General features: G+C 36.8%; 3 protein-coding genes across 4 annotated transcripts; 1 reads left to right on the plus strand and 2 right to left on the minus strand.

Annotated features, from left to right (window-relative positions):
- Window positions 1-695: 695 nt before the first annotated feature.
- On the minus strand, window positions 696-37,366 carry LOC140153644 (uncharacterized). Its single transcript, XM_072176441.1, has 13 exons — window positions 37,274-37,366; window positions 23,583-23,817; window positions 22,632-22,739; window positions 21,214-21,309; window positions 19,606-19,763; window positions 15,260-15,389; window positions 13,286-13,462; window positions 11,505-11,701; window positions 10,266-10,392; window positions 7,091-7,375; window positions 5,214-5,339; window positions 3,813-3,973; window positions 696-3,023 (listed from the first exon to the last, which is right to left on the minus strand). Exons 1-13 carry the CDS (start codon window positions 37,348-37,350, stop codon window positions 2,885-2,887), a joined length of 2,016 nt encoding a protein of 671 aa, XP_072032542.1. The 5' UTR covers window positions 37,351-37,366; the 3' UTR covers window positions 696-2,884.
- A 191-nt stretch (window positions 37,367-37,557) lies between these two features.
- Window positions 37,558-50,425, plus strand: LOC140153645 (BRISC and BRCA1-A complex member 2-like). Its single transcript, XM_072176442.1, has 11 exons — window positions 37,558-37,773; window positions 39,884-39,960; window positions 40,716-40,813; window positions 41,475-41,666; window positions 42,915-42,989; window positions 44,160-44,260; window positions 44,638-44,737; window positions 45,645-45,715; window positions 45,834-45,916; window positions 46,263-46,416; window positions 48,448-50,425. Exons 1-11 carry the CDS (start codon window positions 37,649-37,651, stop codon window positions 48,512-48,514), a joined length of 1,143 nt encoding a protein of 380 aa, XP_072032543.1. The 5' UTR covers window positions 37,558-37,648; the 3' UTR covers window positions 48,515-50,425.
- Window positions 50,426-55,896: 5,471 nt separating this feature from the next.
- Window positions 55,897-71,614, minus strand: LOC140153646 (GDP-D-glucose phosphorylase 1-like). 2 transcript variants are annotated; one of them, XM_072176444.1, is made up of 11 exons: window positions 71,435-71,614; window positions 68,717-68,802; window positions 67,880-67,996; window positions 66,216-66,323; window positions 64,592-64,858; window positions 64,340-64,398; window positions 62,397-62,499; window positions 61,368-61,471; window positions 59,118-59,275; window positions 58,129-58,194; window positions 55,897-56,153 (listed from the first exon to the last, which is right to left on the minus strand). In XM_072176444.1, the coding sequence occupies exons 2-11, from the start codon at window positions 68,798-68,800 to the stop codon at window positions 56,035-56,037; spliced, it is 1,185 nt and encodes a 394-aa protein (XP_072032545.1). In that variant the 5' UTR covers window positions 68,801-68,802; window positions 71,435-71,614; the 3' UTR covers window positions 55,897-56,034. The 2 variants fall into 2 exon arrangements, with proteins under 2 accessions (XP_072032545.1, XP_072032544.1); XM_072176443.1 differs by having other exon boundaries at window positions 68,717-68,807.
- Window positions 71,615-72,089: the final 475 nt, after the last annotated feature.

Consider the following 72,089-nt stretch of genomic DNA (forward strand, 5'->3'; position numbering starts at 1 on the left):
ATGTTTATGCACAAAAAATTTCTTGCAGATTAATTCATTTAGCAAAAATATTGTCAAATTTGAAAATGTTCTGGTATATAAAAACATGAGGAAAGAGGAAAACATTTCAAACTTTATCAATGTTACTATTTCCCTGTTGATTTTTCATTTACTTTATTACAGGTTTATGCATCACCCTAAACTACACTACACACATATTTGTGAACACCATTATATACTGCGCCAAGAAAGTATCCTTACACTTGGAAAAATAATCACAATTTTAAAACTGAACAATATCGGGGTAACTTTGTTTTTGTAATAGATGCAGTATCTAATCCTGCACATTATGACACCACATTGAATCCAATGTGACATCCAAAAGTAAAGTTACAAGCAATTGAATAGACAAAGGTCCAGTTTTAAAAGTGACAAATTGGCCTATACAAGGCGCAAAAAGATCCAACAAGCGCCTACACAGTTTCTTCAATGAAACTTTATTTAAAGCAGTATTTATTTCAGTTTTTACGTCTCTGTACTTTTCATAACATGCATTTTATTTGTCAGCTCTTTTGTTTCAGTATTCTTTTGTTCCTTTTGTTTTAAATTAAAGGCACACACAAATTAGACATTTATCACTCTCAAACCAAATGTCTAGTCCGTGGAGTTTTGAATAGGCCAGTGTGTCACTTTTAAAACTGGACCTTCGTCTAATCAAATGCTCGTAACTTTGCTTCTTGAAGTCACATTGGATTCAATGGGGTGTCAAAATGTGCCGGATTAGATAGTGCATCTATTAAAAAAACAAATTTACCCCAATATGGTTCAGTTTTGAAATTATGATTATGTTTCCAAGTGTAAGGATACTTTCTTGGTGCAGTATATCATACACAATCACAGAAAATCTAGAAAATGAAAAATAAAAGAAAAAAGAAACCCAGAAATTGTATTTTTACAGAAGTTTTGTATTGCACTTTGTACTGTGATGAAAGACTATCTAACCACAACACCAAATTTGCACATAAGCTATTATCATGATAATACTTCTATACTAAAAACCAATTATGACCTACATACAATAACTTATTATCGCCCAAAAATATATACATTGTACAAAGCAAAATGCAACCACAATTCAACATAAATGTGATTTCAAAAGTTCCTTGGAAAACAAGGTAGAGCTTGTATCTTTGATATGATGTGGCAGCTGGGTTCCACGGCAACCTGCAACAAAGGCTCTATTGCCTATATGTTTTCTGCATGTGGGTATTGAGAAAAGAGACTTGTATGTTGCGGATTGATTGACTGGACCCATGGAAGGTGAGTTTTCTGGGAGAGCAATTCAGTAAGGTATTCTGGTTCAGAGTTGTAACATTTGTGTACATTGAGAAATTCTGAATTAAATATGAACTTTTTTTCAACACATCATATGAGACAAAATCTCAAAAAGTTAAAACAATGTTTAAGGGCCATTTCTCAAAGGAGATTTGCCACTGATACACACCGTAAGTTCATGAAATGACCCATTGTAAGTGGAGAAATTAACACTGATTTTTTCACGATATGTGACGCGATCAAGCAAAATCAGTCTGAACTCGGAAATATTAAATTTTCAGTTTCTTATAGGATAGTAAAAAGCATTTATGTACAAAGCTGGATTTTGCAGAAAACCCCATTGAAATTGAACAACCAGTTCCAATGAGCAATTAAAGAGTTTCCAAAACAACAGGAAATATTTCCTTTGTTTGGCCATATTTCAAAATCAATATTTCTGAGTTCCGACTGATTTTGCTTGATCGCATCATATAATGAGTTGAACATGACTTTGTGCAATAATCTGATCCATTCCATCTATACCTTTTCAGAAACGACATGACTTTTTCATTGGTCATAGTGATAAATTGCTGGTATATCTGTTTCAATATTGCCTACTTTTGGATCAACAGCATCATCAGATAAGATCCCAAATTTATGATAAAAAATTTTAAGCAAACAGTTGAAATATTAATTAATTTGGAACTGATATAGATAATTAATAGAACTTTAAGGAGGATTTGATTTTTTCATGAGAGAACATTTCAGCAATTAAATTTTTGTTATCGATACAATAAGAAAATTGGACCAATGTATTATATTCCTAACTGAGATATAAATATTTTTATATTACTGAAAACACAATACCAAAGAAATAATTTTTCATTACAAAACAAATGTCAGTGTTTTTGATCAATTGAATACCTGAGTGGAAGAAGGGCCCAACTCCATTTTTTACAAAATGGGTTAGACTCAACATTTTATTGCCAGCAGACTGTTCTTCCTTGTGTGTGAAAGATGAGCCAAAGTCCACTTTATAAATAGTCTTCCACGTACACTTAATCATGGTTTTCATGGAAGAAAGGCCCAACTCCATGGAGTTGGGCCCTTCGTCCACAAATATTGAGTTAAAGAGGAATTTTGTTCATCCATGAAATTTGCTTTTGACTACAATAAACTTCCTTGCTAACATATTACATGCTTCTACTTGTGCAATTAATGGATAATTTTCACATTTCTGTAGCTATTTATAACATATCTGCTTACAAAACTGGCACTTGCAGTATATTAGTGGAAGAAGGGCCCAAGTCCAGCTCGTATTATGACCAGTACCGTTGCCATGGAAACATTGTATATGATTTCGAATGTATGTAGTACTGTATGTTCATGTATTAAAGGCCCCCTGAAGATGAAAACATTCTGTCTATAAAACTTTTCCAAAAATTAAGTTTTTTCTTAATATCTCAAAAACAGTTTTGATGGAGTTGGGCCCTTCTCTCACTCAGGTATTCAATTGTTTTTGCATACTCAAATCATTGCATAATGATATAATTTGCATATTCATGACTATAAGGAAATCATGCATCTACTGCTACCTCAATTTATTCATATGTGTCAGGGGTAAAAGGTCAACTTCTGGATAACCGTGAACTAAAAGAAGCAGCAACGTCATGGCGATGAATGGGAAGAATAATAACCACTGCACATCTTGGGCTAGGCGAGTGTTGAAACTGGAAAGAGTAATAGAGAATTATGAAATTGTCAAAACATGTTGAGTAAAGACTGCAGGTTACTGAAAACAAATGAATATTACATGAATTGCTGTAAATCTAGTGTATTATCAGCACCTGAAAGAGATTGAAATTGTTCTCATACTTTTTGTTTTGCATAGGGTATAAATTGCCACTGAAGTGAATTAGGGCATGATAGTGCTTCACAAAATCACATGAAACTGGGCATTCAAATGCTACTTGTTACATAATTTCAGTCTGTTTTGAACCAGGCAGGGCTACTGGTTGTTGTCAGTTCTGTCATGAGTGGCAAAATAACATACAGAAAAACTTTAAAATTGTGTTTGTTGGCCGGACTTCTAGCAGTTACTTTCCTTTTTAATACAAAAAAAACCTGTTCTAATCATTTTTACAAGGCAGGTACAAACCCCTGTAACCAGTATTATGTAGGTATCTGCATGCAATGCACTGAATATTTGCAATTACATTTTTCAAATGTCAGAACAGCCAGTGGCACACATGATAGTAAATGGGACTGCATGAACAAACCTCATACATTCTCTTATTACACTTAGCTTAGATTAGCTTTATACCCACAACTTAATCCAGTTAAAGAAACATACCAAATGCTCAGTGCCAGAAGTGGGTAAGTGCAATAGCTGCTTTGTGCAGCTGCCATGTATAAATGACTACAATATACTGTGTGTAAATTGCCAAATGTTCACAAGGCAGCTATTGCACTTGCCCATTTCTGGCACTGAGTAGTCGATATATACCAGTTGCACTTACCTCACAGCATATGAATCCACAAATACCTGCCCATACTGATTAGTCATCTGTATAGTGACTACTGTTCTCATTGGTTTGTTAGGTGTAGGCACTGTTAATGTATAATCCCCTGGGAAAGTGAAGGATTTACCTGGCTCTAATAATATTTGACCAGCTAATACCTGTGTGGAACAGAGAAGAGAAATCATGTAAGATACAGAACTTATGAAAATTTCTTGCAGTACATCAGATTTTAACAGGCGAAATCAATACCACCAAAAATAGCAACAACAACAGCAACAACAACAAAAGCAAAAACAACAACAACAACAACAACAACAACAACAACAACAACAACAACAACAACAACAACATAAGTCACTTTTTATCAGTAATAATGGGCTATTCCAGATGTATTCCGCACCCCCCCCTATGGAAGACATAAAAAACAAAAAAACAGGCTGGAGGGTATGGAAGACATTGAGATTAGGTGAAATTCGGCTGCTAAAATTAACAAAAAAAAACAAGAGTGGGGATTGTGAAAGGCCATGATGTGCCTATGGAAGACATTCATATTTCTTAATATTCCGGCTGGAAAATGGTCAAAAATGCTCTAATTCCGGCAGGATCTTCACTTATGGTCGCCATCTCGATTAACCTATGAATGACATTTACAATTTACTTGAATTCTGGCTGGAAACTGAAAAAATGTTCTAATTCCAGCTGGAACCCTATGGAAGACATTTACATTTACTTGAAAACCGGCGGGCCATATTACCACAATTCCGGCAGGGTCTTCCATGGGGTTTTCCTGACATGTGAATTCCGGCTGTCAATTTAGCCCAATTCGGAAGTGTCTTCCATGGGGGGGTGGGGTGCGGAATACATCTGGAATAGCCCAATGTGTAAATTGATAATCTTACTTTAAGAGATTCTGACAAGGCAAGGTTTGTTAAACAGAAGCTTTGCATTTATGTATTGTATGTCCATGATGGTTGTTGTTATGCAATAAATGACCAATGTGTTTAGGAATTCATGTTTTTTAGATTGACAGGCAATATGTGATAAAGAGTCACAATTAAGGTAAAGCTATTCTTAACTAAAGTAATTGCCATTAGTTACAATGCTGAGTAAAATGTAATGTTGTATGTCAAAACCAGGCAGATTTGGTCATAGAATTTTCAGAGGGCAAAGGTCAATATTATCAAAATGGAAAATCAGATTCATTTTCAGTTTGTGTCATTACATACACTTGAACAACTTGAGACCTTCATTCAAAAGCACAGGTGAAAACCTATTAGTTATCCTCCGAGGTGTTATTGACCCCATAAAATACCATTCCATGTCGTTTTGACACACCACATGACAAATATGACATATTTTACACCATATCAAGTTCTGTACTTTCTTAGCATTTCTTACCTGGACAGTATACTTCATCTTCCCTCGTACATCACTTCTACCATCCACAATTTCAAATCTGACATTAAAGTCATTTCCAGTCACAAGCTGTGCTTCCTTGGTAACTTTTGATACTTTTATACCAACCTGTCAAATCAAATAATATATTCATAAAGTTTTACAAACTAAAACTGTAATTACTGTGTGATATCTTAAGGCATGCAAAGTGGGCTGGGGTTACTGTCTTGCCAAATCAGGCACAGGATATTAACATCATGTTCAAGTCATGCTATCAAGACACTATAATTTGGTTCACCTCAAGTTTGGTAGTGACGTCAATGCTCTTTCGCGATTGCGCCGCAAGCGTGCTGACAAACCGCCCATGTACGCCTGCATGTACACTCAGGGCGTTTAACTTAACGCACGCGATTCAATACTGCGGCGAGCGAAATACGCACCTACGTCACTACCAAACTTGAGATGAACCAAATTATACTTCATGGTGATTCTTAACACATCCCACGCCGCAACTTGCAATATTGCATGATGCGCAAAATCACACTCCCAGCGCAGGGCGCAATATTGCGAATGGTGCACGTTTTTAAATTCAGATTCAGATTGGAGATGCTGGTACGGGAAGACATCCCAATGAAAACATGCTACAATTACATGTACTTCATAAGCATATCACAGGATTATTCCTCATAAAGTTTTGAAATTCACCCAAAATTTGCATCATGAATAATTTAATACCATTTTTTTCATGCCATGCTGTATCTTGGATACGCAGGAAGGAGAAATCCCCAGTAGGCTGTGCATAGGAAGCTTTAAACCCAATTTGGAAAACACTGGTCAACAACTTTGCAGTTTCTGTATGATCGGATGATACTAAATCACTGGCTACTTTAAGTGTGCCATACTTTGTTTGGTGCTTGAAGCAATGATGTAACATTTTGGGTAGCGATCAATAATTGCTTGTTCTTGCGTCTGGCCTTTAAAACCAGCCTACTTTTAGTTTTCCAAATATAACATGTGTACAAGTAATAGTTATTCCACGAGTGGCCTTCAGGCCAGGAGTGAAATAAGTTACTTGTACCAAGGCAGAGTGATACATGGAAAAAGAGACCACTGTCTGGCCAACACCTCTTCAATCTATGTTTACAAACATGCTGAGGTCATGGTTGTGTCCTAAAAGTACTAGTATACACCCACATGGAACCCTTGTTGTGAGGTTACATAATGTTGTCTGGAAATTTTCATTGAAAAAAGACCATTCTCTGGGCACACCTGGAATATGAGGATGGTACATTAGTAGTCTACCATGTTACATGTTATGTCTGGAGTAGGACCACTCTTTGGTTGGGTCTGTTTATTTTTGAAGTTTATACTAGAGGGTGGGACAAGTAATCTCCCATATGACTCGTTATGTCTGGAGTGGTACATGGGAGTGGTACATGGGTTTTGACTCCACTCTAGACAGAGTGGTACTAGGCAATAAAATCACCAAGTATGGTACAATGTGCCTAATGAACAGTGCTGTAGCTAGGGGTCATAGCGCCCCCTCTCAATTACTGTATCAATTGCGTAATGAGCGTGCAAAAATTTGCACAAATACTACTACTTTATTATGATCAAGTTGAGTTTCGGTCTTAAAACGGTATTTCAAAGGATTATTTATGTTGACATGTGTGCAACTATTTTGACTTTCATTGCTAGGAGGGTGCTGAATTGGTAGATTTGGCATCTCCCAAGACGTTACCCAGGGCACATGTCCTCCTAGCTAATGAAATGGTAGAATGTCGCATGCACTTTGACACCTTGTACTTAGGTTGAAGATAAGTTAGGCTAAGGACAAAGTGTGCTTCAGGTTTAGGATTACATACATCCTTAGTTCTTACCTTTCCATCCCAATAAGTAAACCTATTATGCGCTGGATTCTCTGCTCTCCAATCTTCCACATCACCCATGGCAACACCACCCTTCCCATCATGCACCTCTTCTTGAGTCCTCAGACACATAACTGTGCCATCATTGGTGCCCAGCAGGAGTTCCAGACCAGGGGTTGTCGGCATAAGGTCTGCTGCTATGATGGGCACTAGGGAGCGCTCATCCACTTCTATTACTTCCACGCACTGACCATCACCAGAGATAACATAGAGATGGTGGTCATATGAAGGCACAATCTATGATCACAAACAAAAGTAGTAACATACGAGTCAAATGTGCTTAATATTTGTCAAAATCTGATTTTCAATACACACAAGATTCAGACAATACCAATGTTATTGGGTCATCACTGCCCCCCCCAAAATATAACAACAAACTTAATACCTTTGTACATGTAAATGAATATCTTGAAATGTGGCACAATCAAACAAGAAGAGTAATTTCTCAAGTAAAAGTTACCCTTGTTTTATCCCTTTTAGGTACAATTACCAAACTGCGTACAACTCACTAAGACTTGAGTCCAGTCTTTTTTTATGGAGTTCAGGGTTAGGGTTTATGGTTGGGGTGGGGTAGTCTTAATACTAGTAGAGCACCCTATTGGGCAATCACTCCCCTTTTATTCTCTTGCCTACTTCACAGGCTGCAATAATATATTGAAACAATATATGAAAATTGGACTTGGCTACTCCTGACTATTACAGAAAACAATGAAAAAAGAATGTCATCACCTGTTAAGCTTTATCTCAAATGTTTTACAATGGGAGTTACTTATTCAACTGAATTGCACAACATTATTTTGATTTCACTCTTAAAAGGGCATTTCGTGATCCACAGCCTCTTCCCCCCACTTTTCTCAAAAAAAGTTGAGATTTTTATATCACTGGAAACCTCTGGCTACATAATGTTTATGTATAAAATATTTCTTGCAGATTAATTCGTTTAGCAAAGATATCATGAAATTTGAATTTCGTTCTGGTGCACCAGAACGAAATTACAACGCAATGTCTATGGAGCAGTGTAATACACATAATCATGCATAACTCGCAAACGCAAAATCGGAATCAACTGAAATTTTGGGAATAGGCTTTTTTCGTGGATATGCACTGAAAAATGTCATAAAAAGAGGATGCTAGGATCACGAAATGCTCCTTTAAGTACAGTTGCATCTATGTTTAAAAATTAAATTTTTAGTTATAAAAAGTTAAAAAAATATAAATAATAGATGAGTTACAGATAAAAATGAACAGTTCAAACACTTTCAAAGCATAAATACCACTTGAGTGAAAACATTGAATCATAAAGAATACACCTTATCATTTGAAATCTTCTTATTTTGTTACATGTTTACAAGCAGTGTCCTTTCTATACTAGTGCACATGGGAACTCATGCTTTAAATCATTAATATAAGACACCGCTATTGATGTTATTTCATGGGCAGCATCATCCCATGAGTACGGCTAGCTTGATACTGTAATTGAATTAAACACCATTCTGGACAATTGGGACTTTAGCTTAAAGGTCAACATAAGGTCATCAGCAGCAAACCTGACCCAGTTATTACATTTTTATGAATTGTTTTCAATTTTCTGTGAGTGTTACAAAATATTGCAATGAGTGAATGTTTAGTTAACGTAAGTTTAATCAATGTACTTGCTGTCATTGTCAAAACATGATAGTTTACCTTCACTAGGACTTGAAATATATTACACGCAAAAAGTATCTGAACACTAAAAACAAAAGCAGTATCTTAAATATATACTTAACCTGATTTACCAAATAAAGTAATAAATAGTTGGAGAAATTTGTTCTAGGTATTTTGATACCTCATTCTGCATTATTGCGACTTTATTTTCCCAAGTTGTATCAATTTGAATAAAAAGAGAGCATTTAAAAAATGTACATAGACTTTTCTCTCCAAACACGCTAGCTCTAATGCACCTATTAGAATAGCAAGTAGGAATCAGCCTGAAGGAAAGGAATAACCCAAATATGTCATTTTTGAAATGCTTTCTTTTTCTTATTTATTATTATTTTTGTTTATTTACTGTTTTTGTGCACAGTATACATCATTTATGTTTGAACTATTCCAAGCCCTTGTCTAATGGATAAACACGTAACTGGTTCTTGAAAAGCATTTGATATACTTTGGACATACTTTAGATCAACTTTCCACCATATTAGATACAAATTTGTTAAATTTGTATACAGAATACAATCAATTCGATGAGGGCTATGTTACACAATTTGGGGATGGCAAAATATTACAGTCCCTATCTGAATGCTGGTTGTGTTTGAATTCACATGATGGGTTGGGCTGCATACAGTGCATTAGAGAGCATTCAACAAACCATGGGTTTTTTCAAGTTTCAAGTTAAAGCATTTAGAATCATTGTTTCCCAGGAAATGGTCAGAGAGTAACACGAGTAGTCTTACAATTAGGGTCTGATTTTCCCCTGGGCCACTCAATATGCCCTACCAGGGTTCGGTTTTTGCCGGCAAAAACCTGTTTTTGCCGGCAAAGTGGCACAAACCTGGCAAAAACTGTTTTTGCCAGTTTTTGCCCGGTTTAAACCAGCAAAAATGGCAAAAAAGCTCATAAACAGTAACACACATCTTTCAACGAATCATTCAACATATTTTTTGTCTCATCAAGTCCTTAAAATGAAAAAGTTTTGAATTTGATACATGCCACATTTCGATTAAATGCACTTGAGCAATGAAAACGCATGCCTTTAATTTCTTAATATATTGCTTATAATTACAAAATCTGGCCTTGTTACACTCGGGAACATATTTTTGTAACTTAATAATTTGTTTTGAGATGAAAAAATTGAACTATAAATCACTTTTTTAGTTTTTGCCATTTTTGCCGGCAAAAACTGTTTTTGCCAAGTGGTTAAAACCGCGTTTTTTTCCACCTGCGGCAAAAACCTGCGAACCCTGTGCCCTACATAGTAGGACTACAGCTGGTCAGTAAGACCCATGGTTAGACTCTCGCTTCCACATCTGTTTTTCAAGTGATAACTTTTAAGATATTTTGGGGATAGATCCATAACTGAACTATCATCGAAAATGCAGTTTTCAGGTTTAAGGCTTCTGCAGGTGCTAATCCTACAGGTACTTACCACATCAAGAGGGTTAGGCTTTGGTTTCAATCTTGCAATCACCACATTAGCTAACAGCTTACAGGATAAAGCTATAGGCCAGCCTGGTAGCACCTTCCCTGTGTTACCTTGCAATGCCCACACATACCTGGTGAAAAAAAATCAGGATTGCTGGTCAACATTGGTGATGTGAATATTGTACAAAATAGCTAGATCCCAATATCATTCTCGCTCTAATTTTGGATACTTTGCTTTGACTGGTGTTTTATATGGAAAAAAATCAATCAGTAAAGGTCAAAGCAGTTGGGGGACAGTGGCGGTGCTGCGGGAGGGGGGGGGGGCAATGGGGCAAAAACCCCAAAATCACGTACATTTCCACTTTTTGCGGCAATTTTGCGCAAAATTTGCCAATTTTGCCCCCCCCCCCCCTGAAATTCACTTTTCCCCCCATTGGGATTTTTCACCTCAACCTAACATGCCAAAGTTTAGTTTCAAATACACACAGAATTAGAGAAGGAGAACCCGGACTCCCTATACCGTTATGTACAATAATAGCGCAGTCAGGTCCTTGCAGACAATACGCGGAGACAAACGAAAACTATCTCATCTGATTCGTCTTGGTATAGTGTGCAGGTCGCATCAAGTGTGTCTCTCAAATGCGCCCATCATCCATGTGGGGCTTGCATAACAACCGATTGCATCTAGCACATTCCGAGGGAACCAAATACCCCAATTTTTGCTCCATGCCTGTATCAAGATGGCAGCCAGCCTAGTCCTGGTTCTCCTTCTCTAATTCTGTGCAAAATACAATTTCTCAAGTACAAATTAGAAAGTTTAGTTTCAAACAACAGATATGTTTGAACTTGTACGTATATAGTATTTCACTGGATAAAAATAGTCCCCTTATACTGGATTGGGGGAAAAACTCTGAGGGATAACTTAACTAGCTCTGAAGAGTCCTTGAGTTTGCGTCACATTATTTCTTACTCTTCACAGTTGGTTCAAGTTTCATCAACAGTGGCAGACCAGAAATTAGTTTGGGGGTAGGGCAAAGTAAGTGGGAGGAATAAATGTTTTAAATTTTTTGCTAAATTGCTGCAAAAAGGACAAATTTCCACTATTTGAAGTTTTTTATGCAGGGGCATGGGGGCCAAAAGTTCTGACAGGAGTGGGGGGATGTCCCCATACCCCCACTGTTCATGAAGTACCATTACAATGGCAATGTTTACCACCACCCACAACCTCAGAGTAAAGACTCACCCATTATTGGTTGGTATGACAACATCCAGGTGGCCATCTTGGTTCACATCAGCTACTCTAGATCCAGGTGATGAAGACCCTGATATCTCAGCTTCCCATTGGACATTGCCTCTATTATCAAAGCACATCACATTACCACTGGTGTCTATTACTACCAGATCCAAGCGACCGTCACCTGTAATTTCTTCTACAGTAATCTGTGAAAAAAAGAAACAAAATGATAATGCTACCACCAATGAATCAAATATTTGTAACCTGATCTGATCCATTGTGCTATTCAGTTGAAATACATACACCCTATGGAAGACATGACCTTAATCTCCACACAGGGAGTGTGAATTTCAAATGGAGTCACACATTCAGGTAACCCCATTTGATATTCACACTCCCTGTGTGCAAGATTAAGGTTATGTTTTCCACAGGGGGTATATGGATTTCAACTGGAATAGCCCATTCAGTCTTATATTCTAATATTTTTTTTGGTCATTGCATATTTTATGAAGTCAAATACATATCAATACAAGATTTATATTACACACTACTAGATTAAAAAAAAAAAAAAATAATAATGGTGACAAAGAGACACAAGCAAAACTGTGATACAAAGAACATTAGTTTAAGATGCCTCATATTTTGAGAAAACATTCAAAATCAAAGGTGATTTGCAAGAACAAATTTACATACTAAAGCTGAAATTTCATTTTCTGATATAAAAGTGAGTGAATCATGATGGATTATTTCTACACTTCAGGATTCTGTGAGTAGTAGAGTTCCAGTAACTTTATCTGGGACTGTTTTTACAAAATATGTTTGTCAAGTTTATGCACTGATTTCATGCCATAACAGAGCTCTAATAAAGAGGTTGATCATATCTGCATTCAAAGTGAATTTTGGTTTCTTATAGACATTTGTTAACCTTTTAAATATACGTCTCAAATTTCAAATCTGGACCTCAAAGGAGATCAGTAGATTTGTAAGAAGAACATAAGAATGTACATTGTAGTGTTGTACTCTTATTCATCCAGTGGCATGCTATTTCTCAGCGTGATACTGCTCTGGTAACTTTGCAGAGTAAGCTTGTTGCAGTAGATGTAAGTACTGAAAGAGCTATATGGAACGGCAGTATTTGAAGGGGTCATCCCATCATGCATTGCAGTGGATCTGTTTGGTCCACAGAGTACTACAGAGCACATATCAACAGTCAAAGTCCCCGTGCATTGTATGCTGTTAATTCTCGCATATTCATGAGGGCCCATTGTTCGATTGTGCCATGTCTAACAATCACGCCAGCATTGCGTGCCTTTGTGTATAAGCGATATAGAGCGTTGCGTGCCTTCGCAATTACGCCATAGACCGTAAATATATGTGGTAATAAGGTTTGCATGTCGCATTTCATGGAACAATCTGTCCTCATTATCGGGTGATGCTGAAACTTTGACTGCTTGTACGAGACTGTTATCTTTTTCGTCCATGGCTTGCTCCATATCAAATGTGTCCAATAATCTTGCGACATATGGAAACTTGTACAACACTTCAGGAGCCATATTTTTTACACTGTAATAAAAGTATACGCATCCATCAGTGAAGTGAGTAATTAAAAGTTTAAATGTGGGATTTTGTGTACTTTTTCAATGGCACATGTAGTTCTAGTAGGTTACAGCAAAGCATAATGGCAACGGGATTCTCTTTTCAGCTGCTGTGATATGGAACAAAGAAAGACTGTCGACCAACCAACCAAGCAAAAAACTAGCAATAAATAAACCTTAAATCTACATTCCTACCTGTCCATGCATGGGTGCTATAGCAACAGGGAATCCCTGTCTGATCTTGCCATTGTGGTTGATAACATACAGACGACCAGCCGAGGTACCGACAATCATCTCCAGAGGACCACCATCTCCCTCCAAGTCTACCACAGTAGGTGTAAATAACACATAGCCTGGGTAAGCATCATTTACCTGACATCAAGAAAAATATAATAACTAGTCATTCTTAAACAATTTCTGCTACATCCTCCATAGTCTGTCTCAAGTTTACAGTAACGCCATGTTGGATTTTGCCCCGGATTTCGCAGTAGCAGATTTAAATAACGCATGCTAACCTAATCCCGCGGGGCATATACACACGTGTAGAAGGGCGATTTGTCCATATGCTTGCGACGCAACCGTGTAAATGAACTGATTTCAATCTGCCACTACAAAATCCAACATGGAGTTACTCTCAACTTGAGACGAGACACAGTAGAAGTCTAACACAATGGATGTAAATATAACACATAGCCTGGATGTAAAGCCCTGGAAGCTCCTGAACAATTCAATTTATTTATTTATTATTTATTTGCGCTTTCATTATACAGGGTAGCCCCTTCAGTGACAAAGCACTGCTATTCTAGGGGCCCTGTTACAGAGAATAACTTAAGAATATAAACAAAAGTATATTAAGAATGGAATAACATTTACAGTACATTGTACATAATGAAATTGGTTAAAATATACAATTACATAACTTGAGTTAAAGCCTTCATGTACGATCTTTTTCAGAATATACCTTTATTTTTTTCAAACTGATTTTTTGGCATATTTGTAATACTTACACATGTTCCAACTTACATCTATGAGCAAAACTGTCAAATTCGCCCTATTTGTAGTAAAACGGGATGATTTTCTGTTGGTCCGACATATTATCATAATATTTCAGATTATGATATGTCGGAACGATCGCAAATCTTAATCTCCTACGAATCCAGTTTGGTTACGCTCCCTCCACACATGTGGAGGGAGCATAACCAAACTGGCTGCATAGGAGACTAACTCTGAGGCTGCACTCGGCGTCCTAATCCAAAAAGTGTGAGATATTTCGAGTGATAGAGGTGAAGTTTATGATGTTGTTTCTTTGCAAATTTACAATGTTTTTCGCATCCAAATGTATTGGGAACTTTCATAATGATTGCATATTATCATTTTGGAAGAAAAAAAGAAAAATCTAAAAATTTAAAAAGATCGTACATTAAGGCTTTAACCCTTTTATAGTACAATAAACTTTAAAAGGTCTTTGGTATTGTAACACCAACAATTGTACAACTTACTATTTAATTGTAAATGTTGCCATATATGTGATGATATTCATTAATAATTTATCTCAATTTAGATGTTATCTTTCTTTGCTACTTGCCCGGGGATACCTGACTTACCATAGTAAGCTCCAAGTTGATTTGGTGAATAGGCTGACGTGAAGTAAGATTACACACTACAATCCCACCTGCTAGATAATTATTAAGCTCTGATAATCCTACACCTGACTTACCATAGTAAGTTCCAAGTTGATTTGGTGAATAGGCTGACGTGAAGTAAGATTATACACTACAATCCCACCTGCTAGATAATTATTAAGCTCTGATAATCCTACACCTGACTTACCATAGTAAGTTCCAAGTTGATTTGGTGAATAGGCTGACGTGAAGTAAGATTACACACTACAATCCCACCTGCTAGATAATTATTAAGCTCTGATAATCCTACACCTGACTTACCATAGTAAGCTCCAAGTTGATTTGGTGAATAGGCTGACGTGAAGTAAGATTATACACTACAATCCCTCCTGCTAGATAATTATTAAGCTCTGATAATCCTACACCTGACTTACCATAGTAAGCTCCAAGTTGATTTGGTGAATAGGCTGACGTGAAGTAAGATTATACACTACAATCCCTCCTGCTAGATAATTATTAAGCTCTGATAATCTTACACCTGACTTACCATAGTAAGCTCTAAGTTGATTTGGTGAATAGGCTGACGTGAAGTAAGATTATACACTACAATCCCACCTGCTAGATAATTATCAAGCTCTGATAATGGTAATCCTACGCTGGCTAAGTCCTCATCAGATCTATGGTATAAAAATAACACAAACATTGCAAGGATGTCTAAAATTTTACAATGTACTATAATGGTGTAACTGATTTCAACTGATCTCTTTTGTGCTAAACCTGGTCCTGTTTACATCATAAAATCTGCACATCTCCATGTCTCCATCTGAGTGACCATCTTGTTGAACAAATCGACACAAGCAATTTATAGCTGATTGATGAATTAGTGTTATGTAGATAGGTAAAATTATTTATTAAGGCTAGAAATATGCCAAACTCTCTTTTAAAGTATTTGGGCCAGACTCCTCTTCAGTATATAAGACGTGCCATGTCAAAAGGAGACACTTTTGGGCAGAATCGTAAATGGAGAAATGATTTTTTCACAATTTGGATTTGTTGCAAATTTGTGATGTTATAAAATGTTTAAAATATTGTCTGATAGTTTCAGACCGGAATATAACTGGCATCTTAGGTAACATTTTCAAGGTAATTCCTATTCTCAACATTGTCAATAATATAATTTTATAATACCGTAACTTACAAACTCAGTATCTTCGCTTAGGAATGTCTGATTTCATTGGGGAAAACAGCGTTGTGGAGCAAAATATCTCTATATTTAAGATATGTAAAAACCTCAAAAATTGATAACCTGCCTAAAAGTGTCTCCTTTTGTTGTAGGGTTTTGCCATTCCTCCCACACAGGCATCGCTTTACCTTCCTAGCATTAACTTGTACCCACTTTTACACCTGGGTTGAGAGAGGCAACAGAGGAAAAGGACCTTGTTTATACGCACAACACTATGGCATTAATAGGGTTTGAACCCACAACTTCGCAATCACGAGTCAAAAGTCTGTACTGCTGAGGAACCATGCCATCAAGAATCGGTGCTATGCACATATTTCATCATAACTCCAACTTGTTAATACACACCTATGACGTCGCGCTATTGTTTTACCGCTCCATTGTTTTCCACGAATGGAGCGATGATCACAATAACACGCCATTCGTAAATGCCTTTCTCTTTTCTCTGAAAAGCAAATACTTTTCAGGGAAAAAGTACTGGCATTTACGAATGTAGTGTTAATATCAATTGCACTTTTGAAAAGCAAGTATTTGCGAAAAGTGCGGTATTGTTATCATCACTTCATTCATGCAAAACAATGATACGAAAAACAAGAAGAAAATGATTTTCATTAATACAATAAATTGAGGAAGCGGATAGCAACATTTGCACAGTATTGTCATGGGACCTGAGAGCACATCAGACATATCGAATTGCATGCTGAATACGAGGATTGTCCCTATATCTAATAATAATAATAATTTTGATTTTGTGAAATTCGCGATATAATACAAATTATTAAAATTTCATATTTTTTATATTTTTCCAAATGTAACAGTCCTCGAAGTAAACTTTATCAATCTAATGATATGTAATTAAACTATAGGCCTATGTAGCTGGGATGAAAAGCCGACTCAATTGAAAATTTGACCTTTCATATAGAACTTAAACATTCGTTTCCAAAAAGACCTACATTTTTTAGTGTTTTGAGGAAAAAATCTACATCTTTAATAATGAAGGTCACAATTTTCATATGATTGACGGCTGTTCAACCCAACTTCCTACTATTTACTGCATATCGTTAGATTTATACAATTTACTTTGAGGACTGTTAAATTTCAAAAATATCAATTTTTAATAATTTGCCTTAAAATGTGTATTGTATCGCTAATTTAATAAAAATCTAAATTATTTGATATCAGAAGGATGTGTCTGATTTGCTCTTAGGTGCCACAAACAAAATACGTAAAAAACGTAAGCTATCCGAGCCCTTACAATGCAATCTGTGAAAAGCAAGTCAAGATCAAAACGGGCAGGTTAAATTGTTGGCTAAGTACGTTGTACTTATTATGCAAGATGTGTTTTACCCTCACTTAGGCTTTACTTCGTAGTCCTTTACTTTTATTTATTTGGACCTTTCTTTCTACGCTTACTGTTTTTTATAACATTTTTTTTTTTTTTTTATATTTTTATACGTTTCAGTGGCTTAGGCCCTACATATAATTTGTCATATTTTGGGCAACATTGCTACATATACATAATACACATTCTGTATCAATGTATTTAGGCCTATGAATCTGTTTATTTTCAAATCGTTCTCTTCGGGCATGTTTAATAATGATAAAAGCCACAGTAGGTCTATTTTCTGTATAATTTTTATTTGTCATTAGTATATCTGATGTTTCATCTGATGGTATTTTGGCATGCTTGAATATTTACTTACATCGATCAGTAGGCCTATCCGATACCGTAAAGCGGGTAACTTTGGGCACTTTTCAGAGTTTTTAAACCACTGCTTCCAAACAAAACCAAATATATTTCTAATTATCTCTTTTTTATGACGTTAGGGTTCCTTCTACACCTTGAAGTTGAAAAAGATTTTTGAATAATTTTGAAAGGGTGCCCTAGGGGTTGAAAATAGCCTGACCAAAGTTACCCGCATTTGGGGCAACTTTGGTCAGAGTATTACATTCCATGAAGAAAAGAAAATGAAAAAATTTGATCTTCGCTGTATATGGGCAAGGTTTTGTTTTTTGTGACATTTATCCCCATGCAAAATTAAGCAAGCAAGCATCCTTGCTCACAAAAATCGATTTTTATTTTGTCTGAAAAAATGTAAAAAATGCTCATTTTGGTCAAAATGCCAATATTTTCGTAACTTTCAAAGAAATTGGCAAATTGAGACCAAATATGACTAAAAACAATATTGCTGTCTGGAAATATGACCATTTAAAAATATATTTGAACGACCAAAGTTACCCGCTTACCGAAGTTACCCCCATTTTACGGTAATTAAATATTACAATGTTAGGGACGCTCCATTTGATTTCGGAAGGGGGACTGGAAGTTGAGGTGGCTTTTATTTCGCGTCGAAGGCGGCGAAGTTTGTTTTGTTTTTTGCCGACAAAGTTCAAGGACAATAATAGGCCTAAGTAAAATGTGTTGTAGTACATTTAAAATTTTCGTACCTTTTCGTACCTGATTTTGGTCCTTCTGCTGCGAATCAACGATATATATCCTCGGAATGATTCCATCACAAAATTATCCAAGATAAACAATAGTGTCCATAATTGCATGGTTGTTCCAAAATCGTAAACTCGATTCACAGAGAAGAGTATCATTGCTCAGGTATAGCGATAGGTGTAGTTTTCTTGAGGTTGACAACTGTAATGACCATTTCATATGAGCCTATACATGCTATATGACCTTTTGCCAATTTTCCTTATTATGCAAAATAGAGACCTAAACGCAACATGACGCAACTACTTCAACAGTTAATACATTAGAAGTGGGCATAAAGAACTATTGATGGTCTAATCACTTTAATGATTTTACTGAATCTCACGTTTATTCAATTTGTGTAACAAACATTTTAAATCTTTATAATTCAAGAAGGTGGTTACGGATGATTTGAACTAAACACCTGGATCGTGATATGATGGGTATTTCTATAGAAATTTTACATAAAGCTGAGTCGGACTATTTTTGCACTCGCACCTAAAATTTAGTACGATCATTATATTAGTGTATTGTCCGGCATCAATGAGTAATTGATCAATTTGTAAAAACAACCTATTTCAATAACACTCCATTCGTGAAAAATAATGGAGCGGTAAAACAATAATAGCGCTGACGTCATAGGTGTGTATTAAAAGTCGGTTAATGGCATGCGGATTAGAGCGTGAGTGGGTAAGAATGGCCGCCGCTCAGCGCTCAGCCATTCTTACCCACTCACGTTCTAATCCTTGGCCATTATCCTATACGTAACCTTCTTTTATTCTAATCCTTGGCCATTATCCTATACGTAACCTTCTTTTATTACCGTACTGACGCGAGTATAGTCCCACCCCGTTTTTGGGACTATACTCGAATTTCAAAAAAAATTTTAGGTCAACCATGAATGATCCTAGCATTTAGGTCTAGGTCCTGGGACACTCCAAAGCCGAAAAAATAAATAACTTAAAATTAAATTAATTTTTTATTAACTTAAAATAAAAAAAAATAAATTTTTTTTAATTTCTGAAAATTGGGGGTGGGACTTTACTCGAAGGTGGGACTATACTCGCATCAGTACGGTAATTGATTGGGAGTTTGTGTTACTGAAAAGGAAAACCAATTACTACTCTCTTACATGTACTTTGATACTGTAAGAGAAATTTCTGGATTAGCTCACCTGTACATTTCTTTGTCAAAATAATAGCTAACTGGTAGAATAAGTTCTTCAGTGACCCCATCCCTGTTGAGGTCAGCTATGACTGGTGTTGCTAACACATGAGGAGGAACATTGACATATAAACTATCAGATGTTCTCCCAGCTCTATAGTCTTGCACCTGATGGTAATGAAAAATCAGATATTTATTTAAAAAACAAACAAATAAAACAACAAAACCAGGACATACTATGAAAAGGGACTGAAAATAAACTGGCTATGTACAACATATTGCTACATGTTTGTGTAATAGTCATAATTTTCTACCAAAATGCAAGAAAGTTGTTCACTGCCTTTCTCAGGAATTCATGAGGATGTACTGACTTGATTACCTACCGGTAGATGCCTGTTTCAAATTAATACAATATGAGTTAGAAATGTGCAAATTGTGACCACACAATCTAAATGGCAATTTAGTTAAAATGTTACATATCTCTCCTAACTATATCTTTTAATCCAATCCAAGACAACGATATCTAGCATGACTAGTTTGAAAGTACATGCCTGTTTAACCTCTTTCTTACTACTCTTTTGATGTATTGTAGTTATACAACTGGCTAACTTATTGTGCAGTTTCAGTCACCTTTTAATAATGCAGAGTAATAATTTAGTTGTTTGAAGGCATTTTGTAAAGTAAGTTTCATATTCTTATAGAATTCTGTGAATTGAGAGTGCGAGAGAGAATGAAATAATGACCTTGATCCAGGCCCCTCTGATCTAACAAAGTATAAAATGTGATGCAAACAAACAAAATGAGACATGCTGACAATTACCAACTTTGCCTGTAAAAACCTGCAATATTACACATTTTTTTGAATGAAAATGCTATCAAAATGGCATCAACTGGGAAAAGGGCAGCACATTTGTTTTGGATAACATTGGCTGTATCTTAATATTACTTTCCCCAACATTTTACACACTGTGTATGATTGCATCACATATTGTAACGTGCAAGAAAAGTATAAAAAACAAAGGGCCCATACCTATTTACCAGTGCACAGCCTTCCACAGCCAAGCTGCAGTCACAATGCTTAAGCTCCCAATAAATGATGGAATCCTAAGGCAAGCTGGGGAAAGCTGCACACTGGTATTTAGGTATGGGCCCTAAAACATTTTATATAGGCCTACCTATTTACCAGTGCACAGCCTTCCACAGCCAAGCTGCAGCCACAATGCTTAAGCTCCCAATAAATGATGGAATCCTAAGGCAAGCTGGGGAAAGCTGCACACTGGTATTTAGGTATGGGCCCTAAAACATTTTATATACCTATTTACCAGTGCACAGCCTTCCACAGCCAAGCTGCAGCCACAATGCTTAAGCTCCCAATAAATGAGGGATTCCTGAGGCAAGCTGGGGAAAGCTGCACACTGGTATTTAGGCATGGGCCCTAAAACATTTTATATACATTGTAGGCCTACCTATTTACCAGTGCACAGCCTTCCACAGCCAAGCTGCAGCCACAATGCTTAAGCGCCCATTAAATGAGGGCTCCTGAGGCAAGCTGGGGAAAGCTGCACACTGGTATTTAGGCATGGGCCCTAAATCATGAAATGAGTGAAAAATGACAAACCTTTGGTGAGAATGGTTTGATGAACATGTTAATATTAGATGGAGTGATCTCAACATCCCTCTCAAACATCACATACATAGCAACTAAATGAGGTACCTACACAAAAATGGCATACAATAAAATGGATTAGTCTGGAAAAGTTGGGTAATTAAAGTTTAATAAGAAATCGCTCTGAAAAATTATTAACAAAGTTGTGCAAGTAGTTCCTTTTTAAACAGAAGTGTCAGAAAACAGGCAATACAAATGATTGATAGAAGCATTCTTTACTAGCAATGGTCACCATATTAAATTCCAATATTTTGTTGATGAATTTTGAATGCAGAAAGTGAAGAAGCACCAGGTGACTTGCAAGCAATGAGTCTCCAACACTGAATTCATAGGAAAATGGTCAGTTTTCAAAGAATCTTAAATTAGTGGTTACTATTTGATAATTTTCTGATAAGTAGAATTCAGACAATAGCAAGTACTGTGTAGAAAGAACTGCTGTGCATGTGTGTGTGTGTGTGTGTGGGGGGGGATTTGCAATGACCTACATATAAGGACACCCACAAGAAAATACCTGGAAAACCAAAGACACCCGATTGTCTCTACCATACCAGGTTATTGCAAATAGCAAATAAGACAGAGTATTATACTAAGTCTTATAGTCAAGTGGGTCCACAGTTTGGCGCTTAGCTTCAGGGCAGTGGAGGTCCTCGGTTAGACAGGAACAAGTCCCAAGTCCACAGTTTTCAAAACATGGGGTCCTCAGTTGCAGGCCTTTACAAGTAGGTGTGTGTGTGGATTTGGTCACAGACCAGGGTCTTAGCTAGAAATTGAGAGTTGCCCGTCATTTGAGTAAAAGTGCCTGTCCTAATTTGACCTTTAAAACATCTATAGCCCATTGGGGGTTCAAAGAGTTCAAATATGTGTTGATATGGCCTTGTTCTACAAATTGGGTCTACTAAAAAGGTCAATTAGCTTCTCAAAACATACAATTTATAATATAGCATCTGTCAAAGGCATTAATTTTGCCCGTCCCAGGAGCAAACTCCCTGTCTAAAATGACGGCCAGACGGGTGGCTAGCTACATGTAAGACCCTGTCACAGACCTTCATTTTTGTGGAGCTCAATTGCACCAGAGCTCCTACAGCTCTCCTTTCAGGAGTATGATTTACTGAGCTCCTCACTACTTGATACAGATATTAAAAGATTGTGCTCCTTGTTGAGCACCTTAGTAAACACAGGAGAGTGATTAACAGAGCTCCTGCAATTTCAAAAATGAAGGCCTGTGTGGATATACATGTATGTGTGGGTGTTTCATATGTGTGCTCATATGTCCTCTGGTGACATCCCTACAAACAGTTGGTAATCTATTACACTGTCTATTGAAGTGGCAGTAACCACATACAAAGTCAAAGTGGAAAAAACAAACTCACCTTGAGAGATGTACCTTGTAGCATATGACCTTGATTATCCAGGAACATGACCTCCCCGTCTGATGTACATACCATGATTTCTGATCTACCATCTTTGTCAATGTCATACTGTGGAATCAGGTAAACAATAAAGAACATAAATAAATATTATTTAGACCAGGTTCACTTGGGAATTATATAATTCCCGTCGACCATGCCACTGTTTTTGTGCGTAATACAGAACATGTTTGCTAAAAATTGTTGGCAATTTAAAAAAATTTTTGGCAAATTAAAATTTCTTATAAAATATATATGATGATAATTTTCAGTTAATTCTTTAAAAAGCAGTTTTACATGATACTTAATGGTCACAGTACCAATGAAGTAGCTGGGCAGTGTACCTCTGGGGGCGCCAGCAATATTAGGAATCTGTGAACATACTTCTTACCCCATTTCATGTAACTGGGGTCCAATATTTGTTGTTAAAATTTAAAAACATTTTTGTGAAAGTGTTTAATTTAGCTACAATGTAATGTTTTCTTGGAAAACTAGAATAAATATGGCTCCATTTTTAGATTCTCAGGGGCACATCGCTACTAGAGCCGTACTATTACGCTGCCTTTCGTATTCGCCGAGGAGGGATTTCGACCTCCTCGTTTGTTTACAAAACTGTTCCGCTTGTCCAAATACTCAAGTATCAAAAGGATGGTCCACAATAGAGTGATTCACGCAACATGAATAGGGGATTAAAAAACTGTAAAGTAGGACCATGTGCTTCTTTTGTCCAATTTGGCATCAAGATTTTGAATGGAAACAGTTCAGACCCAGAACACGATCATGTCAGAAATTAATATTTTGTTCTGGGTCTGATTATTCGGACTAATCCCTACCCAAACCAAACTTGAGTAATTAGGTAATTTGGAAAATTTGTCATAGCCTGAAAATCTTTTTAAATATCTTTTCCCAACATACCAGGAGAGGACTTGCATGGAAAGAATTATCCTGCATATTAGCCGGCCATGATCCACTCAAGAACTGTCCGTTACTTCCTTGCAGGACTGCTACCTCTTCTGTAAAGGCTGCTGTAATGATGTCCACTGAATCATCTGCATCAATGTCTGCTACTAAAGCTGGGCTTGCTAGAAGACTGTTGCTGACTTCTGATGTCCAGGCGATATCAATATCATAATGACATTTTTCTTTACCACTGTTAGGAAGAGAAAACACATATAAACTGAGCTCAAAAAGAAACTTATAATTTTTCACAAGGTCATATCTTGAAATCCTGTCCATCAAATTGAACCAAAATTACACGCAGATTTACTTCAATACTCTACTCTTAACACATGTCAGTAACCAAGCAGTTATCCAACTGACACAACAGCAAAATGCACTGACATGGGACAGCTTCCTGGACCACATTTACAGCCCAGCCCTGTTTCATGAAAAAGTGTATGAAAAGCAGAAAGCAGCACCGTTTTATCATCTGTGCAAGGATCTTGTGTGCATTCTCACAGATTTTTTGTCCTGGGTGCCAAATGTTGGGCTGTGAAAGTGAAGGAAGTCAAGGAAGCTGTCCCATGACAGTGCATTTTGCTGTTGTGTCAGTTGGACAACTGCTTGGTTACTAACATGTGTTTTGAGTAGAGTATTAAGGTAATCCTGTGTGCAATTTTGGTTCATTTTGATTGACAGTATTGTAAGATATGACCTTGTGAATCACAAGTTGTAAAAATTTATAAGTTTCTTTTTGAGCTCAGTTTATTTTGTAACATACACTGTTGTACAGTATTAAAGATGACTTATTTAGAACTTAAATATAAACAGTTCAGGTTGTGAGGTCATAGAGTAAATTTCAAACTAAACTTTTATGGCCGCTTTAATACCAGTCGTGATTGGCATTGTTTACTTCCGAATTTCCATTGCTTTACACATGTCATGCAGATGCTTCACTGATTCTGAAGCGTTTTGAGATAGCTCCACATCCTATCCTCATATGCATCATCGGTTAGGCTAATGAAAGTTGATTCCTTGTTTCCTGTTACCCTACTCTGCTCAAAACCAATTGCTGGCCAAATATTTCATTATTTTGAATAAAATGTTGATTTCTAACAAACTTTAAAATACCAATAAATAATTGTGGTTTTAAATAAATCATAAATCTCTTTCTGTTGATTTTCAGGGATGTTCTTTGCAGTAGGAGCATGGTATATGGTTAATAATGAATTAATAATGAATACCTACTCAATTTCTCTGTCCCGCACTTTTTGATCTGCTCTGATCTCATCCCCTAAAAAATATTGTGAAACTTTTGATAATAGTTGTACAATCACCTTCATGTGGTTGTATTAAAACTACATCTGTAAACTGCAAACTGTGATTTATCACATGTATACATGGCTAGTTATTGGTTTACACATGTATGTAACAGATGCAATAATGAAATGGTATGAAATAATGAATAATGAAAAATGAAATAGTCACCTACACAGACATGAAAAATTGTAACGGATCATAAGCAACATTAGACCTATACCAATTGCATTATGTACCCACCACTGATCTTTTGATTGGTAGAATGCAGTCTAAACTATTATTAACATCGATCTAATTGTTTCTATTATTAATAAGATATTAAAGTATATATTTTAGCCAAAAAACAAAAACAAAATTCTTAATTAGCTGCTTAATTAGCACTTAATTTCTTAACGAAGCGCTCATATGGGCCTGTATTGCGTAACAACCGAGCTCATGCAGCCTCACCTATTTTCAATTTTCTAAGAGAATTTGAAGATAATTCCCAACAAATAGGGTATCACAGAAAAGCTAAGACTCTGAGCAATGTTACTGAGGCAAAGATTAAGTTGTGTAAGGATCTATGTTTTGTGAATGAAGTTTTTGTTGTTGAGTAATGTTATGTAATGGTTTTCTATGAAAGTGAGTGAAAGTTTGTTAAACTCACACCTGGATGTGAAAAGTGTGAAAAAATCGGCCAAAGCACTATCATATGAAATGAACAAATGATAAAGTTCAAAATAAACATCTTTAGGATGACAAAAAATGCACCAGGAGTTCAGAGTGAGATGATTCCCATTATCAGTCCACTACTCAAGATTGACTTCAACAGTGATTATAAGCTAAGTTTCTGCTTACATTGCCCCCTGTACTAACAGTATTTTGCACTGTTGTTCTTAACACTTTTACATACTAATGAACATGTGATTGGCAGTAAGTACTGAAAAAATAAAGCGAATAGCTCTTTCCAATAATTTTTGAGACCATTTTTTTACCAGATCAGTCCATTTTCCAAGATGCTTGTTCAGAGATATTTAACAATGGACCAATAGGGAAAGCATGTAATGCCCTTTGATTTCTATAGTTAACATGGTTAACGTGTATAGTATTACAGGCCTACATTATATTTCATCAGATTTATTGTGTTAATTGTTGTCATTATGAATTTTTTAAATGACATTTAAGTTTCAATATCAATTCTAGGGTTTCATGTTAGCAAAAACATAGATTTCATCATATAGATATTAAGGCTGGCATTTTCGGGCGGGTTAGCGGGTACCCGCCCGAGATTACATTACCCGGGTAGGAAATACCTCCCGGGTACCTGAAATTCAAAAAAAAAAATTTTTTTTTTTTTTTTTTTTAAGTTTTTATTTTTTTCGGTTTTGTAGTGTCCCTGGACCTAGACCTAAATGCTAGGATCATTCATGGTTGACCTAAAAAAAAAAAAAAAAAAAATTCAAGATATTTTGTTATTTTAATATGAAAATTGATAATTTGTATTCATGTCATAGTCTATTAATGATTTCAAAATGCATTCAAATTCAATACATTTTGAAATCATTAATAGACTATGACATGAATACAAATTATCAATTTTCATATAAAAAATAACAAAATATCTTGAATTTTTTTTTTTTTTTTTTTTTAGGTCAACCATGAATGATCCTGGCATTTAGGTATCTAGGTCCAGAGACACTACAAAACCGAAAAATAAAAACTTTAAAAAAAATAATTTTTTTTTTTTTTTTTTGCAATTCGGGTAACCGGTTACCCGCCCGAAAAATGCGCCGGGTACCCGGGTACAAAATTACCCGAAAATGCCAGGCCTAATAGATATAGATGGAAAAGCTGAAATTGCAATAGGCATATATATATATACAAAAGAATTTGGCCAGTTCTTTTGTGCTTACCTACACACAAGCAGTGTGTGCTATTTCTTGTTACTTCTGGTTGTTACACATTTGGTAGGTCTGATCTTGCTTATGACCAACGGGAAACAAGGAATTGACTTTCATTGGCCTTATCAGTGTCTTGGATTGAGGATAGACTTTTTTTCCATCAAACACAGCTTTGACCAGTCAAATCCCCCCTCTAATTTTATCCTCTCTTGCTGGGACTCATAATGTAGGTATGACAGGTGAATTCAAATTTGCCATCAAACTGCATCATTTTATAAATAAAAAAATTAAAGCCATTGAGTAAAAGCCAAAACTGAAAACCTTTTTGTCATAGCCCTTTTCGTAGCAAAGTTACATCTTGTCAAAGATTGACTTTCATCAAAAAGATTCAGCTAACAAAATAGCATTTCGGTGGTGTTTCTAGATCTTAGTCTCATGATGATAGCAGCTTTTCTATGTGGAATTGCTATCAAAATCCCTCTAAAATTCCATGTGCAAGTGTCTCATCACCATAAAAAATCATATATTTGGGTCAAGTGAAGTATAGACAACATATTAGGTTTCCTTGACCTAGCTGTTCTTTTAATTTCTATGTAAATATGTATTGTGTTTGGGCCCAGTCTAGGCGAATTTGACTGACTAGCAAATGTGTAAAACTTAAACTAAAAAAGACGAATAAGGTTTGCCTCTAATACCTACGTAATGGGTACAGTAATCAAAGAAGATACAATCAAGTAAGTAATAAGACCATGTCCTAAAATAATCCACCATAGTACATTGTAAGACTAGTACCTCAAACATTAAACATTCTTCATCAATCAATGCTTGCCTTGCCTTGGGCTATCAGGTAGGTATGCCTACTATTGCCTAGACTCGCTTGCCAGTCCTATATACGCCGTACCTATGTGGTCGCATGTCATAAGTTGGGTACAATTTCCATTACATGGTCAATAATGACAAAAAATTTATTTTTTGATATGTTGTATATATTGACAGCCTCTAATAATTAACACAATTTTTAACCTTAACACATACTTAATTTTTGAGATAATGCTTAATTACTAATTAATTAATACACAGGTGTCTATGTAAATCTCAATTTTCAAATGCATTTTTCTCAAATCGGACCTCAATTACAAAAATGACTCTAAATTTTTATTTTATACAAGAATGTCATCAGATTTGGAGGATATGTTCTCAATACATCAATGCTTCAAATGAACTATTTGAAATAATTGTGCGTATGTTAATTACATTGTGAAGGTCAATGACCTTTTTACGAGTAAATAGCGAGACGGTTATTCTATTATTGAGGAAATGACTTGAACTGGGGTTCAAGTCATTCAAGTCAACTCTAAAGACTTGAACTGGGGTTCTCATATAAACAAGATCAGTAACAAAGCAAATAGAATGCTGGGATTGCTACGGAGAAATATATTCAGCTGCCCTGCAGATGTTAAATCAATTGCCTATAAGGCACTTGTTCGACCCAGGTTGGAGTACTGTAATACTATCTGGGACCCACACCACAAAACTCACAAATATAATGTCGAGAAAATTCAAAGAAGAGAGCAGCGTTTAAATCTCAAGAGACTACAGCAGAGAAACAAGTGCATCTGCTTTGGTACAAGACCTAGGATGGGACACTCTGGAAGTCCGTCGCACTAAAGCCAGGCTAGCCCTGATTTACAAGGAGTCACGGGACTGTTACCCAGTAACATAGAACAATTTATTCATAAAAACACTTACCACTCTCGCCGTATGCATGGACAATATTCATATAAGACACCCAGTTTCAACAAGGATTGTTTAAAATATTCACTCTATCCAAGAACTTTACCTGAATGGAATCTTTTGCCTGAGGAAATGAAGTTGGCACCGGCGTGGACAGTTTTAAAACTGCTTTAGATACTTTGGACATAAATAATTTAGTCATCCGCGCACACTTCAGGATTTAATTTGCTGCTACCCACATGACCAGACCTGTACCGAGATAACCCTACAGGGTGATGAGTACAGTACTTAAGCAGAAGCAGAAGCAGAAATGAATATCAAGAAGAGAAACGTATATTATCATGTTGCTAAAATACTGAAATTCAACTAGGATTTCATTAAAAATGAAAAAAATGGAACATAATACCCTTTAAGGTGGTACTACACCCCTTGATAAATTTGTGTCTATTTTTGCATTTTTCTCAAAAAATAATAACACACTGGTAACAAAAGTTATGTATATTATAGGGGCAAGGAATCCAGTTACTACACTGGAATTTCAGTGACTCAATACAAGCAGTACGTTATTTATTAAAAGAGGTACCGATAGAATGTACCTCATTTCTTAACATATTTAGATGAATCACTTGTCTTGAATCACTGAAATTTCAGTGAGGTAATTGGATTCCTGGCCCCTATAATATACATAACTTTTTTTACCAGTGTGTAGTTATTTTTGAGAAAAATGCAAAATTATTCTTAAAATATATCATGGGGTGTAGTGCCACCTTACAATGTAGTCGGTAATTGTTTTAGTTGTATAAATTCAACATTCAAAGCTGTCAATACATCATTCCCTCACTAGATTTGAAAAAGTAACCAGTAGTTTTGACATGCTGACATGTGAATTTTCACATAGGCCCTATGCACACACTTCCGCATCCGCCTGCTCCACATCCGCCTGCTCCTCCACCCCTGGCATTTTTCATTTCAACTGATGTGATTTTTTTACTGAATGATGTATAATTATATGCTTCAGTAGACTGAAAGAGTATAAAATTAGGCTTAAAATGAGGTATCAACCACTGTTGTAGGATATGGGGTTACGGAAAGCCAATCAATTTTGTATCGCAATTTTCAGAAAAGTGTAATCCCTCCACCCTTTTTGCATACCCAACTTATGACATGCGACCATGTATATTGAGGACTGGCTTACGCCATTTTGGATGTCAATGAGAAATACACACTTAACGATTTGCGCCGGTTAGAAACTTGAAAAAAAATCTTTAAAATTTCATCAATGTATATAAAAGTGGTACCAACCCAGGGTTCCCGTTAAGGTTTTAAAAATGTGCGTCCGTAATGACGCAAGTTTGCTGACGAGGTTGCAAAAACTTGCGTCCAGACAGATTTTTGTGCGTCCATCTGAAAGTCACGATTATGACGATACACACGTACGTACCCCGGGTCTACACCTCATCAAATGTTGATTGTTAAAAAAAAATAGAAGTGCATTTTTAAGCGTGATATTCCATCTCCGTTAAGCTATGATAATTTTTCTCATTTCTGTGTCGCATTTTTTTTAAATTAACGTGTTGTTGATGCTACAAAAACTAAAACACGCGCTACCACAAATAATACGAAAAAGGGGTTATCATTTGGATTTTGTCTTTAAAATTGCTTTTATTCATCGTAACAATAATACTAATAAAGGAAACCTAGATTATTTATGAGAAAATAAACTTAAAATATTAAAATTGAATATTGTCAGGTTGTGATAAATAATTAAATAAACATTATCCGCACGTTAGCGGCACGTGCATGGTTGTAAACAAATCAATCGGGACTTCCCCAGGCCAGCGATCGTTCGGAAAGCATGCAAAAAGTGCACGATTTCCTGACGTTACATTTACAAATATTGCAGAATTTACTTCAATTCTCAGCAGGTAGGTCAAAATTTTGGGGCTTTTATTATCTTAAAATATAAAAGAATAAAATTTCTCATTTTTATCATCAATTAATGATAAAATTTGAAGTTTTGTCTGCGTCCACATGCATGTGACATGGACGCAAATACTTGATTAGCCATGTGAACTTGCGTCCAAATTTGTAAAATACGCGTCTGGGCGCAATGACGCCTTTACTAACTAACGGAAGCCTGTACCAACCGTATTGTGCTTGCTAATTTAAGACTCGGTTGAAACAAAATTAAGGATCGAAAGCATTTTAGTGTCCAAAAAGGCAAAATTATCGTCAAAGTTCTGCGAAATCGGCACCCTTGCGAAGGGTTCAGAATTGAATCGAAGCGAAAATATCCGATCTTTATGATCAAAAACACAAAATTACAACTTTAAACATACTATTAGCAAAAGACATTATTACCAAACGCGTGGGAAACTGAAAGTGCGATAATCGTGACTAGGTATGCCAGGCAAACCTTAGTCATCTACATCTACTGTTTTCTATACTTCACTTGATCCAAATATATGATTTTTTATGGTGATAAGACAATCGCACATGGAATTTTAGAGGGATTTTGATAGCTGTTCCATTAAAAAAAGCTGCTATCATAATGAGACTAAGATCTAGAAACACCCCCGAAATGCCGTTTTGGGGAATTTTGCTAGCTGAATCTTTTTGATGAAAGTCAGTCTTTGACAAGCTGTAACTTTGCTACGGAAAGTGCTATGAAAAAAAGGTTTTCAGTTTTGGCTTTGTTTACTCAAGGGCTTTAATTTGATATATAAAATGATGCAGTTTGATGGCAAATTTGAATTCACCTAGCATACCTATATCATGGCTATTTCATGATTTTGGTAAGCTTAAAATTTCACACTAGTTTAAATAGGCATGTTTTGAGGTGATGCCATGACCAATTTATGTACTGAACACCGCATATCATAGAACACCTAAATTAAACAACTTACTGGCTGTCTTCTGACTGACTAAGTAGAATGAAAGCGATGAAAATAGACCGAAAAATTACGCCCAAAATACTTCCCCATTTTCACCAAATAGCCAAAGGTGACAGGCTTCCTTTAACCATGGCTCCTCGTCCAGCTTAGAAAATAATTTCTTCTTATATTAACTTTATATAATCTTCTGGATTTTTGCTCAACATAAACAAAAATATTTTTATTACTTAGCTAGTAATATTACAGAAGAAAGAGTATTTTTAGTTTATTTTTAAATACAGTAATTCTTGGCGCAGCCTCGTTCATTTACAGAAAATGGCGGCGCCCATGTAGATTGATTTTTGTTTAAGCTTACTTCATTAAAAAGTGGCGTTGAGTTGTTTTTACCATGGATGACGAGACCATACTTGAAGCTTTTGATCCTGAGATTGCAAAATTTGTTGAAGTTCTTTTGAAAAACGGAAATGTTGGTGTATTCGGCGGTTCAATTCGAGTTTTAGAACCAAAAACTGGGTAAGCTTAAAAAACAAAATACAATTTATTATAAATGTGTGATTAGCATACAGAATAGATTCCTATTTAAAGCCTCGAGCATACTTTCGTGCCGCTTGCCGCTGCGGCACGCGGCAGGGCGTTTCAACCAATGACAAGCCTTTATTGTGTCCGTTTGTTTGCAATACGCGTGCGCCACGCCGCTCAGCGGCAAGCGGCAGGGTAGTAATATGAATTTCATCATAGACTACAGTCTATGTTTTCACTGATACATGTAGCTACTGACAGTGTTGCCAAAACTTTTCAGTGTCAAGGCGCGGCGCATTGGCTCGCCAGGCCACGGTAAAGGATTCTCAAGTAGCCCAATTTTTAAGCTTCAAAAAACGCCTAATACCGGATATTTGGGCGGATTTACCAATTTAGAACGCATAAAACACCCAATTGGGCGGAAAAGCACTTGACTTTGAAACTTCCGGTACTTACTGGGAAGTTACTGACCGATCAATAAATGGTCACAAAACCCATTGTAATTTCAATTTGGAGCTTCAAAGACTCAAAACCTTTATAAATCGGCTAAATTGAAAGGAAAATACATCAAATTAGTGCCGCTGACCTGAGACTGGCAAAAGTAGCCCAATTTTAGACAAGTAGCGGCATGCTTTTTTGAGTAGCGGCAAGTGATCGCCAAGTAGCCCAATTGTGCGCCTAAGGCGCCAAGCGTTAGCATCACTGGCTACTGATCACATTGTCTCCTTTTAATTTTGACCCAAACAAATGAGGCAAAATCATGAAAATGAAGAAAATTGCCATTTTCATTCTAGCGCCTACATACATACATCCATATGTGTGTCCTGTATCAGCTCGCTGCAGTGATTGTATTATTGTCATGAATATTGGCGTAGTTTTACACAGCTAGGACGAACAAGCAAAATGTAAGATAAATATAACCGATATACACTCAGATTATACGTCAAGACGGACAACGCTTACAATGTGTGTACATGTACAAAATGTAATCTCGCTGATTGTAAAAATGTATGTATTATTTATCATGATTTAATACTGGCAGAGGTACACGCAGTTGATGTGATAGGCGTAGATCTCGGGGGATCCCCGATCATTCAATAAAATATGTCAGGGGGGGGGCTCCATTCAATCATCCCCCAATGTTGACGCCTGAATATGGGTTTCTGACCAAATAAACCTCCTCAGGGAGCACGGTGGCCTAGCGGAAGGGCACTGACTCATAATCGAAAGGTTTCAGGTTTGAGCCCCGGCGATGCCATCGTGTTGTGCCCTCGAGTAAGGCACTATATCTCGATTACTCCTCTCCACCCAGGTGTTTAAATGGGTACCGGCATTCTTAAATGCTGGGAAGGTAACAGACTCGCTGTAGAGGAGGTGTAGCGATCCCCCTATATAGCAACATTTATACATGGAGGAGTCTGGCCCAATCGCCAATGAAAGAGAGATGGGCACTCCGATCACTGTTTATACAGGATCGACTCCTTTACCTTTTACTTTAAACCTCATATTTGCCCATTTTAGCCCAAAAAGTGCAACTTTTCACGCACATACCAGAACGAAATTCAAATTTCACAATATCTTTGCTAAATGAATAAATCTGCAAGAAACATTTTGTTCATAAACATAATGTAGCCAGAGGTTTCCAGTGATCTCAAATTTCAACTTTTTTTGAGAAAAGTGGGGGGATGATTAGTGCTGTACTATTATGCTGCCTTTCGTATTCGCGGAGGAGGACAATTTCGACCTCCTCGTTTGTTTACAAACAGAGAGGTAGACAAAAGGCATGTCAAAACTGTTCCGCTTGTACAAATATACTCAAGTTTCAAAAGGATGGTCCACAATAGAGTGATTAACGCAACATGAATAGGAAATTAAAAAACTGTGAAGTAGGACCATGTGCTTCTTTTGTCCAATTTGGCATCAAGATTTTGAATGGAAACAGTTCAGACCCAGAACACGATCATGTCAGAAATTAATATTTTGTTTTGGGTCTGATTATTCGGACCAGGGGATGATGCTGTGGATCACGAAATGCCCTTTAAGATGCACTAAAGGTACATTGTACACAATTTTATGTTTTTCCCAATCCTCTTTTACTGAACAGGCAATATATAATCTCACAGAAAGGATGTTGTGACAGATTTAGAGTGCAGGTACCACCTTTGCTGGAAGCACGCTCACATGTAAGTATAGTCACCATCTCTCTTAATTAATTCGCGGTCTTGGGTATCTTTTAGAATACGGTACCCTACCATTTTTTACATTCACAGTGTATGTGTATGGGTCGTTCATAAAAGACCCCCATTGAAAATCTACAGTGGTAGGGTATTCTAAAAGAAATCCACAGTCTTCTCTATTGGGTATTAAACCTCACATAATACATGTACATGTAATGATGCAGAAATTTATTTTGTACATGTATATTATAAGTGTGTTATTGTCATAGACCAGACGGGGAAGTCCTCTTTTGGTCTATGCACCAGCGTGCTCACCTTTTAATCCCAAGATTGTGAGTTTGAGGCCCGGCAGGACCTGAAGTGACTCATAGAAGGTAACTTCTGTTAACTAGCGATTTGTGACAGAAATGGTGGCAGATCCATCCATTGGAAAAGGTTAGGGGTTTGTAATAATGGCTGGCTGAGTCCAGGACATAAGGCGCGCTTACAAGGATTTTTGTTGTTCTTTGTTCGTTTGTTTGCAGGTGACCAAGGTCAATGACCTTTTTACGAGTAAATAGCGAGACGGTTATTCTATTATTGAGGAAATGAATATCAAGAAGAGAAACGTATATTATCATGTTGCTAAAATACTGAAATTCAACTAGGATTTCATTAAAAATGAAAAAAATGGAACATAATACCCTTTAAGGTGGTACTACACCCCTTGATAAATTTGTGTCTATTTTTGCATTTTTCTCAAAAATAATAACACACTGGTAACAAAGTTATGTATATTATAGGGCAAGGAATCCAGTTACTACACTGGAATTTCAGTGACTCAATACAAGCAGTACGTTATTTATTAAAAGAGGTACCGATAGAATGTACCTCATTTCTTAACATATTTAGATGAATCACTTGTCTTGAATCACTGAAATTTCAGTGAGGTAATTGGATTCCTGGCCCCTATAATATACATAACTTTTTTTACCAGTGTGTAGTTATTTTTGAGAAAAATGCAAAATTATTCTTAAAATATATCATGGGGTGTAGTGCCACCTTAAGTAGTCGGTAATTGTTTTAGTTGTATAAATTCAACATTCAAAGCTGTCAATACATCATTCCCTCACTAGATTTGAAAAAGTAACCAGTAGTTTTGACATGCTGACATGTGAATTTTCACATAGGCCCTATGCACACACTTCCGCATCCGCCTGCTCCACATCCGCCTGCTCCTCCACCCCTGGCATTTTCATTTCAACTGATGTGATTTTTTTACTGAATGATGTATAATTATATGCTTCAGTAGACTGAAAGAGTATAAAATTAGGCTTAAAATGAGGTATCAACCACTGTTGTAGGATATGGGGTTACGGAAAGCCAATCAATTTTGTATCGCAATTTTCAGAAAAGTGTAATCCCTCCACCCTTTTTGCATACCCAACTTATGACATGCGACCATGTATATTGAGGACTGGCTTACGCCATTTTGGATGTCAATGGGAAATACACACTTAACGATTTGTGCCGGTTAGAAACTTGAAAAAAAATCTTTAAAATTTCATCAATGTATATAAAAGTGGTACCAACCCAGGGTTCCCGTTAAGGTTTTAAAAATGTGCGTCCGTAATGACGCAAGTTTGCTGACGAGGTTGCAAAAACTTGCGTCCAGACAGATTTTTGTGCGTCCATCTGAAAGTCACGATTATGACGATACACACGTACGTACCCCGGGTCTACACCTCATCAAATGTTGATTGTTAAAAAAAAATAGAAGTGCATTTTCGCCGTGATATTCCATCTCCGTTCGCTATGATAATTTTTCTCATTTCTGTGTCGCATTTCTTTTTTTAAATTAACGTGTTGTTGATGCTACAAAAACTAAAACACGCGCTACCACAAATAATACGAAAAAGGGGTTATCATTTGGATTTTGTCTTTAAAATTGCTTTTATTCATCGTAACAATAATACTAATAAAGGAAACCTAGATTATTTATGAGAAAATAAACTTAAAATATTAAAAATTGAATATTGTCAGGTTGTGATAAATAATTAAATAAACATTATCCGCACGTTAGCGGCACGTGCATGGTTGTAAACAAATCAATCGGGACTTCCCCAGGCCAGCGATCGTTAAAAAAAAAAAAAAAAAGTGCACGATTTCCTGACGTTACATTTACAAATATTGCAGAATTTACTTCAATTCTCAGCAGGTAGGTCAAAATTTTGGGGCTTTTATTATCTTAAAATATAAAGAATAAAATTTCTCATTTTTATCATCAATTAATGATAAAATTTTGAAGTTTTGTCTGCGTCCACATGCATGTGACATGGACGCAAAATACTTGATTAGCCATGTGAACTTGCGTCCAAATTTGTAAAATACGCGTCTGGACGCAATGACGCACACTAACGGGAAGCCTGTACCAACCGTATTGTGCTTGCTAATTTAAGACTCAGTTGAAACAAAATTAAGGATCGAAAGCATTTTAGTGTCCAAAAAGGCACCCTTGCGAAGGGTTCAGAATTCGAATCGGGAACGAAAATATCCGATATTTGCGATCAAAAACACAAAATTACAACTTTAAACATACTATTAGCAAAAGACATTATTACCAAACGCGTGGGAAACTGAAAGTGCGATAATCGTGACTAGGTATGCCAGGCAAACCTTAGTCATCTACATCTACTGTTTTCTATACTTCACTTGATCCAAATATATGATTTTTTATGGTGATAAGACAATCGCACATGGAATTTTAGAGGGATTTTGATAGCTGTTCCATTAAAAAAGCTGCTATCATAATGAGACTAAGATCTAGAAACACCCCCGAAATGCCGTCTTGGGGAATTTTGCTAGCTGAATCTTTTTGATGAAAGTCAGTCTTTGACAAGCTGTAACTTTGCTACGGAAAGTGCTATGAAAAAAAGGTTTTCAGTTTTGGCTTTGTTTACTCAAGGGCTTTAATTTGATATATAAAATGATGCAGTTTGATGGCAAATTTGAATTCACCTAGCATACCTATATCATGGCTATTTCATGATTTTGGTAAGCTTAAAATTTCACACTAGTTTAAATAGGCATGTTTTGAGGTGATGCCATGACCAATTTATGTACGAACACCGCATATCATAGAACACCTAAATTAAACAACTTACTGGCTGTCTTCTGACTGACTAAGTAGAATGAAAGCGATGAAAATAGACCGAAAAATTCGCCCAAAATACTTCCCCATTTTCACCAAATAGCCAAAGGTGACAGGCTTCCTTTAACCATGGCTCCTCGTCCAGCTTAGAAAATAATTTCTTCTTATATTAACTTTATATAATCTTCTGGATTTTTGCTCAACATAAACAAAAATATTTTTATTACTTAGCTAGTAATATTACAGAAGAAAGAGTATTTTTAGTTTATTTTTAAATACAGTAATTCTTGACGCAGCCTCGTTCATTTACAGAAAATGGCCGCGCCCATGTAGATTGATTTTTGTTTAAGCTTACTTCATTAAAAAGTGGCGTTGAGTTGTTTTTACCATGGATGACGAGACCATACTTGAAGCTTTTGATCCTGAGATTGCAAAATTTGTTGAAGTTCTTTTGAAAAACGGAAATGTTGGTGTATTCGGCGGTTCAATTCGAGTTTTAGAACCAAAAACTGGGTAAGCTTAAAAAACAAAATACAATTTATTATAAATGTGTGATTAGCATACAGAATAGATTCCTATTTAAAGCCTCGAGCATACTTTCGTGCCGCTTGCCGCTGCGGCAAGCGGCAGGGCGTTTCAACCAATGACAAGCCTTTATTGTGTCCGTTTGTTTGCAATACGCGTGCGCCATGCCGCTCATCGGCAAGCGCCATGGTAGTAATATGAATTTCATCATAGACTACAGTCTATGTTTTCACTGATACATGTAGCTACTGACAGTGTTGCCAAAACTTTTCAGTGTCAAGGCGCGGCGCATTGGCTCGCCAGGCCACGGTAAAGGATTCTCAAGTAGCCCAATTTTTTAAGCTTCCAAAAAAACGCCCAATACCGGATATTTGGGCGGATTTACCCGAATTTAGAACGCAAAACACCCAATTGGGCGGAAAAGCACTTGACTTTGAAACTTCCGGTACTTACTGGGAAGTTACTGACCGATCAATAAATGGTCACAAAACCCATTGTAATTTCAATTTGGAGCTTCAAAGACTCAAAACCTTTATAAATCGGCTAAATTGAAAGGAAAATACATCAAATTAGTGCATGCCTGAGACTGGCAAAAGTAGCCCAATTTTAGACAAGTAGCGGCATGCTTTTTTGAGTAGCGGCAAGTGATCGCCAAGTAGCCCAATTGTGCGCCTAAGGCGCGGCGTTGGCATCACTGGCTACTGATCACATTGTCTCCTTTTAATTTTGACCCAAACAAATGAGGCAAAATCATGAAAATGAAGAAAATTGCCATTTTCATTCTAGCGCCTACATACATACATCCATATGTGTGTCCTGTATCAGCTCGCTGCAGTGATTGTATTATTGTCATGAATATTGGCGTAGTTTTACACAGCTAGGACGAACAAGCAAAATGTAAGATAAATATAACCGATATACACTCAGATTATACGTCAAGACGGACAACGCTTACAATGTGTGTACATGTACAAAATGTAATCTCGCTGATTGTAAAAATGTATGTATTATTTATCATGATTTAATACTGGCAGAGGTACACGCAGTTGATGTGATAGGCGTAGATCTCGGGGGATGGGGGGGGCCCCCAATATTTTGTCAGGGGGGGATGCTCCATTCAATCATCCCCCGAATGTTGACGCCTGAATATGGGTTTCTGACCAAATAAACCTCCTCAGGGAGCACGGTGGCCTAGCGGAAGGGCACTGACTCATAATCGAAAGGTTTCAGGTTTGAGCCCCGGCGATGCCATCGTGTTGTGCCCTCGAGTAAGGCACTATATCTCGATTACTCCTCTCCACCCAGGTGTTTAAATGGGTACCGGCATTCTTAAATGCTGGGAAGGTAACAGACTCTAAGCTGTAGAGGAGGTGTAGCGATCCCCTATATAGCAACATTTATACATGGAGGAGTCTGGCCCAATCGCCAATGAAAGAGAGATGGGCACTCGATCACTGTTTATACAGGATCGACTCCTTTACCTTTTACTTTAAACCTCATATTTGCCCATTTTAGCCCAAAAAGTGCAACTTTTCACGCACATACCAGAACGAAATTCAAATTTCACAATATCTTTGCTAAATGAATAAATCTGCAAGAAACATTTTGTTCATAAACATAATGTAGCCAGAGGTTTCCAGTGATCTCAAATTTCAACTTTTTTTGAGAAAAGTGGGGGGATGATTAGTGCTGTACTATTATGCTGCCTTTCGTATTCGCGGAGGAGGACAATTTCGACCTCCTCGTTTGTTTACAAACAGAGAGGTAGACAAAAGGCATGTCAAAACTGTTCCGCTTGTACAAATATACTCAAGTTTCAAAAGGATGGTCCACAATAGAGTGATTAACGCAAACATGAATAGGAAATTAAAAACTGTGAAGTAGGACCATGTGCTTCTTTTGTCCAATTTGGCATCAAGATTTTGAATGGAAACAGTTCAGACCCAGAACACGATCATGTCAGAAATTAATATTTTGTTTTGGGTCTGATTATTCGGACCAGGGGATGATGCTGTGGATCACGAAATGCCCTTTAAGATGCACTAAAGGTACATTGTACACAATTTTATGTTTTTCCCAATCCTCTTTTACTGAACAGGCAATATATAATCTCACAGAAAGGATGTTGTGACAGATTTAGAGTGCAGGTACCATTTGCTGGAAGCACGCTCACATGTAAGTATAGTCACCATCTCTCTTAATTAATTCACAGTCTTGGGTATCTTTTAGAATACGGTACCCTACCATTTTTTACATTCACAGTGTATGTGTATGGGTCGTTCATAAAAGACCCCCATTGAAAATCTACAGTGGTAGGGTATTCTAAAAGAAATCCACAGTCTTCTCTATTGGGTATTAAACCTCACATAATACATGTACATGTAATGATGCAGAAATTTATTTTGTACATGTATATTATAAGTGTGTTATTGTCATAGACCAGACGGGGAAGTCCTCTTTTGGTCTATGCACCAGCATGCTCACCTTTTAATCCCAAGATTGTGAGTTTGAGGCCCGGCAGGACCTGAAGTGACTCATAGAAGGTAACTTCTGTTAACTAGCGATTTGTGACAGAAATGGTGGCAGATCCATCCATTGGAAAAGGTTAGGGGTTTGTAATAATGGCTGGCTGAGTCCAGGACATAAGGCGCGCTTACAAGGATTTTTGTTGTTCTTTGTTCGTTTGTTTGCAGGTGACCTTTTTAAAAATAAATTTCATACATATTTAGATTTATCATTCACTTAATAATCCTGTTTTCACAGAATTTCAGAGATTATATGCAAATTTGCGAAGTAACATTACAAAGAAAACAGGGTTTTGTCCACAAAAAAATGCTAATTTGTTGTGTATTTTTTGCACTGTAAATGACCCCATATTACAGATGATGCAAGTATTTTAATGAACTTATTGGTGGCTTGCTTTGTTTCAGGGCAAGTTATTTTTAACAGTGTTTTTCCTGAGAATCCACCTGACTTCATGTTTGGACCACAGGAAAGGACATTCATTCCAGAGTTAGAAAATGTCAAGGTAATTTGTACAACAACATTTGTCTTCAATTATTAGATTGTTATTTAGCTGTATGATCAATCAAATAAAATAAAAAAGAAAACAAACAATGTACCAGGTATGAGTAATGTTTATAGTTACAAAGTTAAATGAATTTTTTGATTACATGAGCACAGGGTATGTCTTGGCAGTACTGGTGTAGCCAAAGGGTGGGTGGAGCCCAGGGAAGGGGTGTCTGTTCATTGTGAATGTGAACCACTGATGCAGGGTTTGAGTTTTGAACATACCAGGCATGCTACAAATCCCCCCCCCACCCCCGTGACTTGAAATGTTAATGCAAGCTGTCAGGTGTTCTATAAATTGCACTTCTGAAGAAGCTAAGGTTCTGGCAGACTTGTAAGGTGAGCTATAAATGTGCCCTGCACATTTGTTGTGCTTGCACACCTTAAATCTCAAAGCCTGCTGACGTACGTTGCAAATTGTTAGTACAGATATTTGTTGATAATTTCTTAAGGACAGTGTATCCCTATTACCTATCTCTTGATAATATATGCTAGTATAAATAAAGTTTACTTATAATAATTATGATTTGCAGAAATAAGAAGCTAATTTGTGAAGGAAAAACTCAACGAGGTGTACTGATGTATATTCTTATGATTTGCGTTATTCATTCAATCCTCAGAGTTTGGTCAATTGGGATGCAAGCAACCGAGATTGCCTCTTGGTTGTGATCAAGGAGCTGATACATTTATACAAAGAATTCCAGGAAAACTTGCTGAGAAATTACTCTCGTATGCAGTTTGAATATACATCACTTTTAGAATTAGATACAGGCAAATTTAATGACGTTGAACTTCTGCTTGCAAGGAAAGGGGTAAGTTCTTTTACTGACAACATGATGATTTTGAGATGAACTAACAAGCAAACTAAAACATCTGAGATGAGTATGAGAATTAATCTTAATTTTACAAAGTAATTGGACGCTTGAATCATTTGTGAGGGGTGTAACCTAAAGCACTGGCCACCCTATCCTTGACCGAGGTACCGCTAGAATGTACCTCATTTCTTATCATATATAATGAACCACTTGTCTTCAATCACTGAAATTTCAGTGCAGTAACTGGATTCCTTGCCCCTATAATATACAGAACTTTTGTTACCAGTGTGCAGTTATTTTTTGAGAAAAATGCAAAATTAGTCACAAAATTTATCAGGGGTGTAGTACCACCTCAAATGTGTAACGTGTACACTGATTGAACAGTCACGTTAGCTCAGTTGATAAGACGTTCGACTATGGTGCGAGAGGTTGCGGGTTTGAACCCTGGCGGTGCCTATGTATACGCTCACATGGAAAAATTGAGTTAGCTTGAAATTCCCTTGGACAAGGAACTCACTGCTAAATTGTCTCGTTGTAACCCGTACGAAACTCGGGGAGCTGATCCTGGTTGCGATGGTTATTTGTGGAATGTCTAGGGTGTGCGCTCTTGAAGCAGCAAAGTCCCTGAATTGTTGTTTAATGGTTTGTGGAATGATGTGGGGCCGTAGTGGTCAGCGACAACCTGTTAAGTGTGCTGAGGCTTGTGGATCAACGTCTACGCGTTGTGCCTGTGCGTAGCGCACTATAAATCACTGCGCTTTTTTTTGTTTTGTTAGGAATTATCTTCAAATTCTCTTAGAAAATTGAAAATAAGTGAGGGTACATGAGCTTGGTTGTTACGCATTACAGGTCAATATGAGCGCCTCGTTAAGAAATTAATTGCTAATTAAACAGTTAATTTTTGTTTTTTGGGCTGAAATATATACTATAATATCTTATTCATAAATAGAAACAATTAGATTGATGTTAATAATAGTTTAGACTGAATTCTACCAATTTAAAGATCAGGGGTGGGTACATGATGCAATTGGTTGGTCTAATCTTGCTTATGACCATAAACACTCTTTCTACTAGTTATTGATAAATCTTTAATTTCACAGAAAATGTGTTTATATGATGCTTGATATCAAATCATCAATAGTTGTATTTCAGAAAATGCAAAATGATTGTTTCAGAACACTGCATTTTGAAAATGAATTTATGCTTTTTTTCTTACCTCCACTTCAAAATTTCTCATCCATGTAGGTTCGAGACACCAGTGTTAATTTCCTGATCAAGTTGCCAGTTGACTTTTCAGAGATACCAGAATTTCTTACCAAGGTAACGTTGTGTTGTTAAAATATATTTGTACTGTGGGTAATGAATAGATGACTTTATTTGTATAAGCACTGTGTATTTGTCTGTTGGGGTGTGATGCTGGTTTCATACTTTCTGCCGCTTGCCGATGAGCGGCGTGATGCTTCATCATGCCGCTTCTGCAAGTGGAGCAGCAAGCCGCTGAGCAGCAGCTGACTATGAAAGCCAGTGTTGTCGCTCTGCACCGCTCCAAAATCATACTTTGTTCTCAAAGGTCACAGCAGCACCGCTCTATGACTTGAATTCAACTTCTAGCAATGCTGCCGCTTGGACAAAGCAGTGGAGTGATTGATATACATATCCCGGATACATATATATATATATATATATATACCGGCTTGCCGCTGGTCACCGCTAGTGTTTCTGGTGCGACTGCGCAGTGAAGCAAAATCATGGTCAAAGCGGCAAACGGCAGGAAAGTATGAGACCAGCATTAGGATGGGTAACTGCCCTTAAATGCAGACAAGCCCTTCATATAAACCGGCAAAAGAGGATGGATTTTAAGCATGACTGGTCCACATTTCCCCTTTTTATATGCAATGGAATATTATGTTTGGTGCCAAGTCCCCCTCCACCCCAGCATGGTAATTAAGAAACTGGTATACTCTTGAATGCTTATATTTCCATTCATAGGCAATCATACACACAAAATCACAGTAAGAGTCTTCCGTATGGTGAATAGGAAGGAGTACAGAAAGTCTGTATTTGCATAGTAGTATACATAGTCCTCCAAAGACTGTCATTACACATATGTGACATGATCAAGGGGAATGAGTCACATGTCGACCCTGGTCAAAAATGAGTTTTACACAAGTTTCTAAAGAGGACATTACGAGCTTTCAGAAACTGAAAACCCTGTGTTAATACGACTTTTCTTTACAAAGTTATGTCAATTTATCAATCGCTGAAAACAATAAAAAACAAAAGAATTTTAACACTTTCTTTGCCAATATCTCAAAATCAATATTAGCGACATCCAAGTCATTTCCCTTGATCATGTCACATGTGTGTGTGAGCAGATGGGTGTATGTGAGGTTTTCCTGTGAATAAGAAAGATTTCAGGCTAGTACTAACAGTAACAGATGTGAAAGAATTGCTTGAACATTTATGTATTATATTGACCTTTTCTCTTAGGATAATCCTGGTGAGGATCTAGCTGTACTACTGGTTAGCTTCCAGAATGTAGAATCCAATAAAGCACTCCCACAGCTCTATCTGTCACCAAGAGTGGAACAGTAAGTATTCAAGATCAAATCGCAAGCAGAATCCCTTGTACAGACTTTGCATACTTTAAGCGCACAGTGCGTAATTACGGAGTGCCGCTTATTGGCTGCTCATGCGATCTGCCGATAGTTGTCAACAGTACTAAGCCTCTACCACAATCGCTGATGACAAGGGTCTATCACGCCTTAATGGGATTCTGCTTCTTAATTTAGAAACGTTTTTGTATTTATGCTTGAATAATATTGTCAAGCCAATCAGATGTACTGTTTCTTTTGGATAAGCCATTGTTATGAATGAAACCACCTCTCCTTAGCTGGGCAATACAAGTATCAGATTATATATTGGAAACTATGAATCACGCATCATTTACTTTTTATTTCATTATTAGTGCATTAGGTGGATCTGCTTCATTACGTATACCAGCCTTCCCAACGGGTGGTTGTCTCATGGATTATGTACCTAATGTGTGTGAACTCTTGGAAAACATGGTGAGTAATGATGGGGAGAGGAGGGAAGGGAATAGCAAGGGAGGAATAGAAAAGATAGGTATATGGTAAACATGAGGAAAAAGTGGTAGAGATGTAGTTGTAGGGCTGCAAACTAGCACTATTATATAATACTGCTGCTCGGGAGGGCGAGTTAGCTCAGCTGTAGTTCCCTCGCTTTGCACCACTGAGGTTCAAGCCCCGGCATGGCCCAAGCACTCACGTGCACTTGGTTTATCCCGATTCCATGCTCCCTCTAGCAGGTTTTCCCCGGGATCTCTGGTTTCCTCCTGCTTTCAAAAAAAAAAAAAAAAAAATTGGTGATTAGTTGTTTGGTTATCAAAAACTTCCTTCACCCAATGGAATTTGGGGAGCTGCACAGATAATTGGTGGATGTAACAATTTAAGTATGGATAGGTCTGCGTCTGAGGTCCGGCTGCAACTGGTCTTGATGATGCGATGTGATTGTGATGATTCACCATGGCAGCGAAATTACAGCGCTTTGAATCCTAACTGGAAAAAGGCGCTATATAAATCCGAAATTAATTAATTTTTGCTACTAGTAGTTGGCAGCCAGTTACAAATGTATCCAAGTAGTTCAGTTAAAGGTAGGTTCATTTATGTGAAACAAACATGTTTAGAAATTATGACTCTTGTGATGTAATATAGGCCATACCTGATCAACACTACATAGGTGGAAATTGGGAATTATAATATATACAATATTCAATGGGTCATTCAAATACACATCTTTGGCTCTCATGTATCAAAACATAACAGATGTTATGTTGGGAGTCAATGTCATGCAGCTAAGGTGAAAATAGCATTCAGGTAAATTGAATCATCTTCCTTCCTTTTAAAAGTCATAAAACAGTATGTCAGAAGTCTTTCGTTACTCTTTCTTGAACAGGTGGACCAACTAGTTAAAGGCTACCAGAAAAGAAGTGAATATATTGCAGCATTTCTCAGCCATTTTGGAAGGTAGGCTTGCATTTTGTTCTCTTAAAATAAATCTGATGGTTTCATTAGTATGAAAATGTAAATGTTATTTTTAAACTTCTCTATAACATTTTGTGCTTTTGATTTGTTTGTATTTTAGATCAGTGTTGGAGTATGATGTGGAAAGCTTCAGCAAAATTTCTATTATGTTTGAAATGCAAGACTTCTACTTCACTATGCACAGTAAGTGAATACATAAATGTTTGTGAAATTACATTACTGTTGGGCACTCAAAACCAACAAGGGATAGAGATACAAATTGCAGTTCAATAAAAAATACAGTTCATAGAATGTTTCCCAAGCCAGGATGCAATTTTGTCAAACTTAGCCTGAATCAAACTCATCTGGTGAGAATCAAGTAACTTACTCTGTATGGAACGGGCATGATTTTAGGAGATTCAATTTTGATTCTCGCAAACCATGTTTAGGAGAATCGAAAAAGAATTGATTCTGATATTTTCTGTTAACAACTTTGAATCACTTAAGTTGTGAATTTATGTTAAATCATGATGCTTTGTTTCTCTTACAGTTACACTTCCAGCATATTTCCCACGTGATCAACCCGAGTTCATGTTTCAGTCAATATATCATACTGGTACACACAGTAAACCCTACACAGCAATAGTAAAAGACTATCCATATAGCCCTAGGTGGAGTGGCAATGAAATGGCAGAGAGGGCAAGGTAAGTCAGCCTAGACATCAGTTGTCTACAATGCGCATGTGCTTATGTTATGCTTTGTGGTGACAACTGAATAACTTGCAGTTCATATCGTGTCGGACTTATGAAAATATTCTCTCGCAACTTTGGTTGTGCACCTCTGTGTGCCATAGCGCTACTGACTAGCGGCGTCTGTGTACTGCGCCGCTGTGACAAGATTGTGCTCTGATCTTTGATATCACTGCAGGTGATCCGAGTTAGGGTTAGATCAACTCTAACCCTAACCTTGGTATCACCTGATGTGATATGAGTTTGATAGGGTTAGGGTATGATTAGCTCTAACTCTAATCCTAACCTTAATATCACCAGAGGTGTTGGGTGAGCAATTCCCCATCTGCATATGGATATGTGTTGGGGATGTGCAATGCACATTGTGCATGCATGTTTACTAGTAGGAAGTGAGAACATTCACCATGACCAGATGGTCATTTGGGGACAACTAAACCATGTGAGGACATTTTTGGTATCCTCATATAAATTTTTGTACCGATTAAAGCTGTATATTGATATGTTTAGCTTAACTGTAAAAATGAATATTTAAAAAAAATAGTTTAACCCTGATAGCTGTCCAAAAGAGTGAACCAAAATGACAGTATATAACAATGTGCTTTACATATTAGGAAATAGAAGTTTATGGACAGTGAAGCCAAAGCCAGCCTCAACAGGCACATACTATCAGCATAATCGTATGATAATTGTATAACTATCTTTTCAGCCAAATTTAGATTTTCTGCCAAAGTCAATTACCAAATACCCAAGTCACAGACCAAATATGTTTCATTATCAATTCAATGGTGAATAAATAATAAATATTTATATTGTTGCTGTTCTGTCAAAACCTCAACTTCAATAGCTGCTAGGTGTTAAATATTTACAATATATATATATATGCACGAATGGAAATACCCATCCGATCGTCTACCCAGGGTAAGGTTACCCAGGGTAACCTTACCCTGGGTAGACTCTATATTACTTTGTTAAAATCTGGATATATATCCGTGTGCTGTTACTATGCTAACACAGACAAGGTATATGGCGTATGACTTCTTGCCAACGTGTAATGTCTATCAAAAGTGTACGTCTAATTATACGTCTTTTGTACGTTTAACGCTATTACATAGCATTATCGAAGGTAGGGAACACTGTAAATACAACAGCGCGCATGTGTTTATGTGATTCGCCGAATGGTTGAATGCAAGTGCTGCAAGATTCGAAGTTCATTTCTTATGGTTTAGTCCAAATAGCGTGACATGTAGATGTAAAATAACAACTAGAAGTTAATAAAATGTCCTTAACGATAACCCCGGGTAGATACTGCGATTTTGGTTTTGTTTTAATCAAGGAAAAGACATACATTTCTGGTTGCTGACAATATACATTTGGTGACAATATTATATTATTGAGCGCTTATTTTACATGTATAGAACTTTCCCAATAAGCATCACTTCACTTAACTATATTCATGTTACATGTTCAACTATATTCATCTTACATGTGTATTAAAGTATATACATCCCAACTACCCCAGGGTGACACACACACTAAAGTATCAACCCGAGGTTGACAAAATGTCTTCAACGGTCACCCTGGGTTGACACTATGATTTTCGTTTTGTTACAGCCAGTAGGGGACGTATTTTGTGATCACCCAAGTTAGAATGCTCTATAGAGCTGTATAAGAACAGCTGTATGGTGTTAATTTTGGTGTACATACATCGTAACTCTATATTAAAGTCCCAATCACATTGTCTACCCAGGGTAAGGTTACCCTGGGTAAGGTTACCCTGGGTAAGGTTACCCTGGGTAGACAATCGGATGGGTATTTCCATTCGTGCATATAGCACATATATATTGTATTGTTCAAATTTAACACATAGCAGCTATTTGGGTTACAAGGTTTTGACAGAACAGCAGCAATATTTAACTTGATAGTGTTTTTCCCCTGTCATATATATTTCTAATTATATTGGATCGGGTTTTCTTTCGTCTATTTCAGGATATATCTGAATGAGTACATACCAGAGTTCAAGAGGGCATCAGTAAGTCAAATAAGAGTAAGGTGATAGTGTGCTTAAGAAGACCATATTGGACTTTTGTCACAAACTCTGTATTTACACCTTGTAGGGAGTAAGAAACGAACATTTTGTTCTACAAGATAATCTAGTTGTTAGAAGATGGATAGCTCACTGTACCAGTGGGAAGATTAAGATGAGGAGCTACTTGGACCAGGGCTGTCAACTTTTTGGAATTGCTAGGCATGAGACACTGCCGTACCTGTCGGAATTATTTTTTGCAGACTACAATGTTCATTTTGACCCATGATTTATATTTGAGCCATGGCGCTTGAGAATCTAAAAAAGGGGGTAGGGGGTAGGGTAGACACATTATTTTTATGATGCGTGAGATTTTACTCATTTGACAGCTCTTTGCATGAGATTTACTACCTAGGGGTGAGATTATACTACATTGGTGTGAGACCGTGAGAAATTGACCAAATGCGTGAGACTCACGGCCAATGTGTGAGAGTTGACAGCCCTGCATTGGACCAATTGGCATTATTGGTATAGTGAACAGTTTTGTGGACAATATGAGTCTGAAGATGAATTTGTTATATCACTTTGTCAACAAGCACTGTGTTGGTATCAGCGCTAGAGATGGTCAACAGCAGCTGTGGCCACAGGAAAAATTAGTTCCCATCATATGCCATGGTACTGGTACTCACATGTATATGAGCAGCTTTATATTTGACATTGCATGTATATGGGCAGTGAACAGGTACTATAGGTAAAATATCTAATTCTCGAACATGAGAGCCAACTAGGGTACGTACAGATATCTGCATCAAGCGTACTACACAAAGACCACATGCTTACGGCACAAACAGAGCTTTTGAGAATTGACCATCAGGTTTTCATATACGGTCGTCGCTAGGCAAGGTCAAGATTTGGTCATGTTGGTCGCGCGATCATGTTATTCCACAAAAAGTACGCTGACGCAGACGGTACATCGTCTCATGATCAAGAATTAGATATTTTACCTATAGGTTCTGTGATATTGGGCTTTCAATGATACCAGGACCCAGTTTCACAAATGCATGAGGACCAGTCTTACTTAATTTAAGGACCACTTAAATACTCGGAAGAGGAGATGTACTTTGTATATAGCTTACATAATACAAAGAGTCAATGTTTAGTGACTTTTCAAAGTTTCAAACACATGCACAAAGAATCTTTGTAAAAATCAAGCTGCTTGTTATGTTGGACCTGGGGTTGTATGCTGATGTTATTATGTATTCCCATTATTGGAATTAGTTTTGTATTGTTGGTACAAACATACCAAAGTTTTTGTCTAGTTCGCACAAGGAAACTTGTTATAAATCAATGATTCTTCCGTTAAAACTCATGGAACAATTTAACAAAAGTGGGAGTCACCAAACCTTAAAAAGTTCCATTCACAAAGCATCTGCAAATGCAGGCATCCCACGTGAAGTGATTGCATTCTTATACGAACAGTCTTTTGGCCACGGAAAGCTTGGCTGGCCAAGGTTGACCCCTCTGGCAAGGTATTCCAGTGCATGTGTCTGTCAGAGGGGTTCAGGGTTCAAAACCACCCCGAGAAAATTTGTTCCTTCCCCTTTGCCAAAAAACACTGGGGGCATTAGGGTTAATCCTCACCAATCACCCTAATGTCAACATCCAAATCTCCTACATGCTAATCTAAAAGCGAACCCAACTTGTGTAATTTATTGGGGTGATGGTCATTATTGCGCAGCAAAACTCGGGTTTCCCCTTGCCTGCTTAATAGTAGGCACTTTATATCTGGGTCTATGCACTAACGTAAGGTGTAACTAGAGTGATACTTGCATTTATGTTACGCACAACAGGGACGGGGAAGCCATCTCCTCTTGCTCTTGTTAGATTTGTCTGGGTATGCAACTTTTCTTATGGTATCACTTTTGTTTCAACTCAATAATAATCTTAAATATTCTTGAAAATTGCAAATCTATCTAAACAATATATAATAATGATTTAGGTTATTTTTTAACCAAACAACTCAGTAAGTGGTGTTTTGACTATTCCGGGTATCAAGAAATATAAATTGTGTGTCAGGAAAATTGAATTTACGGTATTACCAAAAATATTGTTGTTTTTTATGGCTGGTAATCGTCAGTAGTCTGATACATCTTGATAGGATTTGAAGCAACAAAGAACATTTTGAACTATTGAAAATGGGACATGAGATGTGATTACATGTATTTCCATTTTGCAGGAAAATATTTTGGCCACATATCAAAACTAATATTTGTGACCTTGATTTTATAACATATGATTTCAAATGGAGTTACCCATTCAGGTAACCCGTTTGAAATTCACACTCCCTGTGTGGAAGATTTAGGTCCAAGTCTTACATAGGGGGTGTATAATTAAGGGGACATGATCTGATTGTTAGTCTCATCCCCACAGATTTTGGTAACATTGAAATGCTAGGGCTAAAAAATGTTATTCCCAATGTTATGTAAATTTTGCAGGACCCTCACATCTGTCTCTCATGATTGAAAAAGTACCATAAATTCGGTAGGTGGGAGTGGGTTAAAAGTTAGAACCATCTTCCTTCAGTAAACAAAAAGTGATGAAGAAAATAACAACTGATTAATTAATAAGAATCAGATGACAAGCAAATGAACATCATTGTCTATGAGAATGCATGCAATACACATATCCTGGGCATCTCTACCGGATGTTGATTTATACCGAAATTCCTTCCCACATTACAATATGCGTATTGCATAACAAAGGAGACGGATTAACCTCTGAACTGCATCTATTGTTATGTAATACGCCTATTACCTTGTGGGAAGGAATTTGCAGAACAAACTGACTTCTAGTAGAGAAACCCATGATATGTGTACTGCTATGCTCACTCTACATCAACAGATATTTTCTAAATTGCAGTTGTGATATTTGCAATACCAGCAATAAAACAGTAAATTATCTCCATTTAAATTTACTTTTTGTCCTGGTTCTCATTACTCTATGAAATTAACACACATCAAAATAAGTGGTTCATATACATAGGTATTATAGCAGTGTATAGTTCTATTTAATGTCAGGAATACATGATGCTACAAACACTTGTAAATGAGCTCTTATGATTTTGTACAAAAACGCATCTTTAAAAGATTTTATGTAAAATATCTTTTTACAATACAGCTGCATTTGAATTATTTGCTCGTGTAAAATATATTGTACAATAAAATATATTAAGTAAATGAATATTTCACTGAATTGTTATGTATTTATTTCAAGATGTACTTTCCTACATGGTTAGGTTTCTCTGTTTGAATGAATCAATGGGTCAGTGACACAAAGATGCAACTCCATTTTGGACATGCTGAGAAAAATGAGTTTAAAGATAATGGTCCACATTGACTTCCGTGGTTAAATCGATGTTTCACTGGCCACTGATTTCATTGGGTGCTAAATGGAGTTACTTCTATACTTTGATCAGCTCGTAATCAATGAGGAATTGTTAGGCTTTTACCACTACGAAGTAGATCCACGTTAAGAGTGATATTGTTCATCTGGAAGATCTACAATGTGCATGTTAAAGAAAGTAGACAGGAACAGGACTTGAATTCATAATTTGTGATGCTTCTGGAGGTGTCACAAGACAATTCTCTAAATAAGATATATTGATATTAATCCGTGATGTTAAAATCCCCGCCGATTACGAGCTGATCAAAGTATATGTGTTTATTGGAAAGTGCTCATGTTTCTGAAAATTTTCATATTAAGATCTCATTTTCGCAAAAAATGGAGTTACGTCTTTGTGTCACTGACCCCTCGGAATGTTGTTCATCATCCAGTAGTTGAAAACATGAGTTATGGAAATAAATCTAATACTGATATTTTTTGTAACTTTGCCTCTGGAACCTGATGTGACAAGCCCAACAGATCAGTTGTCCAATTAATGCAGGAATCAAAGGGAATCTTGCCCCACCCTTCTCAAGACTTCACCATTTCTTTGGTGACCATGTGTCTAATCTTTACCTTGCTTGACAAAACCAACAAGGTCAATCTTGAACCAATGTATTTTCAGATGTACTGAAGCTTCAACCAAACAAATAATTGCAAAGATAAATCTTTGCAGAGTGTTATAAACACAGCCAAATTAAAAAGTCTCCAGTAGTTCCATCCCCATTTAATCATAGTCTGATGAGTTTATGGCAAAATAATTTATATAATAATTTTCTATACACTTTCCTTCAAAGGTTGATACCAAATTTGATATCAAAAGTTTAATTATCGTGAGCATAGGAGCCGTTGTTTGGAAATTCGTGCAATTTAAAAAATGACAAATTACGAATTGACCACGCAAAAGTCAATGCATGGTATCAGTTTAGTATGGCGTTTTGGGTCAAGCTGGGAGAAAAAAATCCCAGGTCGACCAAAAATAGTGTATCGCACACGATAGACCACCTAAGTTATTGTAAATCGGTTTCTCCCAGGCCGACCGTAAATTTTGGGTTGCCACATTCGGCCCGCAAACGCCAGGATTTTTACCCATGACAAGCATACAAATAGCCCTACATACGCGCCCCGACCTTGGCGATATACATGTGATGAGTATAAACCATTGTACGGCATTGATTCCTTCATAAACTTTGTGCAAGCGCCGGTGTGACTTTTACGATATCAGTTTCAGTGTCTTGGCATCTAAATTAATTCAGTCATAGGCCTACTCTCATTTTCGTATTTATTTAATAGAGTAGGCCCTATTCTTGTTTTAGTTTGCAAAATACAGAGGCAGATATATAGTCCCGGAATATTATAGTCATACTTCCAAGTTTTCTACTTTCTTGAATTTGCGTCAACATGTAGCTTGTATAAGGCCTAAACTCGCTTAAGCTTACATCCAAGTTCGAATGGACGGTACTACGACTCGATGTTTCAGACTTGTGAGAAAAGGAAAAAGGTCACAAATAGGATCAAATAAAATAATCCAACACAGAATCACCCTTGTGCCGGACATAGGCTATAGGCCTACATGTTTTAAACTTTATTATTATCCACCACGAATGGAGTGCCAATTTCTATTAGCCTAAGCTGTCTTTCTATCAACAAACATGGAATCTCCCAGCTTGACCAATTTGGCTTTAGTATGTGGCCTGAAGCATCTCGTACAGGAATCATTGTACACTTGCCTCAAGCACAATTGAAAGAGCGGGTATTTGATTTGCATTTTGACATGTATGGGTAAACCTTTAACCTGATGGCCTATTCAGGCGACATAATTCTTGGCACTCACGCTAGCTCCGCTACGTGATAAAATTCCCTATGGCATTTTTTAAATTGCATGAATTTCCAAACAGCGGTTCCTATGCTCACGATGATTAATCATTTGATATCAATTTGGTATCAACCTTCGAAGTGTATAGAAAATTATTATATGAATTATTTTGCCATAACCTCATCAGACTCTGATTAAATTGGGATGGAACTAGTGGAGACTTTTTAAATTGGACCAAAAGGACAAAAAGAACCAAAACTTACAGATTAAGTGAATGATCTAATAATTTTTTCGTGAATTTTGAATATGTTTGGACAGAAGGTGAATCTTTCAGGCATGAGAATGGCGTTTATTGAAATCTGCCTGAAAAAGCGTAAGGCCTAAAACAGGCTAAAAAATAAAAATGCGTAAATTTGGACAACAAAACTGCCTGAATTCGGGCAAAAGCCTGAAAATTCTCATGCCAGAATTCTTTGCCTAAAAATAATTTTTGAAGAGTGAACCAAGGTGAGGCTTGAGGAGGGTAGGTTCAAGATTCCCTTTGATGCCTGCATAAGTCTGGCAATTCCAGATGCAACATTGCAATTATGCAAGAAGTAAGATTTAGTATTACATTTATTTCCAAAATTCAGTTTTCTCTACAGTTAGTTTACCCTGTATACTCCAATCTACATACCCTAATTTACAAGTGAAATATAATTATAAATTTTACAAATCTGCAACAAAATTGCCCTTGAATACCAGAAATGATAAAATAAAAATATTATTTTGAGAAGTTAATTTGCCAATTTTGAATGGAGTCTATTGTAGGTAATATTATGCATCATGCAAGCAAGTGTGCTTCAATACACAAATTTTGCATTTGCAGAGATACCACTCAGTTTCACTCAAAAAAACCTGAAACTGGTGAGAAAAACCTTAAAAAGCATGTGATGCAGGCCCAAAACAGGCTGAAAATAAATAAAAACACAAGAATTTGGACTCACAAAAAACCTGAATTCAGGCTAAAATCTGAAAAGGGGCATCTCTACATTTGTGACCTGTTCTGATCCACTCAGGCTGAAGTCAGAAATTTTGAAAATTGAGTCATTACCATTACTAATTTGCTCAGTACCTACACTTAATGATGTTGAATCCCCAGTCTCTTGAATACCTTGTTGCAAAGTTATGAACCTTTAATATACCCATTTTCTTATGTTTTTTTATTGTTTTTTTCTCCTCATTTTTGCCTATATTTCAGTTTTATTATTTAAACCTGATTGGACCAGATTTGGTCACATTTTGTCATAAAAATGTTGGATGTGTACTCATGGTTTGCATATCGTTTGGTCTTCACTGCACTCAGGGTTGCCAAAAAATTTCAGCCCCAATCGCGGGTCAAATAATCGAAAAGTCACCCAATTTTTCTCTTAACCATTGGTTTCTATGGGGCAGGAAACTATCGGAAATCGGGGGAGCCAATGTTGAAAAGTCGCCCAATTTTTTCTTAACCATTGGTTTCAATGGGACAGGAAATTGTTAAAAGTCGCGGGGAAAATCTTCAAAAATCTTCAATTGAGCTACCAAATCGCGGGTTTGGCAACCCTGAATGCACTTGCTTATAAAATATAATAACTGCACCTGATTATATGAGACCCAAAATGTTGCAGTTGAAAATGGAAACAATTCACTCCTTGCATGATGGCATGCTCTTGCACTTTTGGTCACCTCTCTGCATCACTAACATATCAAAGTTGAATGAGGACCATGCATGTTAAATTAAGTACTTTCCAGACTGCGAGAATGCATATCTCTTTATGTTACCTATTATGTCTAGCAATACTCTCACCCACTGCACAAATACAATCAAATAATTCAGCACAGAGAGGCACTGTTTTACATGTACTACAAAGTGTGCAATTGTTCCTTAATAAAAATATAGTACTGCCTAAAAGCCATTATTTTTGCAATTGTAAATTTTTCGAGAAAGTACACAAGTTGCCAATAGCATGGAATGTATATCCTGTAACTATGGGGCTATTCCAGTTGAAATCCATACACCACTGTGGAAGATATGACCTTAATCTTCCATACAGGAGATGTGGGATTCCTAATGGAGTCACCTATTTAGGTAACCCCATTTGAAATTCACACTCCCTGGATGAAAGATTAAGGTCATGTCTTCCATAGGGGGTGTATGGATTTCAACGGGGATATCCCATTATGTTATTGATTGTCATGAGTCTATATCATCAAGTTTACATGCTAGGTATAAAAATATCAGACAAATAACAGCCTATACAGTCATACATCATCAAAATTGTAACTTTTTGATATCTTCCTTGAGTGTATTAAATGCTTGTTGAGATAGAGATACTTCATTGACATGTCCAATGGTCCACTCCTCTGTCAGGTTAGCATAACCTTCTCTACCTAGAAATTGAAAACAAAACAAGACAATAAATGAGCAGAATTGAGGTAATGCCTGTGTGGTACATCAGCTGGGGTGCAATTCACTAACATTTTATAACTCATTGTAAGTCCTTAAGGGCTGGGGTATGAACGTTTGGACAGTATTTATTGTGGGACATTAGAGCACATCAGACATATCGACTTGCATTCTGAATACGAAGAATGTCCTTCTGATATCAAATAATTTATAAATCTGATGATTTATACTTAAAGTGTATATAGGTGGGATGAAAAGCCGACGATCAATTGAAAATTTTGAACTTTCATATTGAAGATATGGATTTTTTTTTTTAAAACACCAAAAAAATTAGGTCTTTTTTGGAAAAAATCCATATGTTCAATATGAAAGGTCAAAATTTTCAATTGATCGTCAGCTTTTCCTCCCAGCTATATACACTTTAAGAATATGTCATTAGATTTATAAAATTTACTTCGAGGACTGATATATATCAAAAATTTGAAAAATATCAAATTTTAATAATTTGTCATAAAATTTGTATTACATGTATATCGTGAATTTCAAAAAATGAAAATTATTTAAAGACATTCTTCGTATTCAGAATGCAATTCGATATGTCTGATGTGCTCTCATGTCCCACAAAAAATACTGTTGAAACGCTCTAAACGCTTATTCCAGATCCCTTAACCCATTGCACATCCATATCTATCGTATGTATTTTCTAACAGAGATGAAGACCATGTGAGTAAGTGTTTGCTAATATCGTAATTCAATTCATAAAAGCATTACAAAGTTTGTTCACTCAGATGGTTAGAGAAAAAATGATGTGTTGTCACTTTGTGTGTATCGCTCGAACCAGCTACATCGGTATAGGTCTTGTGTTTGTATTTATGCTTGTTTGTGGGGGTGAGTTTGTATACTGTGCTTTTTTACTATGTCCGACTACAAATCTGGATCCAGCCAAGATAAACCATGGTTAAATCTACAGCTCCTACACAGGATTTTGCCGGGTTATTAAGTGACTTCTAAGATATATTTTAAAGATAGACTTAACAATTTTCCCAAAGTCGCAGCTCAGAGTTCATTGACCAAGGACAGAATAGAAACGCTACATATATACGCTCGTTTGAGTTAAAGTTCAAAGGCAACAAACAATGGCATTTGAAATCAGAAGTGGAAGAAAAGATAGAAGCAGAGAACAAGCAGGTTTCTTCCGATATTAAGGGGTACTATATCCCTGCCCAATTTTGTGCCTATTTTACATTTTTCTAAAAATTATAGAGCATTGGTGACAAGTAAGATATGTATATTATAGGGGCAAGGACTACACCTACTGCACTGGAAATTTTATATCAGCACAGACAACAGTTGTGGAGTTACAGTCAAAAATGAGGGAAAACCAATATTTGATCAATAAATCAATAACTACTTGCCTTGAGTTGCTGAATTTTCAGTGCAGTAGTTGTAGTCCTTGCCTTGCCCCTATAATATACATATCTTACTTGTCACCAATGCACTATAATTTTTGAGAAAAATGCAAAAATAGGCACAAAATTGGCCAGGGGTGTAGTACTCCCTTAAGCACAGAAATAAGCTAACTTGTCTTAAATTTGCCTGGAATGGCGGAATAGGTACTCGGTTGTTCTACCTCATTGATCATAACATTATATTTTGCACCACTTTTTACTAAGTTAGCATTATTCTACTACATGGACAACCAAAAAATGTGACGAACAACCAAAAAATGTGACGGACAACCAAAAAATGTGACGGACAACCAAAAAACGTGACGGACAACGTGACAAACCAAAAAGGGACCCGATTGTCTGCTGCACAACCACTTTTTGCTTCTTATTTCGAACTCTGAGAGTCGCCCTACCAAATCATCAGTTTGGCAACCCTGCACTAAGATCAAAGTGGGAGGAACACTTAGTCCAGGAAGTTACTCTCCCTTTGTGGATTTTAATGATAACTTACTGTATATAGGTAGATGACCAGCCAGCTCACACACAGCTACATTGAATACTTCATCAGTTTTGGCACCTGTGTTAATAAACAATATCCATTTATATATCAGAAGAAAATTACTTACTTTAATATCAAACAAATTGTGTAATACTCGATTGTTCAGGAAGAGGATTAAATATATCATTACTGCCAATTGCATCAGAATAGTATTTTAATACTGTATTATGAAATAAAATAAAATACTTCATCTTCATTTGGTTATGTGACTACGGACCGGGACTGGCCCATTACTGTCATGGAAGCTTGTGTAGGTCTTCAGGAAAGTACTGTTCAGCTTCGAATGTGATGAACTAAGATTGAATCTAAGACTTCTCCAAGAGTCAATATTCACTCAGTTCTTATGGCTTTAATAACCCCAACGACTGAAGGGCTTTTTGGCAACTGGAAGGGAAAGAAGGAATAAGGAGAGAAAACAAAGAAAGAAGTACAAGTTTGCTCTGGGCGGGATTCAAGCCAGAGACCCCTCGCATGCCAAGCACTAGGTCACCGACACTTAGCCACAGGTCTTTTGTGGCCAGGCCTATATAACACTTAGGGTGATTGTGTCACCACATCCCATTGGATGCACGCACACGCAGTTAAGTTGTTTGTAGTATTTTGTAGTACTCAGGCCGTTATTGTTAATGGGGAACGTGTTTGTCTCAAGATCAATCCAGCCAAATTCAGAAGGTTTTTTTTTCTTTTTCAACATTTATGTGTACTGGCTACTCATGGGCAAGAAGGCAACTTATATTCAAAATGTCATAAAGGTCGAATCCGGATAAGTGCATATTTTTTTTTCTTCAACATTTACGTGTAGTGGTCACTCAAGGGGAAAAAAAATTATATAATTTTTTTCCTACCACAAATTTTGGTGAGATTACACCATCATGAACATCGGGATACAATATGAAAACCAATAAATTCAATACACTTTCTTTATACAACTTAGATCTTACCAAAACATGATTTCCTTGGCCATATAATAGCCCTGACTGTTTCTTGAGTATCACCCTGCAGTCCATCTGCTTCTGAACCTAATGATGCACCCCTGGTTAGGAATATATTATGTGCTATCTCATTGCTATGTAAATGATTGGCTACTGTGTAAATATACCTGCCAAGGGGGAAAAAAGAAACAAAATTTACAACAATTTATGACAATGTCATTTATTGATAATGCATAATGGATAATCAACTATGTATATGCAGTTTACATAATTTGCATCATTACCTTTCCAAAAACTTGAAAAAAGTGTGTTTTCAAAATGTCTTCAGTAAGTCTCTGTCAAGCACATGATTATTAGCAGTTACATGTACGTTATAGCTCTCTCAGTATTTGTGCTAGACTCTGGTCCATGCAGTGTGCTAGTCTGCTCTTCTCAACAACTAGCTACTTGAAACCCGGGGTACTCAAGTTTGGTTTTGGTAGGGACGTGCATGAGAATTTGAAAGTGGACCCATAAATATGTGACCCGGCAGCACAAATGAGCCGTAAATTCCCTAAATTGTATTCTGAGTTACGGTGTAAAATGTGTACGAAGGTCATATTCATCGGTAACTTAAGCTGGCCCGACATCCGTCTCATTTCGATAGTCAAAAACTAATCAATAATCCTATTGTTGAAGTGGATAATAAGCTTCTACCTTAGATGGCTATATAACTTTTAATAGCTCTGGTCTTTGTTTGCTTATATTGCTAAATCCTGTTCAAGTGGTGGGTTACCAGGCATTGTATTTTGTACAGGTATGCATAACCAACAATTAACAATGAGAGAACTTTCTTAAACCTTGTTGACTTGGAGATGATTTGAAATGACCGCCAATTATGACTGTTTGATATTTATTGCCAACAATGTGGAAAAAGAGACACACGTAAAAACCTATAATTTTGTTGAAGGAGCAAAGTTTAACAAACCATAACCCAGCTTCTGGATATCGTTTGAAGTCAAATGATATACCATTTTTAATTTTATGATGTTTATTTTTTAAACACGAAATAAAACAAAATTGACCGGGGGAGGAATTTACGGCTCATTCGCCGTGGACTGTCACATATACCAATTTTTCAAGAAATTTGGACCCATTGATATACCAAAAGTCAACATTTTCGGGCAAATTTAACTCAAATTGTCTTAGTTTTTACAAATTTTCCCATAATTTTGGGAAAATTGTGACAACTTTGGCTAAATTAAGGACAAATTGGGCTATTTTCTGAAAAAATTGAGAAAATTTTGAAAAAAGGACCCATTCATATATACCAAAATAGGTTTGAAAAAGGGGTCATTGATATACCAAAAGGCTGAAAATGCTACCCATATTTGCGGCACGTCCCCGTAAGGTCATTTGTACTGAGTACCCCCCCCCCCCGGGCTTCGAAATTCTTGAAATTCTGCTGGACAAAGAACTTGCTACTAATTGTCTCTGTGCACCTATGCAAAAGTTGGGGGTGTCTAGGGCATGATTTGTTAACTCTAAGTCCCCAAATTGTTATATGGTATCACAGTGATTTAGGGCCACAAAGCTGATTTGGCATAGTGTGCAAAACATGCAAGTTTGTTACTTTGTGTGTGTAGCTACTTGTTGTGAGCATCAGATAGTGAAAACACAGTACATTTGATGTCATTTTTCAGAGTATTTTTGTGTGTACAACTCTGTGGACATTCTGATATATTACATACAAGTGTTCACACACACCTATATGTGGTGTGATCAAGCAAAATCAGTCGGAACTCGGCAATAATAAATTTTCAGTTTTTTATAGGATAGTAAAAAGGATTCACAAACCTGGATTTTGCAGAAAACACCATTGAAATTGAACAACCAGTTCCAGCGATATGAGCAATTAAGGCGTTTCCAAAACAAGAGGAAACAAAAGTGAAAACATATGTGGTGTGATCAAGCAAAATCAGTCTGAAGTCTGACATATTCAGTTTTCAGTTTCTTATAGGATTGTAAACAGCATTTGCAAAGCTACATTTTGCAGAAAACCCCATTGAATTTGGACAACCATTTCAAAAGATAGGAGCAGTTAAAGAGTGTACAAAACAGTAGGAAATGAAAGGGAATAATTATTTCCTTTGTTTGGCTATACCTCAAAATCAATATTTCTAACTTCTGACCGATTCTGCTGATCACATCACATATACCCACTCACCCCTTGCACCCTCTCTCTCTCACACACAAACCCACTAACACCTGCAGTCTCACCTTGCTAATTTCTGTACATTTGTGGCCTCATCTAGTTGGAATATAAACCCTCGTGCAGGCCAGTCTAGTAACTCATGGCATGGGCCGTGGACTAACTTGGTGGGCTGAAACAGAGAACAAGCAGATAAGGTCACTTCTTTTTGTTTAGTGTCTATTATAAACTGTTCAAATAAAGAAAGTCTGCACTTATGTAACCCATCCTACACCAAAGCCTGCTCTTGTTATAACAATTTAATTGATACGGTCGTGTGCAGAATCTTGTTAGCTCCAATATGATACCAAATTTGCTCCCAAACACTCAAAAGTGACTAAGATTGATACCAGTTTATGGCATTTGGTGCATTTCAAAACGATACACGGTCAAAATTGCTTAGCGTGGCAATGTGGTCAAGCTTGCTTGCCCATGATGAACCCATGTCGACTATCCCAAGTGAGCGCTTTATTCAATTGCTAATTTAGAACGCATGGATTGCTACAGTGCTTTACTGATGAATAATAGGGCACGATGCAATCGATATGACCTAGCGTTAGTTTCGGGCTATGTCAATGGTTACGCTCTGCCATTTACCTCTACAGGTCCACATGGTCCGTTTTTAATTTGCAACTTTTGAAAATGCACCAAATTTGGTATCAAATTGGAGCTAACAAGATTCTGCACACGACCTTATCAATCAAATTGTCATAACAAGATTAGGTTTTGGTGTAGGACGGGTTACATAAGTGCGGACTTTCTTTATTTGAGCAGTTTACTAGCTTAATTTAATACTCAGCAAAGTTGACAAATATGGCTGACATAGTAACCAGGACCTTAATTATTAAAGGTTATTTTTCATATCTTATGTACTTAGGAACTGCTCTTTTTATCATGCTAAGATGTTTTTTCTGCATTTGTGGGCAAAGCATGTCTTATGCAGATATTTAATAACACAAGAAAGCGCTGTAGAATGGCAACTGCAGTGGTAGTACAAAGAGAGAAGGCAACTATTGTTGTCTGTGACATCACTCACAAGACAATGCACAATAACTTACCACTGTTTCTATTTTCAATTCATAATTCAGATGGTAGGCATGGAAATGTAGATGATTGACAGATGCAAAGGCTCCGAGACTATTCCCACACACACGGAAAGACCTGTATGGTGGAATATATTTATACATTACTCATAAACCTAACATATTAGTTACAAACATGATATTGTGCATAATTATTTTCAATTTTTTGCAGTGTTAGATTTTCTACATCATAGTATACACTGATCTTTGGGCATGTTTTTAAAATACTAATAATTACTCTTGAACAGTAAGTAGTTTAGTTAAGAGATTGGGATAATCTTTATCCTTTATGGAACATTAATAACTAGGCATGCCTGCAAAGCAAAGCACCATATTTTGTGTTGTTGTGTCATCATTAGATAGAATGAATTTTCGCAAAGTGTGATCTGCTGTAATAAAACCAGGATCAATCCACCTTTTTGACATCTATATACAAGGAAACACCTAAAAAAGCTTCAAAATGAGATCGCTTCAAAATGAGATCAAGATCATGCTTATAGAACTAATTTTGCAAGATATGAATGAATAATTCTTGTATACCCTAACCCACCCTAATTATAACACTAAGCCTAATCCTAACCCTAATTATAACCCTTACCTAACCCTAAAACACAGGGTGCGTAGGATGTACCAGAATTATACCGATATGAATGATTTTGTAAAGTGGTCTTGACTCTGTTAAGAAATAGGTCAATAATTCTCAACAAGAATTTGTTATTAAAAAAGACAAGTTCACGGATCAGGTGTATAGTACATGTACTTTGAGCTACTTTGGTCTAACATTTAATATTCATATCTAACCTACTCTGCACTTATTCAACAATAAATAAGTGATATGAGGCTTAATAATGATACCTGCGTCCTGACTCTGGAAAACAATATTTTTTTTAAACCTCATTTTGCATTTAGTTTTTTAAGCCCCCTCGGGAGCCACCTACAGGATCTCATTTTGCATTTAAGTTTTTATTGTGTTGCAAAGTAGCAAAGCTTTCTATATATATGGTGCAATTTGTGCCTGGAAAAGGCTATCCCCTCTTACAACCTATCGACAGATCTGATTTCTATAATGAGGTGTCACCGGGTTTGCAAGAGATAATAATACCAAATCTAAACACCATGAAATTCACCACATCACGACCAAGCTCACATTGGGCGCCCCATTCCTTTTTTAAAGGAATTTTTATTAAGCTACCTATACAGGAAACAAATTTGGCTATAAGTATACGAAGAAAATTGCAAGATGCCTTTATCACTAAAGTAAACACTGATTACACAGCCATTTGCTCTTGCTAGCTTTTGTCAGGGTCATGGTCCTATTTTATGAACTGAACACCAATATTATACAGGTTTATACACATGGGTTATCATAGTCAATAAACATTCAATTAACTATAGATAATGGACTTAGTTTTGTGCAATGTAGTAATTTTCTGAAGTAAATCGCCTGCTGCATAGTTTTCTATACAGATGATGTTTATTTTGTGCTCAGGCCTGGCCATGACCTGGTAACCAATCAGTTATGTGTATTGTCAGCATGTGATGGCTATCAGCCAATTACAAACATGTTTATAAAAAAGGCTAACAAATTCCTACATTTAACAGACTCTTCCCCGACCAAGGGCTAAATAGTAAGTTGTTAGTGGGGCAAGATTAGATAAAGGCATACAAACTAAGGTATGAGATATTAGGAATTATTTCCTAGTCTCTTTAACCACAAGGTTGGTGGGCTATATAGCTATTCAAGACACAGGATATGTAAGGGATAAACTGTGCATGCAAGTGGCATCATTTCACTGCTGTGAAAAAACATTATTTGGTGACTTTTTCCAGGTTTGTGCTAGCAGAACACAAATATTCTCATTTACAGATAAAAAACATTGATACATTTGGATGGCACTTTAGCATGATTAAATAATTACCTTTTTGAACTTAGAAGTAACATTTCGAGAGCAACCTGTATCCCTTCTTGTGTAAACATCTGAAAAAATAAAATAAAATAAAATTATTCAGGAAATGCTGAAAATTACAAAATACCGGTAACAGTAAATATCACATACACCTGTATAATTAAGTAATATGCCTTCATAAAACAAGCAATAGCATGGCCAGATGTACTTCTAAAAGGATTTCTGCTTGACAGTTTCAGGGCTGACATAGTACAATCAACTTACCTGAGGTAGACAGTCCTGTATATTTGGCACAAGCAGTATATTACAGTACTCAAGAGGGCTGACATTGATAATCACTACATGTTTACTGTTTGTTGTCTTCTGCCTCTTAGCAGCTCCCTCTAAAGCACCATTTCCTTCCTTTTTTTCTTCAGTTACATCGGTATTTGGATCAGCACACCCATTGTTTGTTATGCAGTCCTTAGCTACAATTGTTCCACCTTTGTCTTTGTTCTTTATACTGCTATCTGGACACAGCTCAATCAAAATCTGCAAGATATTCAAAAAGATTGTTGTACACGCATAATACAAGACATTTAAATATGTGACACGATCTGGTCCATGGGGGGCCAAAGGCGGCAAATTTGAAATTGAGATAGAGGCAAAAATATGGGGTTAAAAAACAATAAAATACATAAGAAAAAAGGCATCACAAAACTTCATAACTTTAAAACCAAATGTGCTAAACCTCTGGTGTTTTCAGTATATGATAGCTCTATGTTAGGGCTCATATTGAAATTCCCTTACACAGGAAGGTGTGCACCATCCTGCAGCTTTCCTGTGCTAGCCTTCTTTTGTTAAAATCCTGGGCAGGGTGTGTCACTGATGCATATAATCCATCCGTTTTATGACCGAGCTTTCCTGAGGCGCGCGCTTAGCGAGGGGAATCCTGCCTTCTTTCTGTGTGAAAACGTGGTAGGGTATTTCAATATTAGTTATAATAACTCAATTTTCAAAAATGCCTCCTTTGGCCCCATGGACCAGATCATGTCACATATGTTGAATTTACCAGAATACCAACTATTTTGAAATGCTCCTGGGAAACATACTGTGAAAGTATTTTGCCTCTTTGTGCCACCATGGTAATAAATTAATCTCAGTTGAAAATATTTTAAAATTATGCATCATTATATTTTAAAATTAATAAACAAAATGAAAATTCCATAAAAAAAAAGATACAACCTGTATTAATACATGTCTGCACTGTAACGTGTGTGAGTAGGTGGGTTAGGCATAGTACACAATAAATTATCAAGTTTTTGTGTCACAGGTCTTGCAAAACAATCAAACTATGAAATCCTGGTCATTTCATGTGGCCTTAAAGCAATAATGTGTGATTTGCATAATGAATGGATTCTTATTTAAATGTTTGTTTTCACTGATCACATTATCCCCTTTTAATTTCGAGTCAAACTAATGAGGTATAACGAAGAAAACTGTGATTTCATTCCAGCACCTACAATGCGTGTACTATGCTTGCCGATCGTAATACATATAACTGCACGGAGCATCGCGCTCGATGTGTGTACACATAAGGTGAGATAAGCTAAGGGAGATGTTAGCAAGCAGTCGATCAATGAACTCTGAATAAAACCGGGTCGACCCGCTTTTAATATAAAAAGTTAAATTTTACTGTTATTAAAGCACTTCAGGCTTAGTCTTTTACGTGGTATTTTAGTGTACCACTGGGCATTATAATTATGCAAAAAGTAGAAATCCGAGTAAAATTGAGGGCGTCGCTGTGAAGCAAATCACACATTATGGCCTTAAGTGGGTCCTACGCTTCAACTGACAAGACAGGTATCAATCATTTTGATCAAAACATCACATAACACTGAAAACTTACCTCTTTGTCATTGATCTTGGTAAAATTAAACTTGTTTGGGTTGAATGGTTGAGACAGGCTTAACATTTCTTGGGGCTTCCTTCTGTCACTAGCTCGCTTCAGATTCAACTGAAAGATAAGAAAGAAAAGGGTTACTGAAGTTGAAATGCAAAGGAGGAAGGTTATACATCACAAAGAAGAATACCTCTGAAACATTGTCATCAAGACGCATCACACAGACTTTTATCAGCAGAAAGCAGGGGCGTAGCAAGCGGGGGTACAGGGTGGACAAGGTCCATGGGCCCCCAAGGGTTCAGGGGCCCCAAGCAAAAGAGAAAATGAAATAACGCTGATTAAGGAGATACTAAAGGCAGGGCCGAATTTACCGGCCCAGCCCAAAATTTGGAGGCCCCAAACTCACTGTGAGGAAGGCATGTGCACTCAAGAGGCCAAGTATGGTTTACAATTGGGGGCCTATTATTAAGATGAACAGTGGTGGCAGAAGTATTGGAGATAAGCATAATTATTTTGTTCCGATCTTACTAGGACATTTGCGCGCGAACAAAATTTTCATTTTCAGACCATTTTAGCCCAAAATGAAGGTGAATTTTGCAATGTGAAGGGCTAGTATGATATGTGCGAAATGCGCAAATTTTACAATTTTCCCATATTTTGGTGTTGTCGGGCTAAGAGGAACATGCACAGGACAATTGTGGGGCCCCTGGCACAATGGTAAATCTGGCCCTGCTAAAGGGCCCTGCACTGTTTCTTGTCCATAGGCCCCCGAGGCTCTTGCTACGCCCCTGGCAGAAAGAATAACAATAGTTCAAAATGCTACAGTCAAAGACTTGGTAGTACTATTTTCAGCTATCACATAGTGTTTCCAGATATACCTTCACATATCAGCTTTCTTGAGAACCATACATGTTCCCAGCAAATACAAAAATGTTAAAACATGTTATTAAAATAATATCTAAATGTGGGGTTATATAAAGGTCATGAAAATGTTTTATACGAAAAAGCAATACAATAACATTTTATAAATGTTGTCAAAATGTTATTGTAAATGTTTTGTTAACACGTACTTAAATAACAATTATGTTAGACTACTTAGCATCAACTTTTCAAAAATGTTTTTAGAATGTTATTTTAAACATTTTACACCCTTTACATATAACCCGACACTTAAATGTTTCCAATAAAAATGTTTGTGTTTGCTGGGTATGCATCAGAATTGACATGCTATATTATACAAATATTGACTGCTATGAGGGGCATGGTTAAAATTATAGGCCCTATGCCTCGGGCCATAGTCATGGTTTTGAGATCACCGCGGGCCTATAATTTTAACTATGCGCCGAATAAAAAGCAGTCAATATTTGTTTTATATACCAAATCTTAAGATTCTTGTCATCTGTTTGGTTAAAAGAATTTGATTTTGGGTATATGGGAAGAGAAATTAATAGTTTCAATGCGAACGGCACAGATCATTACAATCTGTGATTTCCATGTAATTATAGCACGCGAAAACATTAACGCGTGCGTAATATCATTTTACGCTGGGAACAACGCACACGCAGAACTATGCCCAGGGAATAGTTACTTTTGCGGTCATAGTCAAAACTATGCCTGCGCTGTTAACCAATCAGATGACGGGAATCTTTAGATGAGGTATATAATCTTACCTGTGCAATGTACTTCATTGGGCCTGGTATTAGTTTGGTCTGTAAGTCGTCAAGGGTATATCGAAAGCAACCATTGGTTACAGCATTATCCCATCGACCCATCAACACGCTATCAAACTGAAAATAATATAGCACATGCAAATAGCATAAGGAAAACTTAATTGCAGGCATGAGAATGATTATCCATGAAAAAACCTGAAACTTTTGAAATTGGTTACAGCATTATCCCATCGACTCATCAAAACGCTATCAAACTGAAAATAATATTGCACATGCAAATACATTGTAGCATTAAGAAAACTTAATTGCAGGCATGAGAATGATCATCCATGAAAAAGCTGAAACGTTTGAAAAAGCCTGAAAAAGCGTGTGAAATGAGGCTAAAAACGGGCTGAATTAAAAGAAAGCGCGGAAATTTGGACCACATAAAAGTAGGAAATCCTGCAAAAGCAGGAAAATTCTCATGCCTGTAATTGAAAACAGTACTGGAAATGCAAATAGAATTTTTAGAATTAAGATTCTGGAAATTTGCGTAAAAATCAGTTTTTACAGTTTCACTAATATATTTTGTCGCATTGAAATACAATGGTGTTATTTTCGTTGTATCTCACAATGTGCAATTATTGCCGTTTCACAAAATGATATATGTTTATTTGATAAATATTCAAATAAAGTGAAGTATTTGTTTTTAAAATGGTATTTATGTTAACTTTATGAATGTCTTCGTTAGACTGGAATGGGTTTCTTTTATATATTTTATGTAGGCTTGCATGCAGTTTGCAAATACGTCACTATGTGCTATGGTTGTCTAAATGTGTATTTTTAAGTAAACCTCACCTTGCTTTTGGTCGAAGGATTTTGCCATGATGGTGTCCTTAAAATAAAATCTGAGTTGGAATATTTAAATTGTAATTCTTCCATATCTGTGCTGGAAAGAAAAAAAATATGAAAATGAGTTGATGAAGCATGACACATACATCTTGTGTAAAGCAATGAAGGTTCGAAAGTAAACACAGCCAATCACGATGGGTGATCGCATCAAAAATGTTGCTAAAATTGTACTTTTTAACTTAGGCAACCTTTGCTCTAAAAGATACAGTTGACTCATCAAAATAACTATCATTAATTTAATTACACTTTGCAAAAAATGACAATGCTGATCTACCGAAAAATGACAGCACAGGACTCTAGCCTCCAGTGTGTAACTATATTGTGTGCAAATTCGAGGCTTGAGACTAGAGTTTTGAGTACCGCATAACTATGATTCTGAGTACATTGTATACTACACTCGGTTTCAGAGAATGGCCGTCCCTTGCTCAGATTGACGCGGGTGTCCTTTATGTGTGCCAAGCAACATTTTGACACGTAATTGGCCAGTCAGATTATCAGTATGTTGTTATGACTGCCAGGCGATGAGTCAGCCAATCTGAACACCACTTCTGTGTTTATGCTGTGCATGCTCTCAAAATGTAAACAACTGCCGGTCTTCTCTGCCAGAACTATGCTTCAACCTAGAAGTACAAACCAAATCTGTGGCATCAGGAGTCAATGCTTAAGTACTGCGACTGCATGTTAAAAAACGCCATGCAAAGAGAGTGGTGCGCTTGGCAAGTACAAATCATGCAGCAGTTAGCACGCCAAAGAAGCATTTACACACACAGTGCACTGAAATACCGTAAAACCCCGTCCATAAGCATATATATAGTTTTTTATTAAAGCTAAATTAATTCGAAGCAAGGGTAAATATACCAATACAATAGATTGGTCTTAAAATAATACTTGTTTGTATAAGCTTGAATCCGTAATTTATTTGCTCAAACTCCACAATGGCACCTTCCTCACTAAAAGATCTCAACGGGTTGTCATTGATGGCCAGTCATCTGAATACGTTGATGTCACTTCAGGAGTCCCTCAGGGGACGGTCCTTGGGCCACTACTCTTTCTTATCATTTATCAACGATATTCCATCTGGGATTTCATCTAAGCTCCGTCTCTTCGCGGATGATTGCCTTTTATATAGACCTGTGTCCAGCCTTGGCGATTGCGATCTACTCCAACAAGACTTAAACCGTCTGGACCAGTGGTCATCCAAGTGGCAGATGAAGTTTAATGTGGACAAATGCCACACTCTGAGATTCTCCCTCCGTCGAAATAACACCATCCGTGAATACCACCTGGGAGGAAACCAGCTCTCATCAGTCAATGAATATCCTTACCTGGGCCTCATATTAAGGCCAGAGTAATGGAAGACACATTCGTCCACGCCCGAATTTGAGATTTCTTGATATTTATCAACACTAAGATGTATTCTTTCACTTGAAACTGATAAAATACAACTTGTTAATATTTACACGTATTTTTGCTTGATTTATGCTGAGCATTTGTGAGACTCTAAAAAGTCACATGGCTCAAGACAGCTTAGTAAATTGGCGGAAATAATGAGTCAGAAATGCGAATGCGAAATATTGTGATTATCTTGCGCGATTCAAGTCAAAGTGACGCCGGCGCAACTCTGCGCGTATGTCCAACGCAATCAAGGCGCATTCGGTATGTTGTTAACGCCGGCAAATGCGGTGCAAACAAAACAAAAATTTGCAGTCAAAATGCCATTTAGATTTTTTAATTATTTTGAATTTTGGCGCACTAAAAGCAGACATTATATATTCATTGGTGCAAAAAGATGCATTTTAGACCATGCACCATATACAGCTTTTACAAGCGTGAAAGTCTTGCCGTTTTAAAATATAAGGACATTTTGTGCATAATTTTGACATTTTTTTTACTAAAACGTCGATTTCTCATAGTTCACTTTTGACAATATTGCACGATTTTTGTGACAAGATAACTCGAAAAATATGCAAGCAAAAGGTAAACTTTCAAGATACCATCACCGGGACAGCGTGTCATCTATGCTCCACGAACTGCAGTGGGATTCCCTTGAGAACCGGCGCAAATCAGCATGCCTTATTCTGATGTACAAAATCGTCACCAAGTCTGTGGCCATCAATGCAGATCATATCCTCATCCAGATGCCACCTTCAAGCACCAGGTACTACCACCCTAACAAATTCCAGATCATTCCTGCTCGTATTCAACTCTACCAGTACGCCTTCTTCCCCAGAACAATCACCTGGTGGAATGCCCTCCCCGCTTCAATCCTGACCTCTCCGTCAGTAGAGGCCTTCCGAGCTGTCTCAAATGCCATGTAAAGGCATGTTCAATTTTTACTCGCACGACGACTGTCAACTTGTATATAAAGCACCTAGCACATTGGACTTTGCACCGTGCATGAGCATGACCAGTTTCCTTGACACTACATCCTTACTTATGGATCCTGTCGTATCCTGAGTATCGTCGTAGAAGTAGAAGTAGAAGTGGATTAATGTAGCTTTCATCAGAAGCACTCTATATGCTTGTAGACGGGGTTTTTATACGGTAATCATTCTCATACCTCCAGTTTCTGAGGTCTATTTACTTTGTACTTCTGAGTTGACAGACTATTATTATGCATGCTGAATACTAGTAATATGTAAATAGATTTAAGTTTAAGCTTACCTAAACTTAGCGTTACATACGATACTTCCCACTGCTACTGTCAAGATGCTGCTGTGTCAGTCTGTACACTAGTAGAATGATATCCAAATTCACATATAGTTGTTTGTGGCACCTTTGTTGACATCAAATCACCCCTAAAACCAGGTTACTTGATGCTACTAATACTAAGTTTATTTATGATTATTTTTTCACAACACATCATAATGGGAGACAGGCTGTTTATAATATAAGCAAGTGCGCCCTCTATAGTAATAGCCTGAATCCTTTTGGAATAAACAGAGAATATAGTAGAGTATAAAATAATAAAATCTATGGGAATAAATACTAAAACCAAATAATAAAAGCAAACACAAATCAATAAAATAGAGCTTTGGAGCTCTTTGGGTGATAAAACGATTAGATTCCTTTTAATTTGTTATGATTTCTCTTGTTAGGCCAAGTAAAAAAAATAACATGTATACCGTCCACACTTTAAAAATCGGTGAACTCCTTTGTTGTTATGTTATTTTTTCACCGTTCATTTCTGTGTAAAATTGCAATTGCAAATGCAAAGTGTTAATCAACACATCATAAACTGGTGCGGCCCCCTAATATTTTTGTTATATTTCCCCCCAAGCCTAGGCCTAGCTTGAAGAAAGTGTTTGCAATATGTTTA

Source organism: Amphiura filiformis, chromosome 5, assembly GCF_039555335.1.
Source record: "Amphiura filiformis chromosome 5, Afil_fr2py, whole genome shotgun sequence".
In the NCBI taxonomy this organism is placed as follows: domain Eukaryota; kingdom Metazoa; phylum Echinodermata; class Ophiuroidea; order Amphilepidida; family Amphiuridae; genus Amphiura; species Amphiura filiformis.

Bases quoted from the DNA above. Each gene is read 5' to 3' on its own strand.
- LOC140153645 (XM_072176442.1), top strand. From the start codon at position 37,649: ATGGATGACGAGACCATACTTGAAGCTTTTGATCCTGAGATTGCAAAA. The intron at 40,814-41,474 runs GTAATTTGTACA...TTCAATCCTCAG, and splicing joins CAGAGTTAGAAAATGTCAAG to AGTTTGGTCAATTGGGATGC. The intron at 45,917-46,262 runs GTAAGTGAATAC...TTTCTCTTACAG, and splicing joins CTTCTACTTCACTATGCACA to TTACACTTCCAGCATATTTC.
- LOC140153644 (XM_072176441.1), bottom strand. From the start codon at position 37,350: ATGGGGAAGTATTTTGGGCGAATTTTTCGGTCTATTTTCATCGCTTTC. The intron at 15,390-19,605 runs GTGAGCTAATCC...TTTATACCATAG, and splicing joins TTTGACAAAGAAATGTACAG to ATCTGATGAGGACTTAGCCA. The intron at 3,974-5,213 runs GTAAGAAATGCT...TGTTCCACACAG, and splicing joins AGATGAAGTATACTGTCCAG to GTATTAGCTGGTCAAATATT.
- LOC140153646 (XM_072176444.1), bottom strand. From the start codon at position 68,800: ATGGAAGAATTACAATTTAAATATTCCAACTCAGATTTTATTTTAAGG. The intron at 67,997-68,716 runs GTGAGGTTTACT...TATTATTTTCAG, and splicing joins ATCCTTCGACCAAAAGCAAG to TTTGATAGCGTGTTGATGGG. The intron at 56,154-58,128 runs GTAAGTTATCAT...TTCAATTTCTAG, and splicing joins TGGTCATCTACCTATATACA to GTAGAGAAGGTTATGCTAAC.